This window comes from Pempheris klunzingeri, chromosome 4, assembly GCF_042242105.1.
Source record: "Pempheris klunzingeri isolate RE-2024b chromosome 4, fPemKlu1.hap1, whole genome shotgun sequence".
Taxonomy (NCBI): Eukaryota; Metazoa; Chordata; class Actinopteri; order Acropomatiformes; family Pempheridae; genus Pempheris; species Pempheris klunzingeri.
The window spans coordinates 16,344,980-16,417,068 of record NC_092015.1 but is presented as its reverse complement, the minus strand read 5'-3'; the positions used below and the strand labels follow the sequence as shown (position 1 = coordinate 16,417,068).

Here is a 72,089-nt window from a genome sequence, read left to right as displayed (position 1 = left end):
TCTGGCTAGCAAAATAGAAGCATGATTTATTTCCAGAAAAAAGTTCTGACCTTTGGTTTACTTGTAAGATGTTCCACTTGGATCTCAGGAGTCAGTCTAGTGTCCAGCCAGATTCCCAAACATCTATAACACTCAACAACTTCAATTTGAGCGCCCTGAAGAATATGGTTTGGAGCTGCAGTCTCGATTCTTCCGAGCTCTTGTTTGATATGCATTTTTTATTTCTCCTTGCTATTTGGGCTTATTGGACCCTGATAAGTATAAAACCTAAGCATCATCTTTTTACATGGTGTAGTTTTAGAGAAAAATTATGTCCACATATGTGGACAATCGGTCTTAATTTCCAGAAAACACAATAAAGTCACCTTTGTGCAAAACTCTTTATTTCCACCCTGAACATAGCAGTTTTTTTTTCCTGACTGCTTTTGCATGTATTTATAACACATACAAAACATATTTTGAACATGTTTTGAAAATCACAGTGCAAAAAACAATATGAAATATCAACAATTTTGCCCACATACATGTCCATACGGCCCCAGCTAAGCAGAATTAACTACTATGGTAATATAACCCAAAATGCATGTGTATGCCAGGTCTTTAGAGGTTAAGTGACCTTGAGAATAGCACAAATTTTGCATTGCCAAAATTTAAAACAGGCAGTTTGATAAAAGCGTGTGATATGTAAAATAGTATCAGCATAAAAACATGTATTGAAATTTGGAACGGCGGAGATAATATTGTTTATGTACATTGTGTATTAGAGAGGTTAAACGCGGGCAGTGCTGCGGCGAGGAAGATAGTATTTTTTTTTTCAGCATTTCACAATAAAAGTTAAAAGGCATCAGAGCTGTCTGTAGATAACAAAGCTCCAAAAACATCTGCAAGGAGGAAATATCAGTCTAAGCAGAACCACTAGATAAATAAAATGGACAACACAAGGAACACTAGATAGAATTTAATATTCATCCCTTCAGTAAAGCCTGATTATAGCTATATGGTGATATATCTTACATTCAAAGAATTGAGACTTTATGTAGAGGACTGGAGCTGTGAGGAAGTACACGTTGCAAGCAGCATTAAGAGTTTGCTTTGAATTGCTTTTCATCTTTTCCTTCCCTCAGACCAGGTCACTGTTAAGAGCCACATTACAGACCTGATTCATGACCTTACACGAAGTGCATGCTGATTTGATGCCACATAATTATAGACAGATTCAGTTTCCGCTTATTCTGCTACTGAAAGATGGGCATATATCACTGAGAGTAAAAACAGAGAGGCATGCAGATGGCTCCATCAAGCAAACATTTAATGTCACCGGTGTTTCACGGTGCTGAGGATAAAATCATAACCCTTTCACAGCTGACTGCTATTTTGGTGGATACATTCTCTTGCTGAAGTGTTTTTACCTCCGTGTTGCTGCACTTTTGACTTTCCAGTAATGTGCGCAAGTGGGAAAAGATCTCCCAAATGGAAATTACAACTGTTGTTCAGCTTCCTGGTGTGCTGCTGCCTTTATGCTCAGGCCGTTATTCCCTCTGTGCATCTGCACCTGTAAGCACACACAAAGACAAAGACACAGACGGTCATATATTTAATATTTTATATTTAAGCTTGAAAAGGTCTTATGCAAAGAGAACTACTGGTGTGTCACTATTATTACTAGTCAGTTTAATGCTTTATTGTGGTAATTATCTGTGGTTGACAAATCATGATGTAACTGGTGGCAGTGAAGCTACTAATAACTATTTTATAAACCATAGTTAAAGAATGCAGCATATCTTAGAAACTTGATCACGTGTTTTATATGTAAACTCTGAATCTGCAAAGTAAATCATAACTACAGCTTTCAAATAAAAGTAGTGGAGTAAAAAGTACAATAAATCTCTAGTGAAGTAGAAAGCAGAAAGCACAAGTGCCCTAAAATTGTACTTAAGTGTTTGAGTAATTTCACTTAGTTACAGTACAACGCTGGTGATCATGAATGTGTTTAGTGAACAGTAAGAGGCCACTGTTGGAACAGCAAACGCTCATATGTAACTTACAACTGAACTAACAGACTACTGAAGGTCTTTGACAGCATCTTCCTCATCTGCACCACATGGCACAGCGTGACGGTCATCCCCGCAATACAAGAATGTACAATATGTGCAAACTACGAGGCAGAGAGGGAGCGAGGGAGGGTTTTCTTCTTTGAGCCGGGTTCTGCAGACTAGTACAGTCGGGCTCAGGGCAGTCAGTCATCTGCGCAAACCTCGGGATCACAAGCCGGTCACATGCTGCCGGAGCCAGGCACGGGGTGCAGCTTATCCCGCTGCAGGAACGCAGTGGAGCGCACAGGAATGACCATCACAGGATAAACCAGTCCGCAGGGCTCCTCCGAGATAAAAAAAAAAAAGAAAGAAAAAGAGAGAGAGAGTAAAAAAAGAGTGTTTCTTTGAACTTACTGGGAATTTCACCTTGTGTGAAGCTCTGAACTTACAGCATATCACCCAAGGAGATGTTGAATATTTCAACAACTGCGTGGCATCGACTACTTTCTAATAAGCCTTTTCTTGTTTAGTCCCAACTAGACACAAGAGGGCAGCATGACCCGGCTATTGCCTGAGACAGAGGCACACCACGGGGCGACTGCCTATCACAGCATCATTACCGCATGCACTTACAGTTTCCTCCTCCTCAGCTGTAATGAGACTGGAGATGAGGAAGAACACTGACCAGCTGGAGGTGTTCCTCATGGTTATTTGACTTTCTTTCTTTCATTTCAGAAAGCTTATTCATATTAAAATCCACCCCGCTGCCCTGCACAGATGAAAGATAAACTACTATAATCTGCACCTTGCTGCTGAAGGAGATAATTAGTCTCTTAGCTTGGAAAAGTTGAAAATGTGCTCAAAAATCAGAACATTGCTCGGCGGTTCAATCTTGGAAACGGGTGGAGCCGCACCTTTCTGACTTTGTACTCCATGAAAAATGTTGTAGCAGGTGAACAGCTGGCTCACATGAGTGATGGAGGGAGAAATTGTCTGTATAAGTCTTTGTAACTGTTCACCATGACTGTGTTGAATTAACTTTTAAGCAAAAATGGTTACATTTCACTGGTTCCACCTTCTCACATGTGAATATTTTCTGCTCTCTTTAGTCTTCTCTGGCAGTAAACTGAATATCTTTGGGTTTCCAGCCTCTGATCAGAAATAAGACAGTTTCAGACAGCAACATGGGCTCTGGAAATATTCTAACACGCATTTTTGCTGATAGGCCAAATGATTCACTGAAAAAATTAATTAATCAATAATAAAATAATTAGCGATTGCAGCCCCGAGATAAATTGATATCTTCAGAGCGGCTCCATTTTCACTGAGACGTTGCAAATTTTGCTATTTCATCTCCTCTGGGTAAAATTCCCATCCTGCTGCAGCATCCCTAGTTTGTGTGCTGTCCCTGTTATCAGGGCGTCCTGGTAGTCAGAGACACTACGACAGCTTGTCAGCCTGTGCTGACAGTTAACATCGATACTGAGGCTGCTTTTAGTCTGTATGCACCCAGACTCTGGAGCAGCCTGCTGGAGGATCTGAGTACATGCTCTCTTTTTAAAGTGCACTGAGTTTGCATTTCTCTGTTTCAAACGTGAAAAATAAACACAGTCTTATGTTACATTATATACTAAACCCACATCTGTTTCAGGAGGCTTCTCCTCTAGGAAGACACCCTTCCTTTTTTTTCCTTAATTTCATAATCAGGTATAAATCTACCTTTGAGGTAAGACTTTTTTTTTGCATAATTACAGTGCATTTTAACTAGTTTTAACAGAGCCGAGTCAAGTTGTATAATGTTGAAGTAGGTGGACAGATCTGCCTTTTGTGTCAAAGTTTCACACGAAAAATCTTGATTTTAATGGCAGGTAATGGTATTATTCCAGCCAAGTCATGGACTCATGCTTTGTGAGATTTGCATACTGTACAGTACTTGTGGCCTCAATGTAAATCATCAAACCATGTAGTGCTGTGTGTCCTATGTGTCCTTATCTGATGATGGGATCGAGATGGAGATGATTGGGCTTATTAGGAACTAAATATCACAGGATGAATGTTTGTGTTGCTTAGTTCACGTAAAACAAATATGTGACATTCAAACTCCCCTCTTCACTTGTTCACTGAGGCAGCAATGACATGTGAGTGAAGGTTTCATAACTGACGCTCTCGTTTCTCTGTTGGCATTATGCAGTTGTAGTTTTTTTTTCTCTATTTGTCCTACTTAGAGTAGGAATATCACAGTCAAGTGACAACCCTGTAAATCAGCTATGTGTCTATGGCAACCATGGGTATCCACTGTTATTTTGAAATGTCCTTGAATAATTGATTTGCCGACTGTGACACTGACTCTGTTGTGCTTGTGATTTGCGGAGGAGTGTGATAAAAAAAAATAAAAAAAGTACCCTATAGATGTTTATATGCATGTGCACACTAGTTATACACACACACACACACACAGACAGATTGCTGGTATGTTTCATATGTGTCCTCTTGTAGCGGCTCTTGTGTCACTGTAATCTTATTTTCTTCTAACTGGGGGACCTGTCGCTACGTGATGCACTCCACTGTGGCCCACGCGTGCTGCTTAACAGTGTCAGATTATGCACATACAGTGCGGTAACTGGATGATTCTCATCCATCATATCTTTCAATCTAATTCCCTGTGATGTGACACACATCTACCACATTTATCAATATTAATTCAACTATTGATCCAAATGTGGATCAATCAAGCTTCAAATGTCCTTCTCAGCGATTAATGAGCTGAATGTGTGTGTGTGTGTGTGAGAGAGAGGGAGTTTCATTGGCACCAAATGAGAGAATTTGGTCTCACTGGCTGCTTGTTGATTTTCTGTTTTACTACAGCAGTGAATTGTTGCCATGGAAATGTGACCCCAGATCCTAAACAGCTCTGTTTAGAAAACCAAAGACACAATGTGATGTGACAACAGACAGAAACGTCCGTGTATTTGAGTCTGTATGCCTTGCTGATGTTGACTGATCAAGGAAATTCTTGAAAATGTGTGTGCAAGGATCCGTTTATACGTTGAGGGAGACACTCCGATAGACAGTTTACCAGTAACATCTATTGTCAGATAAAGATCTGCAAAGTCTGATCCATCCTCTAATATTATAACCAGTGTTAATTTAGGCTTCAAACTGGGCCAAACGAGCAGATGAAGGATTATGCTCCATCTGAATTCAGAGGCTGTATCCCCCAAAGTCTTCATTTTAACACCAAACGTGTCACAAAGCATCAACAAAACTGTCCCATCTAAGGAACAACAAATTCTTTTTCCTGAGTGTGCAGCACATGTCCAGCCAATCATCAGTACCCCATAATCCACTGCAGGCCAATCAGTTGTTTAATGGTGCATTCAAGTGATTATCGACCATGTTGTATGTACCATATTTGTGTTCATGTGGTGATCAGTCAATAGGAAATACATGGCATAATCTGGATAAATGACGGCAAGATGTTAACAGTGGAACATTTTATAAGGATGTCCAATCATTATTGTTGGTAAATGTGATGGTCACTGGTGACCAGGAAGAACTGCAATCTTTGTCAGCTCGGCCAATCAGATTGTTCCGCTGCAACGAATTTCGGTGTTTGCAGTAGTTGTTGAGTGGCCGACACTAACCTCAAGAGAGGAGAGGCTTTTAGGGTTGGGAGTGCACAGTGCATTATGGTAAATGTAGGCACTGCTGGCACTGTTCTGCATGCACCATAACTCAACTTCCTCCATAAATTCAGCACGCACTGAGGTATTTACTGCCTCAGTGTCCTGTATTTACCATCAACAGTGATTGGACATCCACATAAAAAGTGACAAAGTTTCCCTTTGATGAAATATCCTTAAATACAAGTGGAAGTTATCTGGATATGAATATATTGATATTGATACATTCAGCTTTTGGGATTTCTACTCTATTAGTCATGCTATGACTCTTGGTAACTTGAAAAGTGGGATCTATCTGTTCTATCTAAACACATTAGGTCTCCTGGCAGAGATACATTTGTGAAATTGTGTGTGTGTTTTCTGGTTTGTTTGTGTCAAAACGAGCTCAAAAAGGGGAGAGAGAGAGAGTGAGAGAGATAGAGGTCAGGGTTAGTAAGGCTATCACTACAGCTGCTAAAGCCGCCTGTGTGTATGCGTGAGTTTGTGTGTGTGATAAGGACAGTGTGCGAATGTGTGTGTGTGTGTGTGTGTGTGTGTGTGTGTGTGTGTGTGTGTGTGTGTGTGTGTGTGTGTGTGTCTGTGTGCGCGCGTGTCTATGCTCTTTTAATGGTCGACTAATCCCAAATGCATTTGGCTGGCAAATTAATCCAAGCCTTGTCATAGCCAAGCTTTAAACCCACTTCCATCCCATACCCCCCCCACCCCCCCACCACCTCCGTCTCACTCCTCATTTTTCCTCCCGGGCTACTCTCTATCAGTAGCCTATCTATCTCCAGATGGTATCTTGGAGGTAGGTGTGATAGCGAGAGAGAGAGAGAGAGAGGGAGGGAGGGAGAGAGAGAGAGAGAGAGAGAGAGAGGGAGGGAGGGAGGGAGGATGACCTGTGATGCAAACGGAGCCTCCTCATTGGAGCGCGTGGCGCGGCAGAGAGAGAGAGGACAGGGGGGTTTATTTGTTGCCATAGTGAAAAGTAGATTACCCACCGCCAGCATGATGCCCTGATGGACGCGTGAGGGATGCTGCGTTTCTCCAGGAGCATTCACCTGTCCCCCAAGCTAAGGTATGTGACATGACCGCTCTCGTTTTTCCATTCGTGGAGGGTAGATGATGGAGTGGCATGGCCATCTCTCGTGCATTGATTTTTTTTTCCTAAAGCAGCCAAGTTCATGTATGGGAATGCACTTCAAAGTGACAACAAGGGGACGCTTCCGCAGAAATCCTCCTTTACGTATAATAGGCCCGTGGAGGAGAAAACCCCATCACTAACAATCACTTCTATATTCCCGTGAGGAACTGTGTCTTCGGTGGAGCTGATGGCGATGGTACTTCTCATGTCCTATAATTCCTCCTACTGCAAGATTTATGTATAGTGATATGGTGCTGTCACTGAAATGAAATATTGGAGGGAAAGGAAATATTGTTTAGCCCGTTTTCTGCAATAAACTAAGTCACATCTGCAAAAAAAAAAATCCCCAGGGTCGAGGAAAGCGCAAGAAAAGGAAAAGAGAGGTTCCCATGATATAATAACATCTAATTGCTGCATTGTATGGTATAGCTCATCTATACTGATGCAATAATATCATAAAATAAAACAAAAATATTAAAAAATATATATATATACATTTTTTTTTTATTGAAGTCAAATAGGAATTCTAATTGAATTAAAAGTTGTCATGCCATTAAAAGTACATAAAGAAGTTTTGGTGCCAAACCTAAAGCAGCCCCTCGTAGCTGTCAGTTGTCAGTGTTATGCATGGAGACATTTGCAGGGGGAAGCAGGATGTTTCCATTACATTTGTATTGATTTTTTATCTGTAATGATTTGATCTCCGTGGGTCTTTAGGTTGGACGCCAAGCGAAGCTGTATAGGTTAATGGCTCTTTACTCCTGTGACCGCTATGAAACTTCAAATGTTATCGATCTCCTCCACTGCATCGTTATCCCAGCCCACAGTATCACCTCTGATGTCTATTTGATCAGAGAGGGGACAGAGAGACGCACAGTCCACCCTCATGTCACACGCCAAGCTATAACTCATGGGGAATAACTACTCCTGCAGTGGGCTATTTGCAATTTATAGGCTTTGGGTCCATTTTTCTAATCTATCAGTGTTTAAATTAAACATTAAAGGTGTTAGTGGGTGCAGGATTTTATGTAGAAGTGGGAAGGCAGGGACTAACAGAGAGATAGCCAGAGAGGGGTGGACACAAGGGACATGTGTAAGAGAGACAGAGAGAGGAAGACATTTGTCACACAAGTCAGTGAGCTCAATTTGACCATTACAAGGCACAGTTTTCACTGCGTTTCTTTACATGTCTCTATCCACCTCTGCCACCATGACTTAACACTGCCTTCTTAAATTAGATTATGAGCCATATCTGACACGCTTTGGCCACGCTTTACCTAATTATGGCCACGCCACTAAATCACATTTGAATGTAAAAATTTAAATCAGAGAGCAAATAAAGAGAAAGTGACGAAAAACTAGTCCTCAGCTCTGATTGGCTGAATCTCGTTCGAACCTGCTCTGATTGGCTGAACCACGTTTGAGCCCCGCACAGGTGTTATGTAGAAGTTAGTCCCCCCCATTCAAATAGTGTCTCCTTTACCTGCCGTAGTGGCGGCGCTGCCCACTCTGGTGTAGGGTTGGCGACCTTGGTGTGAAAGGTAAACTTGAGGTTAAGTGTCGCATAAAAGAGGACTTTTTGTGGTGTATGGCAGAGAAACATCGGGTTCCAGCAGCGAAACAGCTCCTGTTCCGCACTTTAGCGCAGTTTGTCGCTTAGCAACAGAGTCGAGCTAGCCTAGGCTAACCGGAAGATTTTTAGCCTAAATGAACTAGCTTAAGATAAAAAACAGGTAACATTAGTAACGTTAATAACATTTAGCTGTTGTTGGACTCAGCAACAGCTCCTAAAGACTGCTCTCTTTTAATTAGTACTCTACGGACCAGGTGTTTGCTTGTCAAACCATTTCTTTCTAGCAGGGGTTTTATACTGTGTCGTCACTTCTCACCGCATCAGGCAGGAGGACATGAGAGGAAGGACGGACAGCAGGACGAGGCCACACACATGAAGTAAAACATGTTTAAAAAAACCAAACAAAAAAACAACCAACGCCAAACAGAGTCACCCATGGGCACAACCTAATCAACCGAATTAAAATCGGGGAGGGGGGCATAGTACCGGGGGACACGCTTACTAAGATGGAGATTTTAAGAAGAGGAGGGTGAGGGTAGCAGAGAGGGGCTGTGGGGTGGGATGGGGGTGGGGGGGTGTGTGCGGAGGGAGAGGAGGAGCAGAGGAGAGGAGAGGAGAGGAGAAGGGGTGGGATGAAGGAGAGAGGTGTTTGGAGAGAGGCTCAGGTGTGCGTGACGGGAAAACGGAGGAAGCTCGGACGCTGCTCAGCAATCAGAGGCAGCTCCGGTGTGTTTGACATTGGACTACACATGATCGACAGCACCTCTTCCCCCTGTCACAGTAACTTGCAACCAAATTATCAAGCGGGACTGATCCGGCGACGTCAGATCAGAGAGGCGCACATGTCCCTATAAGGTAAGATTTGAAGAAATATACCCTTGATGACTTAATGATTCATTCAGTATCTGAACAGAGACTTATCCCGGCTCCCCCACTCTGTATTGTGCACAGATCTATGGTTTTATCGCTCGTTATTCTAACCAACCGCTCCTGCTCTCCCCAAATCACTTGCAGCTGCACCAGGACTAGTTACCCTTGAATATTATTGTAAGGTTATATCCCGTAACCTAGTTAAAGACAGCAGCCACTTGCACTCATGTGCAGCCATGCCAATAAGACAGAGGGGGATCAGAAACCCGGCTCTCACCGGTGCATGCTGTACCCATGTTAATTTCAGACGGTGTCTCTGTCATGCTTTGCACCATTCACCCGTAATAAAATCGTCCGTGTGTGTGTTTGATTCGTCGCAAATGATGGACTCTGATGTGCCATTGCATTGCGGTTGACGGATGCAGCGCTGCGCCAGTCATTGTTGTTGTCTCTGGGTTTCAGCTCTCCTTGGAGAGAGGCAGTTAGAGCAGACGCTGTGCGCGGATGTCAGTGATTAAGTATACAAAACACCGCATCAGTCAATGAATTCATAATAGATAAAAATGTACAATGAGGTCTGAGGTTGAGTATGCTGCCAGTATGGGCTGCAGGTCCCTGTTGAAACATAGCAGGATGAAGTGATTTAAGGTCAGAGCTTGTTTGGGTGAGTTATGCAGGCGCTGCTCTGTCACACCTTATCTGTTGTGCTGCTGCAGCAGGTGAAGTCCCCTCTGTGTTGGCACTCCTTGACGATAATGACTATATGTCCATTATTCAGACTGTATAAAATTCCCATAGGGAGGTAGCCTATTGTCAACAGTAGTCAGCGGCATCTTGTTGGCTCTCTGATGTAGGTACTGGCTTTCTCGTTATAGTGATATGGGTTCAGAGAGATACTCATTGTGTTTGACATCTTCATGCCTTTTACTGTCTGACAAGGTCAGTCAGTGTCACACATTTTTTATTTATTTGGACATGTTTAACTAGACACACTGACTGCCAACATCTAATTGACTGTGACAGTCAGGGGGGAGATTTAACACAAGGGGTGCCATTTACTATGGAAAGGCACGGAAGTACAAATATGAATGCTGGGAGTATCTGTGCCTCCTAGTTTTAGTGATGTCCTTCGTCTGAGTGCCAGGAACAGCTCCTGGTGGCACTTTAGATCATTCTAGAAACGAGGCAGCAGTTGCTGATTGTCAATGTAAACCTTTAAACTTTTTGAAAACATGCTGAAACACGTTGTTTCCTGGGGCTCAGGTGCAAAACAGAGCAGGCTACCTCTGTCCACTCGGGAACAAGCGGCACATGGAGACACACTGTCACATGCCCACTCAGCAAAAGCCTTCCCCGAATAACTGAAACCTCCCAAAATATTGCTGCTTCTTTAAATTGTGCACACAACAGAAGAAGCAGTCTGACCCATTTTGGTTGCCAGCAAATAATTTGAGGAGCCCTATGATATAGTATTGGTTGATGGTGCCACGTTTGCTCTGTCTCTGCTGCACATTCACCCGTATTAGCTTTCTACCATGACTGCAAGCTGGTATGTGTTACAGAAAGGCACAAATATACAATATATATATCAGGTACAGGTGCTTATAGTCTATTAAACATGTCATAGCAGAAAGATCCTCTTCTCTTTCAAAAGGATGTGGCCAAATGCACATCTTTTAGCGTAGGACGTACAAGATGGCTGCATTTCCCATTAGCATGTTTATATCTCTCTGTGTGAATATACGGGTGGTGAATAATTGTGGTCAGTGTGTGTCCTGATGTATATTTGTCTTTGCATACTTTCTCCTCCTCATGTAACCAATCTGAGTACTCACTCATTGCTCAGTTGATTAAAACAAAGAAAGCAACTACGTTCTATTTTGAAAAAGTCCAGAAGCTGCCCCCTGCACCTCCATTAATTGCAAACACTGTCTGTGCAGCGCAAGATATACAAAAATAAATGTGTTTGCATGCCAGGGATTCTTTTAAACAAATTGTAATTGTTATTGTCCCTTTTTAATGCACTGTAAATCAAACGCTTTCTCAACACATTAAGCAGTGTGTCAGCACTAATGAAACTCATTAAATTAAAGCAAGACGGAGAGGGAGGTAGAGTGTTTGTTTGTCTCTGCATGTTGCGTGTTTATGTCTGTGTAAAAGTTGATTTGGAAGGGTTCATAATGCCCCTGTGCGTAGTTTGGATAGAAGTAGAGATAGAATCGCCTAATGACATGTGCGAGATGTTTGTTTAGGGAATGAGGATTTGATTTTCTTTTCCTTTCAGCTACAGTTAGGCCTACGCAACAAGAGACACACACAGGGAGAGGGGGAGCGTGACAGAGATACACAGCATGTGTGTGTGACTGAGTGTGTGAGGGAGAGAGCCTGCAAATGAAACAGTGGCTTATTTCAGGGAGATAAAAATGTGTGGTGAAATGATTTTTGGTGAGTAAGAGTGTTTCAAAACTATACTTGCACCTTTACATTATTGTGTATAGAGAGAGAGAGAGAGAGATGAGTTTTGTTTGATTTGTTCATTATTAGAGCAGCAGTTAGCCCTGTTGCCATCCTGACACTGTCATGTTAATTATGTTCAGTGAGACTCTCTGTCCCTTGATGCCTCTTTTCATCACTCCTTCTTCTGTTTCTGTTTGTTTCTCCGTCTCTTCTCCATACACTCCCCTTTTTCTTCCCCCACCTCATCCCCCCTTTCCTCTTCTCCTCTCTCCATCTTCCCTCTTTCTGTCTTCTGTCTGTTTCCTTCCCTTCCTCCGTGTCCCTCTCTTCCCCTATTTCTCAATTTCACTACACTCCACCTTCATTTTTCTCCCCCCCCCATCTCTCTCTCTCTCTCTCCCCCTTCCCCCCACTAAGCTAACCACCAACATCCCTGTCACGACCTTGATCCTGTTTTGCATAAGCAGTGGATGCCATATTCTGCTGTCTAAACTGTCCCGGCTCCCCTGCTGTTTACGGTCAATTAAATTGCTCCATTTCAGCGAAGTTAAGTATTTGTGTAGCTTTTAAGTTAAGCAAATTATAAGTGTTTCCCATTAATGTAGAGGGATGACCACTTGAAAGTTTACTGGGGGTGAGGAAACTGATGTCCCCCATTTGGCTGACTGTTAAACACTATATGCTTGGTGTATTTCTTGTAGCTAGATGTGTCCTGTTTGTCTGTTTGACTCATCCACTTAGTGGTTGACTTGCCCACATTTTGCAATGGGGAATCTTCACTGTTATCTAACCTCTGTTTTTGCCTCAATGAAGGGATGCATTCTATAATTTATAATAACAAGGCACATGCTACCTATACTACCTTCTTTCCTAGAACAAAAGGAATACAAAATTTCCCCAAATGCGCAGTTTTGCCAAACAATTTAAACTGCAACTATAACAATGCAAGGGAGCCCAATTTGGTGAGAACACCCAAAAGCCAGTATTGGTGCAATACCATTAAAGAAGTGGGAGACACTTTAGGACTGCCATATGGCGGTGTCTTCTAATCCTGGTCCTGGGGGCCCACTACCCTGCATGTTTTAGGTGTTTCCCTGCTCCAATACACCTGATTGAGATGAATGGGTCGTTATCAGGCCTCTGCTGAGCTGGATGATGAGCTGATCATTTGAATCGTGTGTGTTTCTGGTAAAAGTGGAGTTAATCTTCAAGAACCAACACGAAAAGAAATTAAAGAGAAAAATGGGACTGCCAGTGGTTTTATGTGACCTTGTTGGTGTCACAGCTTTACAAGTGAAGCTTGTCTCACAGCATCTGTGAGGTGTAATATGATGTTGCAGTTGTGTTACTGATATTATGTTGACACAGAGGTAACTATGGCGACTCTGCTCAGTCTCCGTTATTCAAACTTGTCTAGAGCCAGTACGACAGTCATCACATTGAGCTCCATTAAGAACAAACGGCAACTGCTCATTATGTCAGTCACTGTAATGGCTGATGCAATGGTCATTATGTTGATTTCATTGGCGCATTTCAATTAAACATCAAGTATGCTGAGATTGACTTTTGCTATGAAATGGGTGCACACAAACACGGAACCAAGTGAGAATGAAAGATTTGAGCACAGGCTTTAATTTACGTAGTTTCTATTCATACCAGTAGTAACTGAAAAGACAAGGTGAAAATTTGTGTTGGAGAAAATTAAGCCTTTGGACGTTGTGTATATATACATGTGTTTGGGTAAAACTTAACTGAGGGTCTGATTCATCTAAACTACTTGTGTTACTGGTGTACTTAAGTGACTATAGGATTTTGTGTTTACAGACATGATTATATAAAAGTATATCAGACTATGAAACTACATGCCTTTTAAATCCAGTACTAACCAAGTCTTTCCTGCTAACATGTCTGTCTGTCTGTCACCTGTTACTGTGGATACCAGCTCTATACCTTATAATTGAGGGAGCCTTAAGTTATTTCAGCCAATGACACTTAGCCCAGATTTTCTTTTGAATTCCCCAGGTTGCACTGCTGCACCTGTCTCAGCTGTTGAAGTGATGGTCTCACCTTGAAATCCGGAGGAAAGAAAGACAGAAGAAAGGAATATACTGAAATCATCCGTTTTCGAAAACTGCTCTGTGCCATAAGCTTTCGCCATGGCCAGGAAAAGTGTTTCTCGGACGAGTAGTTTTCTTTGACGGCTCTACACAACGCAATTTTTAAGATCTGCTTCTTCCTTGTAACCTCAACGGACCAAGATGATGCTTTTCATGCTGCTAGTTCTGTCCATTTGGGTGGGGCCTGATCAAGCTGAGTCTGCCCAGTCCAATGAACGGCGGGTGGTAGCACACATACCAGGTGACATCATCATTGGAGCACTGTTCTCCGTCCATCATCAGCCTCCTGCTGACAAGGTAACATTGTGTTTTTGTGTGTGTCTCTAGGGTGGTTTATATGTCACAGTTAACGGAATACAGTTTTTCTGGCTGTAAATATTCCCTGACCTCGACTTTCATGTATAATCCTGTCTGGATTTGAAAGACGCACTTGTTTTTGGAAAGTTTATATATGTATAACAATGCAAAATGTACAAAAACGTTATATATGTACAAAGTGTGCAAAATGATGGTCAGAAAAATTTCAACTTCCATTAGCTGCCCCATGCACCTCACCCACTGACATTTAAGCTTCATTATGGATCCATCTTATTATGGATAATTGGAAACAGGAAAATATGAGTCTTTGAACATGGCAGCCATGTGAATATCAAACCAATATTAGTCTGAAGCAAAATTTAGACAACATTGTTATCTAAGTATCAGATCAATTCGACTGGATTCAATGTCGTCTTCTGTGCAGGTACATGAGCGCAAGTGTGGCGCGGTGCGAGAGCAGTATGGCATCCAGAGGGTGGAGGCCATGATGCACACGCTGGACCGCATCAACATTGACCAGCACATCCTTCCCAACATCACCCTGGGCTGTGAGATCCGGGACTCCTGTTGGCACTCAGCCGTGGCTCTGGAGCAGAGCATTGAGTTCATACGGGATTCGCTGGTCTCCTCTGATGAGGCCGAGGAGTGGGGTGGAGGAGGTTCCTGGGGTGGAGGAGGAGGAGGAGGAGGAGGTGCAGGTGCAACGATGAAATGCGCAGACCCCTCTGCCACTCCAATGCGGGGGAAGAAACCCATCGTGGGTTTAATTGGACCGGGGTCAAGTTCAGTGGCCATTCAGGTCCAGAACCTACTACAGCTGTTCAACATACCACAGATTGCCTACTCTGCCACCAGTATGGACCTCAGTGATAAGGTGAGACCATGTACCTGGAGATAAATGTCTATTTTATGGAAATTGTACAAAGTTGGGCCAATCAATATTTGAGAGAATCAATGAGAGAGAGAATGTATTACTTTATTGTAGCTTGATAATGTAATTATGTGGAATTACCCATTGCATTTTCTAGATGCTCCTTGTCATTGATTTTATCTCCATTGTTTCAGAGCCTTTATAAGTACTTTATGCGGGTGGTTCCATCAGATGCCCAGCAGGCAAGAGCTATGGTGGACATAGTCAAGAGATACAACTGGAGCTACGTGTCTGCTATCCACACTGAAGGTACAACCACCCACACACTCTGTGTCTGACTTTTAAACTCCTCTTCCAAGCTCAGACATGCACACAAAGACATGGCTTTTTCTTTTTCATGTTCTCGTTTCGCCTCTCTGTCTCTGTCTCATTATACTGCGTTCTTGGCTCCTCATTACATTTATTTACCTGAATCTGGAACAGTAGTCCGAGTGGAAAGTCCCTGATTGCTCTCAAATGTCTAATTGTGAAGGAATGTGTGATGTTTCACAAGAAGGAACTCTTTTAAGAAATAAGAGCTGAGGAGAAAAAGCAGAGAAAACGTCTTTCAAACAAGACAGGAGTATTTTCAGTGCAAGGACAAGTAGAAAGAGGAAGACAAGGGAGAGAAGAATATAACTGACAAGATCGGCCACATCAACAGTGCAGTAGAGTTTTTTTTTTTTAAATGAATTTTCAGCTTACTAAGGTAAATGTGATAAAAATTGAATTATTGTAGGTAATTGCTAAAGGATAGAGGAACAAATGGGGTCAGAGGAACAGGTAGTTGGTAGAGTAAAGGCTGGTATGGACTGTCCTGTTAAAATCTCAGAAATCCTCAAGGGAGAAACACATGAAGATCCAAAGTAGGGTTGTGTACTATAAGCTAAATAATTTCTGCAGTAAAGGAAAAATGGTTGAATTTTCCAATGTACTTGATATATGTATTGAGATTTACTTGACAAACTCACCTGATCACTCATTCACTCAGTCACTCTGTAGCTGGTAGTGATTTGATTCAGTTGGTTTACTGGTGGGAGGTGGAGTGACAGCTAGACACTGGAGGACAGTGCAGTAAATGCGTATGTGTGTGTGTGCCTGTGTCCACCGAGAAAAGGCTTGTTGAACCTGAAAATGTGTGATCAAGAGATCTGACACACACACACACACACACACACACACACACACACACACACACACACACACACACACACACACACACACACACACACACACACACACACACACACACACACACACGTACCCTTCATACCACAATTCAAATGCTGTTGTAATGGCCTCAGGCAATGCCAGAGGCCAGGATCCTCTGTGTGTGTGTGTGTCTGTGTGTGTGTGAGGGTGTGTGTATTAGTGGTGTACATGTATGTAAGGTTATACTACTTGCATACAGCATATGAATACATACATGCATGTTTGTGTGTGTGTGTGTGTGTGTGTGTGTGTGTGAGATGTTTGCCTGCTGTGTTGGAAATGCATTGGAGGAAGAGGAGCAGTGTATAGAGTTTATAAAGGGGCAAAAAATGAACAGTGATCAATTGTGAATAGTAAACTAACTTGTAAAAACTGCCACTTATATTATAATTAATATGATTAATTAATCAGAGTTTTGTAATTTATAAATTTTTCTGTTTTCATGCAAATGTAGAATATTTACATCCGTGTTATAAGGGGTGTAAGTTGTTCTTGCCAAAAATGATTGTTTATGGTACGTCTTTATTTAAAAAATCATTGGAAAAAAATGGGAATACTAAACCCTGGTAACAGCACTGATTGATGTTATCACTCACTTTAATTCTCCCAAGGGATCATTTTTCACTTTGCAGATGTTTTGACATATTTTCAAATCTGTCAACATTTATTTATGTAAAGACATATCATCCTGCAAATTCGTACCAATATGGTGTCAGAAATAACATTTGACGAGTGTGACATTTATTTTCACCTGCTCATGAAACCGGTGTCCACACCGAGTGTGTGTGTGTGAGCTTGCTGGTGTGCTGCTACTAATCTTAGCAGCAATACAGGTAGCGTGTATGTTTATAGGCATTTGTGTTTGAGGGAGCGCTTGTGGTTGTGTATGCAAATGTGTATGTTTGTCAGGAAATCACTGGTCTTTGCATCTCCTTTAGACGTGTGGGGTTTGACCTTGGTGCTGCTTTTCAAGGTCGATTGCTGCCTTCTCAAATACAATCACAGAGATCCAGAGAGGGTGGGCGGCAGAGAGAAGATGGAAAGAATGAGAGAGGGAGAGAGAGATAAGGAAGCGAGTCAAAAGATAGGGAATGAAGGGAGCGGAGAAGGAGAAGAGGTTGTAGAGAGGGGGAACAGCAGAGAGGAAAATGAAGGAGTAAGGGAGGAAATAAAGGGTTTATTGAGGGAAAAAAGGTATAAGAAAAATGGGGGATGATGGAAAAGGGAAGAAGAGAGAATGGGGAAAGCAATAATAAAAGTGCCAGAAAACCATAGAAGACAGAGTACAAGGTGTGTGTGTGTGTGTGTGTGTGTCAGATAAGAGAGCGCACAGGAGCTGCAGATTCAAAGAAAGATAGGGTGGGGGTGAAGTTTATAGAGACTCATTAATTCCCTACATTAACATTTTGCATCTGGAGGCAAGAGACGATAGAAACCGATACGCAAGAAACTGAATAATACATGTATTATCAGCATAAGAATTACAGACATATGAAGTATTGGAGTAATATTATTGGACGGGTGGAACACTGTGAGTAATACCTCCTCATTGGGAGATAGTATACATCATACACGCCCAAAAAAAAGCGTGTAATATGTGGATTTTACAACTATATTTTTTCCATTGGGTGTGGAATAGAAAGAAATCTCTCTGGGCTGAATAGCATTTCTTTCACATTGTGGCCGTAATGTTAAAACTGATGCATGGCCCAATGCTTTTTCTAGGGATGGACATGTCAAGCAATTTCCTACAACCCATAGTATAAAGCAACAGCGTCACTCTGTTACAAAGATGTAAAAAGTGCATCTCAATGTATAGTCCTTTTTCAAACCTAACTTCCAGAGAGAAACATTGGACACAGTTGTATACATACTGTGTCAGCCTCATAGACTGTATCCTCTCTAGTGCTTCTACAATGTAATCCAAAGCTAGAATGATAGAATAAACCACACAAGGAGAAGCACTGAAGTAGTATAAGATTAACTGCAGCACACCAAAAGTAGGATAATTGTATAATCATCAGTTCTTCTTGTCATCGTAGCATCATTATTTTGTTCACCACAGAAATTAGAGGCGAGACAGAAAGAAATCAGACAAAGAAAACGCAAAAGATAGTCATTATGCAGTGCAACACTGCATAACACCCAGATGAACTGTTTCTCATAAAATGTGACTGAATAGTTAAAACAGTATTTAAAACCATGTCAAGGAAATTGAAAGACCAAGCACATAGAAAATATATGTGCAGGCATACAACAAAATACTACATAAATGAGCTGAGGTCTGTGGGTCATCACTCAGGAGCAGAAACACTGTCATTCCACACATTGGCGTCTCTGCTTTAACAGAAAGAGGAGGCATTGTAACAGTTCCTGGAATGAAGCCTTTAGAGCACCTCAGGGAGACCAGCCTGTGGCTTAAGGTGCTCATCTGCTTCACGAGTTGCGGTGAAGAACAAGGGAGGCGTTATCCACAGTCCCTTGTCAGCATTCTTCTTTAATCCGCCATCATCCACTTTCATTATTGCTCATCGAGAGAATCAACGTTCACTACACTGAGTTTAGTATTCCTTTGTTTCTGTCTCTGGCTCCCTCTCTTACAGCTCTCTGTATCTCTGTTCAGCTCAATTCAATTCAGCTCAATGGGTTTTATTGACATGAAATTTGACATGTGTCACCCAAGGACGCTCCGACAGAAATTGATCAATCTCAATAAATCAAGATGTCAGCCTTCTCTCCACCTCTTCCTCTTCCCGCTCAGTCCCTTTTTGCCTTTCTCACTTTCTCTCATTTCTTTCTCCTATTTGTCTTTTATTGGCTGTTTTGATCCTGACACCACTGATTCCCTCTCCCCCCTCCCTTTCTTTTTCCATCCCCTCTCCCTCTCTCTGCCCCTGAAACATGACATGTGCCTTGCCTATTTAACTGGCACGGCCTTTGCGGGATTGAGGAGGACAACAGTCGGGGTGGGGTGGATAGTGTAGAGAAAGGTGTAATGAATGGGGAAGAGGAGAATGACAGAATCTGCTCGCATTTTTACCGTTGTCTATGGCATTGTTGCCTAAGGGTGAAGCTTCAAAGTGGGTCATGGGCCAGTTTCTCGTGGGTGCCCATATAACAAGAGCTCTTCTGTGTTTTAATGAGCCTAGGACACAGGGCGACATATACTCAAATTTGCTCAGGCTCAGATTTCAGAACTCATGTTCTGGGAATCCATGGCGTCTGTTAAGATGGATGGATTGATTGTCAGCTGCCCAGGCTCTGCCCATGATATCTACAGTACTGAGGGAGTAATTGAGATTTGGCACAGATGTTAGTAAGGCCATTAAGGGGGAGAAATGTCTGTTGCCATGGTAAAATGGGTAAAAAACATGTACTGGAGGATAAACGGGGAGGTCAGTTATTTAAGGTTATGTGATTTATGTAACAGGTATGTAATTACCTGTACAGGTATATGATCACATGCTTGCATCAGTGCAAGTAGCATGCACTGGTGCAAGTGCACATGGTTGTGTGTTTTTCCCTGTATGTTCCTGTATTTTCAAGACTGGTTGAACTTAAAGGTGCATACTCTTATTTTGTTATAGTATTGATGCTTTAAAACTCAACACAATATGTAGTGGAGTTTCAAACCAGCCTATTAGGGGGACATTTGCAGTCCTTTGCTAACTTGGATTGATAGACATAATTGTTGATGCTGTATTTGTCTGTATGAAGCCCAGAGAGTGAGATTTCTGGCTATGGTCATGGTATATTGGTATATTGATCCTTCCGAGTTTGCTTGGCAATATAAAAGCACAATGCAAGTGAAGCTCAAGAGAAAACAACACCTGTGCAAAAAACCATGGTTGTGTTTCTAAAACTGTCCCGTCTGTAGCCCTGGAGCTATTTCCATTGCCAAAAATTGCATAACAGACGTGCATATATCATCTGACATTCATCAATTTGATGATTTTTGATAATAAACTAGAGTCTACTAGTCTTAAAGTTGTAATGGCTAGTGACCCCCTCAGGTCTTTCAGGTTTTTGTTCTCCTAATAAGACTTCATCAGTGGTTTGAACTGAGCTACAAACTGAGCCCTGCGGTACGACAGGGCTAGCAATTAAGAAAAAAAAAGGATCATACAGGGATACATATGTTGGAGTAAATGAAATTCAATTAGTGATTGTGACTCCAAGCTCCAGTGAGCTCCAGCAGGCTAAATGTTTGCTGTCCAATATGTCAGCTACAGACTAGATCACTCACTCGATGAGCGATGCAAATCACAGTAAGTGATTATATTGAACAAAACATTTAGCTATTTTGTCCAGAGCAGGTCGATGTTTCTTTCTACATGTAGCTGCAAGGTACAGTTTATATTTACGTTCAGTTTTAAGTAGAGCTGAAACAACTGATCAATGAGTCGATTAACAGAAAATGAAGCTGTAACTATTCTGATAATCAAGTGCTACTTCTAGCAAAAAGGTGAAGCATTCATTGGTTCCAGCTTGTCAGTCACGAGGATTTTCAGTTTTATTTGTTTCATTATCATTGTGAACTGATTATCTTGGAGTTATAAACTGTTGGTTGGGCATTTTTTACTATTAACAGACATTTTTTTACACCAAACGATCAACTGATTAATCAATGAAATAATTGCCAGATTAACCAATAGTGAAAATGACTGTTGATTGCTTTCCACATTGAAAGTAAAAAGAATAACATATCTGCCACTAACTTTACTGTTTAATAATTCCTCAATAGTGTAGACTGATACTTCATGGAGACACAAATCTATACAGACTGCTAATGCATGCTGGTACGTATTTGTGTTTATGTGCGTGTTCTTCAGCCATGTAATTCTTTAATCTTGTTAAACTCTGTGTATGACACAGTGTGAGTGTCAGTGAGCGTCTGCCCCAGGGTATTACAGTGTTTGACATTTAGCTGCACATTGTTCTAGCACCCCAGATGTGGTGAGGTTGGTGAGGATCGAAGAAAACTGGGAGAGAACAGGAAAAAGAGAGAGAGAATTGGAGGAGAGGGCAGGAGGACTCCCTTTACTTAATATTGTTTACATTTTTACTGCTGCTCTTCTGTGGGAGAAGCTGCGGCTGGAGGCAATAAGGGTTGACAAGAGGAAACAGACAAGGAAGGGAGAGAGGGGAAAGGGAGGGAACATGTAATTGCATGTAATAGACCCGATAAGAGTGACAAGACGATGGGGATGGTAATTGAGAAGGATGGAGGAAGGATGAGAGGGAAAGGAGAGGAATGTAGACAAGGGGAGAAGAGACACAAAACCACGTCCCTGTATCTTAAAATGTCCTGCCTTATTTGCTGCTATTAGAAATGTGGGGGTAGAAGAAGCAAGTAGCTAGAGGGGGATGAGAGGCATCTACACAGAGGGCAAGCAGAAGACCCTCCAGCTTTGCATTTGACTGCATGTTGTAAAGTATTTCTGTATATCAGATGAAATAAGAAGAGGAGGAGGGATCAAAGGAGAAGAGGTTAGAGGAACATGCATGTGGGGAGGACACAGTGAGATGGGATAATTATTCCTTTATTATCTTCTTTTATCCATCTTTTTTTGGAAACATTTACTTTAAGCTGTGTTCTTGTTGTTGTTTATTATTAAAATGATAGATTTGAAAATATAGATTAAAGGGAGACACTGCTTCGCAAATGAGACCAGGAGGAGGTAAAAGGGACAAAAGCACAGGCGGGTAAAAAAAGTAGAAAACAGAAGCTGGGAATGTGTGATCTCTGTGCTGGAGGTTCCAGTTGTGTTTTCAGTGGTAGGTGATGAAACAAAGGTAATTACCAAGTGGGAGAAGGAAGTTCAGTGTAAATTTACTGTATATTAAGTGTTTTGCTCCAAAATATGATGGTCACCATGGGGCCACACAGGAGATAAAAGCGACAAGCTGTGCGTAGAAGAACTTATTTGGAGTCTAGCCTGTGTGTGTGTGTGTGTGTGTGTATTGAGGAGAATAAAAGACAAAGTGTGAGAGAGGTGGCACATGACTGAGGTAATAAAGAGTAGGTGGGCAAGGTGATTTGCAGGAAGCAGGGGGTGCGAGTATGAAGTGCAGAACTGATCTCGGAGAACTGAAATTGAAGGGGAATTTGTTTGGCTTAGCTTTGAATGCAGTAATAACTAGCTATTAAGGGAGAGACAAGTGTAAGAATTCATTCTCACTCAGCATGAATTTATATTCATGCACACTGTATTTGATCACAGCCTTTGTCAAATTTGATGAAACTATTAGATTTTTTAATGATTTCCCTTACACAGTATTGATTACATGTTTGAGATATGAGGTCAGAATTCTTCAAGTGACAAGTGACATCAAGTGACAAATACGTCTGTGCGCATGCTGGAAGGTAGTGTTTAAAATCAATTTAATTTGGCATGCAGTTGTGAGAAATATAGGACAGACTGACTCCTATTTTGGTTGGTTGTAGCCTACAGTGTATCTAAAACTGTGTGTGTAGTGGTGGGTGGGTGTTTGTTTGGTAGGGATGGGAGTATAAATGTGTTTGTGTGAGAGTGTGCTAGTAATGTAAAGTAGCATGGAGACTGTGCATGTGCGTTGGAAACAGAGTGATGAAGAGACACATGAGAGAGAGAGGGAGAGGGAGAGGGAGAGAGAGAGAGAGTTGTCTCACACATAAATCCCTGTTGAGACCAGAGTGAAGTAGGTTACAAGCTTTATCGATTTTGATGATGGTAACAGTATAAATGTGTATGCGCGTGCACAAGTGTGTGCTTGTGTGTGTGTGCAGGGGAAGGACTGTCCGTACCATCTGTCTCCCACTCCTCTCACTGAGACACTAATTACAGGACTTTACACTTCGCTCCACCACACTCATCATTGGCCCGACTACACACACTCTTGCACGCACGCACACACACACACACACACACACACACAAACACACACACACACACACACACACACACACACACTGAGATACAGCAGTGGTCAGGGATTTTGGGACCTCTTCTTCTTTCAGTGTACATTTCCTCTCCCCTCTATCCCCTTTTCTCTCTGTGTGCTTCCTATCGCGCCATAATTTGCCATCTCTCTTCTCTCTTCCCTTATTCCTATCCTTTTCTCCCTCTATTTCTATCACTATTTCTCCTTTGACCTCTTCTCTTTCCTCTTCAGTTTAAGTAGAGCACAGGTCAATGATATATAATTAGACTACACTCTACTGTTGATAACATACTTTATGAAAAGGAGGAAGCTTGAAGATTCAACAACACTGAGTGAGAAAAGAGAAACACTGATTAAAAGGGTTAGAAAGAGAGATTTTTTATCTTTTCTTCAATCAAAACAGAAAAAGGAAAGAGATAAAAGGGAGAGAAATTAAAGAGGGGAATCCTATCATATTCTTTGCCAGTGTGTACAACCCTTCATTAGCATAAATTCCAGGTCACCCACTTTCTCTGGCAAAGAAACTGGTGCCACAGTGGGGAGACGCTTTCTCTGACATAAATTTTAGCTTTTATGAGTAGTGCAGTAGCAGGCGAGTTACTGCAGTGGGCATGTTTTTGAAAATCCGAAGGGATCCGGTCAGTTGTGACTGGAATTGCATCGATAATGCTCATTATCATTATGCACATCTTCCTATATATATATATATATATATATATATATATATATATATATATATATATATATATATATATATATATATATATATATATATATATATATATATATATATACTGTATATGTTTCTCTTTATGTTTACACTCATTACATTCATGTTCATCTGCTTTTCAACATTGTTTTGAGAAATTAGTTAAATACCTCTCCCCCTTACCCTTTCTGTGGTTTTTCAGGCAACTATGGTGAAAGTGGGATGGAGGCGTTCAAGGACATGGCAGCCAAGGAGGGCATCTGTATCGCCCACTCTGGTAAGATATTAAATATTATATTATACCATTAAATATTAAACCTCACACATTACAGAAATTTGTAGTCAAAGAAGAAAGTACACTGAATTTTAGTGGGTGTGCAGTTTTTGTAAGGGACCATTAGCATTTTCACACAAACAGCATTAAGCAACACTCTTATGACTGCTTACATTTTGCCAAACAAAGACACCATGGTATCTACAGTTAAAATGAATTTAACTGCCGTCTCATCTTACTGACATCCACTTAACATGAAGACATATATTTCACCATAAAGGTCAGCCTGTTGTTTTATTGCCATGACTTTCACACTGTGGTTGTCAGGTGGCTGACACCTGAGCACAGTTAAATAATGAAATGGATAAACTGTGACACACACAGACTCAACAAGACTCTTTGTAACACATGAAGCAACACAGATCCAAACTTATCACAACTGTCACAGACCATGTTCGCATTTGTCTGACATGTTTTCCCCAGGCAAAATCTGGAGCAACGCTGGAGAGCAGAGCTTTGACAGACTGCTGGAGAGACTGAGGGCCCACCTGCCCAAGGCCAGAGTGGTTGCATGTTTCTGTGAAGGCATGACTGTCCGCAATATCCTCATGGCCATGAGACGCCAGGGACTGGTAGGAGAATTCCTCCTCATCGGCAGGTCAGTGGAGCTCACTTCTGCTGTATTATGTTGAGTAGTGGTATGTTGCCATGCATGAGAGATTACCAGAAACCTGGTCCCTCTGTCTGCGAGTCCATTTCAGTTCATAGAATTTAAATATGATTGAATGAGTAAAAACAGTAAAAATCAGACGGGAAACATCTCTTATGTAACTATTGTGTTTCACATTATATAGCCAGGACACTATATTCAAACTCCGTGATCCATTGGGGATTTCAGCCACTGGATGTTTTTAGAGGGCAGATGGAGAGGCAAAGCTGTGGCTCTGCGCTCCTCTCTAAAATAACCCTCTTACGAGAGCCATTGATGATTACAAAAACAGAGCTATTAATGTTAAAATAAGAGCTCAGCTGGTAAATGTCTACTTTAAACTAATTTCAGCTAAGTTCTTTGCATAAAATGTGCATCCAGCTGGTTATCAACTTCAAAGTTACTTCAACCTGGTCCTTGGCCTTCCCCAGATCATGGTGACTTATTAAACCATTTGCCTCAAACATTTGATTTTATGGCATATTGTCTTTTATAAGTTATCATTAAGTAAATGAATGACCAGTTTAATAGACAAATCACTGTAATTACCTAATAATTTCTTCTGAAATAAAGTGATTTATTCATTTATACACCTCACTTGTGACTTGTCAGTGGAAAAGCTGTAGATTTTTGCCATGTGTCTGCAATAGGGTGGAGCAGTAGTCTTCGCATCATAAACACAGAGAAGAATGATGTTATTCATAAACCATAAATCCAAACTGTACAGCAAGAGACATGGTTTAGCCCTTCTTGCATTCACAAAAACACAGACAGGCCCACGTGCTGTCTTGAATTTTGGAGGTGGATTTCACATTAAGCTCTCTTCTCACTGATGAATTCCTCCTACAATTCACTTGCAAAAATAACCTTCCAAATGGACTGTTTAATCTACATCTGTGCATGTGTATAGGCCTGTGTGTGTGTGTGTGTGTGTGTGTGTGTGTGTGTGTGTGTGTGTGTGTGTGTGTGTGTGTGTGTGTGTGTGTGTGTGTGTGTGTGTGTGTGTGTGTGTGTGCGTGCGTGTGTGCGTATTAGAAAGTTGCTTCTAACCCTTTTGAGTTTTGGTTGCCATGCCAACACTGTAATAAACATGAGATGAATAATGATTTTAGCACCTATGCCAGCTCAATATGCAGAGAACAAAATAGACTTTGAATGGATTTGAAACATTATCATGTGATTACCATGAAAATGCCACAAAAATAATTCTATTCAATTCTATTCCACTCTTCCCCCCCAGTGATCTACGCTGTGTAACTAAAACGTAGCCAGCATCATTTTTGTTGTCATCGCCACCATGATGCTCATTATCATCATGCTCATCTCGCTCATCACTCATCGCCATCATCACCATCATCCTGCTGAGAGTGAGGTAAAGTCTTAAACCATACTAAATATCCCGTACATCTTGTCACTTGGGTTTGCTTTGCCATTAGAGATGAGAGAGGAAGGAGAGAGGGAAAGATCATAGAACAGAGAAAAAGATCCTGTCCTCACAGAATTAAAGGGATGGATCAGCTAAAAGTCATAACTTTGATATCCTGTCATGGCTTAAGTTGTTTTTAAGTTGTGACTATTTATAATACAGAGGGTTTGGGGGATAGTGTCAGTTCAAATAATATTACACAGCAACCCATCTATTTTGAGTGCAGGCCCGAAGCTACAAAACCGAGGAAAATCCCACAACAGTGCTCCTCGTTCCTCTAACAATTACTGTGAATGTGCCTCTTAGCAAAACACTTAACCTCCAACTGGTCCAGTGGAGCTGCTCGATGGTTAGCAGAATATGTTGAAGTTGATAAAAGTCAAGCTGGAAAAGAAAAAAAATGTCATTCTCAGTCAGAGTTAGGGGGGGTACACAATTCTCATTCACAGCTGCAGGGGCTTGTTTATTAGCAAAGGTAGCTGCAACTCTTAGAGAGATTCCAGTAAACCCAATGTGTGGTTTTGGTGTCGTTGTCGCTGGTTTTGTCATGTTGCTTTTAATGTTTGAAGTGCCTTTATGGAGGAGAGTGGGATCAGGTGTATAGCGGGGCCATTTGAAGCTCATTGCTGTCAGGTAAAAAAAGAGCAGCCAGTTTAGTACATGGCAATCTTAATCCTTCCCAAAACAACAATGAAACTGGCAGTGACACAACTCCAGGTCAATTAGGAAGAAAAAAGGGAGGATGTTCTTGGATTAGTACATGCGAATAAGAAAAAAGAGGTGAGAAAGATGAAAAGATGTCTTGTGGTACACCACACTGGCTCTGAAATTCAGCACAGTAATTTGCAATTTGTTCCATTTGAGCAACAACAACAAAGTGTTATTTGATAATACATCAGAGAATATCTCCTGAAATTTTAACTGACATGACGTGATACTGAATCAAATCAGCTCATTCCAATAGTTTCCTTAAGTTAGGCAGCAACTTTGTACCAGTAGAACAGACTCCAGCATTTCATACTGTATGTTTAGTTGTCACATTACAGTTTCTGGAACTCAGTGAAAAAATAATTAACATCCGCTAAAGCTCTCACAACATTTGGCTGTCCACTTACGTGAAATAAATAGTTTTCTAAGGCAGAATATAGAACTTAATGGCTTGTTAAAATTGATATTTTTTGCAGAACACCTTGCAGTCCTCTGACTCAGGCCAGTCTGTCTTGATTAGGTCAGTTAATTGAATATCAGCCTTCGTTAGCCTCAATATCACGAACGGACTGTAGCTGTAAATTGGAGATGGTCACGGGTGGGTGTTTCCTCACTGGAGGTCTGTGGAAGGAACTCCTGATTAGCTCAGTTGGGCAGACACTTGTTTAACACCAGGATAATTACATTACCACAAGAGCACACAGAAAATTATTCAGTTACCCAGGGCAGATAACTAAGGTCATTCATAAAGTGGAATACCACAGGATCTTCAGATTGCATTTTTACTGTTGACTGTGTGATGGATGCTGTACAGTGATTTAATGTTTTATCCTTCCTTTTTGTGTTATTGCCTCTAACATTGTCTGTTCTCGTTTTTTTTTAATTGGATACGTCCGTGCCTGATGAATCCTTAGTTTGTTGGTAAATTTATTTGAGCTTGATTCATCCTACAACCTCTCATGGTGAGCTCATTTTGGAAAAACACCTACCTACGTACCCCTTTTTAAAAGAAACACTCACAGAACATTCGCCACCTCTGCTCTCAGTCTGAGTCTGTCCTCTCTCTGTTACCCTGCTCCTGATACGTTTAAAGATAAGTAGCATCCTTGTTGACAGTGATATTAACGTAATGCTGCACTAATATCACAATATATAAACTTAAAATTATTTAATGAAGAATTTAGTGCAGGTTATTTACATGAAATTTCCTTCTTCATTTTGCCTCAGCAGGCACTCAGTTTCATTGAGTTTCTTGGTTTATTGGTTTATTTTTTTTTCATGTTCATCTTCTAGAAATAATCCTAAAAACCCCCATCAGGTCCTGGGGCTAACTACCACATCACAAGAAAACTATGTCACTCTCTCTCTCTCTCTCATACACACACACACACACACACACACACACACACACACACACACACAGTCTGGATCTGGAGCCTGAATGTATTGATTGCTTCTGTCCTATAATTCCTCATGGTGCCAGCCGTCTACAGACCCATTAATGAATAGTTGGGCTGAGATAAATATCTTGAACCACATGGGACATACAAACACCCCCCCACACTTACACATCCACACAAACACTTACCAACAGAAATTCACATGCTCTCATGGCATTAGCCTTTTCCCTAAAACAACCTTTTTTTTATCAGTCTTAAAATGAAACATCCTCCCCTCTCTCATATTCAGATGAGCTCCTGTCAGTGACAGACTAAATCAAGTAAATCCACTAGATGTTTGCAGCCGTACTGAAGAACCACCCCTCTAAATACATAGTGCATTTGTCCAAGCAGAGTTTATGGATGATGCCTCTTTGGTATGGCACTGTAGCAAATATAGACAAATGCTGCCTGACTCTTTAGTCTAAAAAAGCTTCACAAATGCTAAAGCGTCTAAATGACGTATTACAGAAAGACCACAGATTTTGCATGTATATCTGTGCCCATGTGTGTTTATACACTGATAGGCTGATATACAGTCGAGATTATGGGTGTTTGTGGTGCAAACGTGTAGATATATGGCTCAGTGGATCAGGCATTAGGTGCTTAAGATGGTATTTGCCTTCACCTAAACCTACACACTCACACAATTGCTCACACTAAATGTCCTGATGCACTGGCCGTCCTTGCAAATAAATTTCCATCCCCACCATGCAGGGCAGCCAGCGATAATAGCTGTGACTTATCACATGGCTGACTTCACAGCAACAACATCTCTGTATTTTATGATCCGTCATTACAGTTTGAAATATGTTTCCCCTCATAAGCACTGTCTGCCTGCCTACTTGTTACTGTATGTCCACTCCATCAGTGCTATTTATAAATGGCTCTATTTTCTCATTTGCAGCTGTTTTGCAACACATAGAAATTCCTCTCTACTATGCATATCCTTGATGAGGAGACCTAAGTTGTTAGAAAAGCAACTTAAGTACTTGTTAGAAAGTACAAATACAAATTCTACAATTACATAGTAAGTTGAAACCAGTGTAAGGACATTTTTCAACTTTCCAGTCTCAGCAGTGGAGCTACATTCCCATGGCAGCCAGTGTGTGACCAAAGAGAGGCAGATAATTCTAACTGTGCTGAAGACACAACTATACTGTTGAATGAACTGAAAGAGAATAGTTTGAATCAAAAGTCAAAAAGCAGACTCTCTCTGGAGATCATCCAGCACAAGTCTGCACCCCTTCTGCCTGCTGTTGCCATGGAAATATCCCCTACCATATTTGGATGAATCCAGCATAGCAGCTGGGGTGATATGTGGCGCATGCGCATGTGTTTATGTGAATGGCTATGTGCATGCGTGGGTGCATCTATATATGTGTGTGTGACAGTCAGGGTATTTGTACTGTTTGTCAGGGTTTTTTGTCATAATAAGAGTATCATTAACCAGCTTCAGCACAGTTGAAAGACGGGTTTATTGATAATGCTACTGGCCATTCCAGATCAGCCTGAACAGCCATACATTTGCGACTCCACTGCCCATATGTGCCCTTATGTCCCATAGCTATCCTTTTTACTTCCTTATCAGTCAGTTTTCCTTTACCCTTTTGTACCCCCTCATCTGTGGCTTTATCTCATTGTCTCACACTCTCTGTCACTGTGTCCCTCTCTCAATCCAGCTGCTTGCGTTTTGTCAGCGTGTAAGAGTGTGATGTATGAGATCAGAGACCCTGAACAGAGGCCAGACCCCCACAGCGTCCCACTTCACACCACAGCTGTCTGTTAAGGCAGCACTTCCTTGTGGTTTTAAATTGAGAGAAATTCAAAAGTGGGAGGTTAAACGGCATCTTGTGGCAAAACATCTGAGCTCATGTCTTAAAGCTGCATGTCTTTTAAATTGATTGTTAGTGGATTGTACACCGGCATGGTAGTTTGAGGAGATCAAAGACATGGTGAGGGCAGAGCAGGGAAGGAAAGTGAGGCGGGGGAAGGAAAAATGCAGAAAGGAGGTGGAATGGTGGAAAAAAAGGAAGAAGATGATTGAAGAGAGGGGAGATTAGCAGTTGAGGGCAGAGCAGAGAGCAGAGAAGACAGGTATACTGTGTGTGTGTGTGTGTGTGGCATTCAGATACCATGGTAATAAAAGATTTCTTGTCAGACATGAAAAGCAAGTCCCATGCAGTAGGAGCGCAATTTTTGCGTCACCGCTGGGTTTAGGTTTTGCATCTGCACTTGCAAAAGCACAAATCTACATGGGCGCACATTAACACACAAACAGAGCCTATTCCAGTCCATCAGTTAACGAGGAGCTCTGTAATGTTTGTTAGTAACATGTTCATTTGCCGTTGATTAAAACAAGAGCTGCTTTGTGTCATTTAATTGGTGAAATGATGGAAATTAATTCTTTCTTTTCATGGCTTTGCAATAAAAGACTGCTGGTAATTAAACACAGGGGAATATTTAGGAAAGAATGATGGATGGATAAAAAGGGAGGGGGATGGAGGGGATTAAAATAAATTAGTTTTTCATCTGTATTAGTACAGGTGTGAATGTGCGTGGTTATTCATCGGCAGTGTTTATTTGCCTAGTCTGTACATCTTAATTTAAATAAACGTGTGGCACCGCATGAATGCAGGTGTGTGCGTCTGTGTGTGTGTGTGTGTCTATGATCTCCCTGTGATGTGGTCTCATGTAAAGGTTATGAAATCAATAGATGTGTGGCTCTGTGGCTTCTGTCTGGTGGCCCAACTGAACACATTCATGAATGTGCACACACACACACACACACACACACACACACACACACACACACACACTGTATATTCTTGACACTGTTGCTAAAATGTTTAAATTGGGTTTAAGAATGTAATATTGGAAATATGTGCTAATAACTCAGATCTTGGTCTGAGATCACAGTAGTTTGAACAGGAGCATCTAGCTTTGGGACTGAATTAATCTCTGGCCTTTCAGTGAATGTTTGGATTTTTTCACGCCTAATCACTAATCTACCTCACTCTCTGCATTCCTCAGGGCTGAATTAATCTGTCCATCTGTCTTTCAAATGTGGTATCTTATTTCTTGATGTCACATCTCTATTTCACTAGCTTCTCTTGTCTCAGCATACAAAAAAACTACAGCTCCAATAAAAATTTGCAGTGCAGCATGGCAGTGCACATACTTACGTCATTGTAACATTTTCTTGTGAAGTTATTTCTAAGCTTGGTATCTCTGCTGTCCAAAGTCATCCACACTGTTTGGTCCTGTCTGTCCTGCAGTTATTACAGACACGTCTCAACTAGCCATGAGCCCTTGACTCACACGTGGATTAACCTCTTCTGTTGAACTGCGATGTTTAACAAACAATGGTTTTGGGCTTATGGGAAATTATTTTTGAGGAAATATAAACTTGAAGAAAGAAACGGTGATATCAGATGGTTTGTTTTTTAAATGCCATAATCATTTAGACATATGAAGAAGAACTACACTGTTAAGATCAGAAGCAGAGCCAAGAAGACAGACTCAAATGCTCAACGAGAGGCAAACAGATATTGTACAAGAACAACAAAGACAAGAAACCAAAAAGCAGACACAATCAAAATACTTCCACCAAATACTACTTGACAAGACCCCAAAACTCTCAACAAGATACTAACACTGACACTAGATTGCTAAAACGCTCGACATAAGGCACAAGGCGATCTGGCACAGGATAGGGGAAAACGCAGACAATATATACACCAAGAAAGGGAGAACAGGTGGAGACATTGTGGAAACAGTCACAGGAGCGGGAAACAGTCGAGAGAAATACATAAAACACATTAACTAACTTTAACAAACTAGACGAGACATAACACATGGACATATTGTTGAGTGTAGCTCTTTTTGAAGGCTAGGTTTTTGGGTATTTGTGTCATGACATTTTGAATAATGTTTTCTTTCTTCTGTCACAAAATCCATAAGCTTTGGTTTCACATTGCATCTCTATATTTGGCACTATATTTTCCACTGGCTGTCCTGTTGAGGGTGTTTAAAGGTAAAACATTTTTTGACCTTATACAGGCCATTCAAGTTGGAGAGATGATTTAGCTCTTTGTTGGGACTTTAAAGGTCAATTTATGTCCATTTGAAGCTTTGATTGCTTTGTCCAAAGCATTCTCCATGGCCCAGTTTTTGTTGAATCTCTAACTCTAGCAGAAACTAACACTTGTACAAAATGGAGCGTCTATTATTTCCAAGTGAATTCAACCAAGAAAGATTTGAACATTAAGTTAATGCCAGCCATGACCAAGACCATATTCTGACTGTAACAAAAAGCATCTTACTTAGTATTAAACAAACCACCCCAAACTGTACATGTTTGACAAATATACATATGTTTAATAGACCTAATAAGTCAGAAAAGGGGCCATCATCCCACCCACCATAATGTTTTAGAAAATTCTATTTTCTGTCATTGTTATTGACATTGTTGTACTGTCTGGCACCAAGTCTTTTTCTGTGAATTTGACAAGGGAAGGAATTCATGAAGCTAAGTGCCTTAGATCACTTTTTCCTTGGTGTCACAGATGTCAACCACATATCAAAGAACTCTGTCAGCAGGTTTATGTCTTCACATTTTAAACCCCAATGATGCTCTACCTTGACTTTCATTTTCCGTTGTCAGTTTGGGTGAAGTCCTCCAAGACAGCCAGTCAAATGGCTGCTGAACTGAAACTACCCAATATCAAAGAATTCTTTATTCAACTCACAGGTCTTTCCCTTTCTTTCTCTGTCTCTCTGTCAGTGTTTCGTCTCTGTTGCTCCTTTCTCTCTCTCTGTCTTTACTTTTCATTTTCCTTTCTGATCTCTATGTTTAACTTGAGATAAAAGTCTGCTCATGAATGTTGGTTTGTTGAATGGACAGACCTAAAGTGATATCCAGGATAACAGCTTTCCTATGGCTCCTCAACAATTTTGGAATAAGACTATCATTGAGTTCAGGCATCTCTACATCAGACAGCTATATTTTATTTATATATATATATACAGTATATATGTATAATTTCATCTTTAGAACAGCAGGGTGATGAGAGCCCGCAGAGCTGCACAAATACTCGGGTGTAAATAACTCTTTCATTCGAGTTGTAAATAACCGTATGCTGTTCTTATGTATTCATTAAATACATGAATAGAATAAAAATGAGAATGACACTGAAACAACAAATCCTTGAATAAGGGCTGTTTCTCGTCCATTCATCATTTTATCTTTTTGGAACTGCAGCCTTATTTTCTTGTCAGTTAAGAGAAACTGACTTGATAATGGATGATCTTAACCGGTGGAAATATTCCAAAAACGGAAACAAACACGCAAGAGAGAATGTGTGATCTCCTCATTATCCTAAAATCTCCGGCTCTCAAGTCTTAACTACTTTAAAAGATGCATAAGAGGAGGCCATCATGAGCTTTTTGACAGCAGTGCCTCATGACAGTGTGCATCATTTTCTCTGTTTGCGTCTCATTGTGTAGCATCATTGTAGTAAGTTATACTAAATTCAGTGCGTCTTTATGTTTGTACAATGGATTAGCACTAGGCTATTTTCCAAAGTTATACAATAGTGATGAATTCTGTTTGAAAGTTATGATATTTATCTTTAATGACATTCCTAGAAAGGTATCGGGGCTGTTGTGTAAGGCTTTGCTGTTCTGTTCCCTCTAGGCCAGTGCCTGCAGGATTTTAGCTGTGAATTGTTTTTAATGGGATGTTTAGGCCACTGAAATAGCATTACCTCGTACAGCACCAAAGACTTGTGGTACATCTAATGCTGTATTGACCTTGTACAACTGGCACATGGTAAATTGGGTGTAGGTTATTTTTAGCAACAGAATATGTGGTGTGGTGGTTTGCAGTATCGCCTCATGGCAAGAAGGTTTGAGAGGTTGGAAGAGTTTGCATGCTCTCTCTCCAGGTACTCACAGTCTAAACACATGCAGGTTAGGCCAATTGGTGACTCTAAATTGCCCCCAGATGTGAGTGTGATGTGGTTGTCTGTCTTTATGTGTCAGTCCTTTGATTGACTGATGACAATCTCTTGCCCAGTGTCAGGTGGGATTGGCTCCAGCTCAAGTTTTCCTTCTGGTTTGGAAGATTCAATAAAGCCACAGCTAAAGATCTTTATAGTTACCCAGGAGTAACATTTCAAAGGTATTGCTTACATGGCTCAGTGTACAGTATTTCTGGTTGAAACACCATGTTTAATACGTGGATAAAGACTCTGAATGGCTGCTTTAAAAAAAAAATAAATAAAAAATTCAAAAAATCTAATCATTAGGCAGTTCTGCTGCTGCCTATCCCCTTCATCTATTTCTCTGTGTTCTGACTGTAAGAGACAGCCTGATTTCTCACTGTGATCACTCTGCAGTTAGAGAGGAGAAAAACACTGAGAGATTCAAGAACAAAAGAAGAACACATAGGAATTTCTAATGGTTTTCCAACTCTCAGAGTCTCTTGACAGGGAATTAAGAGGTTTTCCATATGTAGGGCAGACCTTTGGGCACAAAGATGCATACACACACACACACACACACACACACACATGTATGCGCTCAGCTCCACCAAAATATAATACATTGGAAAAAATGCATGTGTATGCATATACACACACATCTGGGCATTGGCTGACACACAAACACACCTACAAACACATTCATCCTCTTATTGCTCTCCCAGGGAATGGCCTTATCCTCTTACAGCACTCCGATGGGAAAACTGCTGGAAATTAGAGAGGATAGGAGGGGGGAGACATGCTAACCGACAGACAAGCAGATAGGCATACAGCGACAGTAGGAAAGAGGGGTAGGGAGAAGGTTAATCGGAGTAAATATACATCTGCCCTTGTGTGAATTTGTGTGTTTATGAATTTGTATGTTGGTACAACAAACTGTGTTGTTTGCAGTGTTAGTCTGTTGTGAGTTTTCAGTTCAGCATTTTGCTGCTCATTTTCTGAGATTTACACTGTGGGATTAAACTGACTGTTACGTCAGACCAGTGGCTCAGCACACTCAAATACACACTCACATGTACACATGCATACACACACTGATGCACACAAAAATAATCCATTTTATAGTCGTTATAGATTATCCACACAGGAATCTAAAGGGTTTCCCCTTTGTCTTTCTGTTTCATCGTTGATCTATGCTAATGTTCTGAATATGCATTTAACTGTATTTTTTCTTAAGCTGGTATTGAGTTGACATGAATTAATGACAGCAAAGGTCTCATGAGGACACAAGTATCCTCTGATGTTTGCTTTTAGTACTCTTCAGTCCCTCCGACTGTTTCCATGTCTACATTTGACTTTCTGTATCTCTCTACTCTAATCAGCAGACCCCCTTTCAGTTTTTTGTTTTTTTTTTCCGTAATAATACACTTGCTTTTCATCCATCACACATTTGAAAGGCTATCTGTAAAGAATTGCCCTACTATCTCATGAGCTGCCTGGACAGGAAATGAATTGGCCCTTAATTTAGCTCCGACTCTGAACCACGCAAAGGTAATTAAGAGAAATTTGAACTGTGATGCCTCTGAGAATTGGTGGACCCCTAGTGAAACAAAAGATGTGAGTACAGAAAAACTGAAGCTCCCTAGTGTTCTGTCAGATATCATACTTTGAAACTGTTTTCCTGCTTCCTGCACAGAAAAATTGGTGCAAGTGAGGAAATGGGATTACATGACACCGGCTGAGAGAAAGAATGCAACTAATCCTGAGTATTTCATTACTGTTATCCTTTGTCTTGTTATTGGGTTTTAGGAAGTCAGCTTTTCCTGACATGTTGAGTAAAACAGACCCTTATATCAGTTCACCACATCAGGCAATTTGTTCAGTGGCCTAATGTGTTAATGGGTTACAGCAAGAAATGGGTCATCAAAGTAAATGAATTTTTTTGAAAGTGGGCTGCTTTGGCTGATTCTCACAATTGTATTGAGGAAATGGGCTGATTTACACTGGCTTCTCACATTAGGTCGTTCAGTTCAAAATGAACATGGCTCTTGTCGCGAACCACAAGTCATTCATGCAGAGGAAAGCGTTTAAAGGCGTTTTTGGCAGAACAATGTGCATGTAGGTATTCAGGAAGCTCAGTCATCATAATCTCTGTCCATTCAAACACATGTACAAAACATACAGGATTATGCTGTACTAAAGTAGCTTGTACCAATAGCGTGATGGTGCATGAAATCTGTGAAAGTTGTGTGAAGCTGTGCCATAATCATGTAACCAAAACGCACACTATATTCTTTATATATAATCGTACAATTGTACCATTTGCAGATATGAATCAAAACTTTTTTATTTGGATTAAGAGCATCATCAGGCTCTTTGTACTTCGAGCCTGATGATGGGCTTTAAAGCCAGAAGCTTCTTGGCCTTATGGGTCTCATTCCTTTTAAGAAATAAGCAAGCAAGCAAACATGCAATTTTTCTCATTATGGCTTTGACTCTGCCGTTGTAGAGTGGCTTAACCTTGATTATGCCTCTGGGTTGTCCCGTTGTCTGTTCCATTTTTGTGAACGCAATCTCTCAGGAATGACTCCTCTCCGACTTCAGGATGAGCTGATTAGATTTTGGTGGGCAAAGGCCAAAGTCACTGTGACTTCACAGAATATGTTTTTGGCCATAACTCAAGAACTCATATGCTGATTATGACAAATGTTTACACAAAATGTCTAATATGATGAAGTGATGACATTCTATATCAATAAGGTCAAAGGTAAACTTCACATTGACATCATAATGTTCTGCAAAAGCACTTTTCTGGCAACGTCATAACTCAGGAACAGAGGGGGAGATTGTGACCATATTTCTTATTTGCCTGGATACTGAATTAGTGACGCTAATCTTGGTTACCCACCTTGAAACTGTGGGTCGTCTGTGTTGTCAAATTAAATATGTGTGTGAAGCATCCATGTTTTAGAATTTATAGCATTTCTGCAGCGATTTCCATATTTGAGGCATTGTCTACTGTCATGGCTACAACTTTGTGTTTTACCAGAGTCAACTTTATTGGCCAAGCATGTGAACACATACAAGAAATTTCAGTTTTCAGGTGGCTGTCGTCATTACACCATATGACAAAGCATTCCTCTGTACTCTTCTGTAAAAATAGTCTCTACATGAAGTCGACATGTTCCTCACCGGAATCGTACATGTCAGTCGTACTTGTCAGTATAGTGATGACTTCCATTTTGCCAAAAATACACTTAATACCTTTTTTATCAAATTAAAACTTTTCACTTCATACACTACTCACAAAAAGTTAGGGATATTCGGCTTTCAGGTGAAATTTCAGGATGAACCTAAAATACATTCTAACCTTTCCAGGTGAACTTAATGTGACCTTCTCTAAACTTTTGAATGCACATGTCCAACTGTTCAGTGTTTCAGTACTTTTTGCACAAGTTGCTGTTCTCTAACAAGAAGCTTAACAGCAAAATTCACAACAGGTTTGATCCATGAATCGACCAATACATTTCCTGCTTCAGTTAGAATTGGTATTTAAACAGTCCTCCTCATCATGCTGTTCACATTCTGACATCATGAGACCAAGACGACACCTAACAATTGATCAACAGCACCTCGCCATTGCGAGGCTTCAAACAGGAAGTCCTCAGACGGAGGTGTTCACTGAGCTTAGAGGGTCACAGAGTGTCATCAGGAGGTTGTAACAGTGATACAGAGTGACTGGAAGAGTCACAGAAAGGAGAGGAGTGGACGTCCTTTGGCCACATCCCAATTTATTGAGACACTGAACATTTTTTGTTGTGGTATACCTACCTCTGTTGTTAGATTTTCTTTCAAGAAATTGTTTAAGATGAATAAAATTACCATTGCATGCTTCTACTTAAATGCCCTACTTTCATGATATAATATCACTGTAGCATTCACTTTTCACATTTTCCATATATTTCACCTGAAAGTCGAATATCCCTAACTTTTTGTGAGTAGTGTATATAATATGAGTTTGGACAAACAGATGTAAATTGCAACTTGACTGTTTAGCGGAGGCATAAAACTGCAAGGTAGTTTAACAGTGAGATCAATCCTTACAAACAGAGGTTCATAACCTGGCAGTTCAAATCCTCATGGGAAAGTGGTTGGTCAATTAAATGGATGAGTTGTCAGTGATTGTATCTGAATGTAGATTGGGAGTTTGATTTTCCTATCAGAAACTTGGCTGACTGATGGTATTACTGCTGCATATGTTTAATTGATCTCCACTGTACTTTAGAAGTGTCTCTGAACTGAGCAGTTTATTTCATATGAGGTGCTATTGGTGCTATACTTTAACATGGTGGTTGATTTGTTCATCACCAAGTACTGACAGCTTCTGGTCTTTGGAAAAGTCAGTGAAAGGTTAATAAGGGTTAACTACCATAATCAGACAGCGTTTAACATGTAGAACTCTGACTGATGAGCTAGTACTTGGAGCTAGTGTTGGATGACTGTATGAGGACTGTCAGACAATGAGATTGGCTTTAATATGTAAGTATTTGTAACACCAGCAAGCTTTTATCAGACAGTGATCTGCAGGTGGTGGCCAGTTTTAGCATCAACCCAACCAAGTACAAGATTACTACATAATGAAAAGTACCTAGTATTTACCTTTGCAACCATTTCAAACAGACAATAGATACATAGGTTATAACTTACATAACAACTGTCACACTTCTGTACAGGCCATGTAATTCCTATTCATCATCAAAATGTTTGCTTGAGCTGCATTTCAAATGACGCCTAAAGTTAGCAGTTAAGGATATCCTCCCCCCACTTCATCCAGCACATACACCAAACCCTTTCACCCATTTGTCTCTGTCTCCCTCACTTTCTCTCTCTCTCTCTCTCTTCCGGTGAGCTCAGCGAGACGGGTGTGATATGTGCCGCATCACAGCCCCCGCACAGCTTGTTACCACGGCAACACAGGAGACAGAGAGCAAGAAAATTATAGACGGACAGAGATGGAGTGAGAGAGAAAGTTTGAAAGAGATAGCTCAGGATGTTTACTTGTGTACTATGTACATGCCTGCATCTGCGTATCCTTACTATGAGGGCAGTTTCCAGATTCACTCAGATGCTTTACTTAGGTCGTCAGGGTCAGTTTTACCAGTAGTGGGCTGGATCAGATTAGTTTGATTAGTATACAGACATTCACATACATGGCAGGTACCCATGTTATGTGCCATCAAAGGGAAAAAATACCAAGGAATCCAGAACCACTGATTAAAAAAACATTGCTCTTAAAATTAAATAACACCTCTACTGATTAGCCAATCCTGGCAGACTGGTAGACACTAAATTCATGGTGGTGCTGTGCAACAAGGAAACAGTGAGTCATTCTGATCGGAGTGAAAAATTGGCACGTTTCAAGTTCATGTTTCACACAGTGATGATATCGGGCAGCTCTTCTGCTGTAAAAGCCAGGCAGATTATCCATAGCAAGTTTTCAGACCGTGGAGTTCCCTGCCTCAGCACTGTGTCATGACCCAGCCCGTAGGCCATGACAAACACAGCAAAAGACACAAAATTCAATTAAATGCAAAGTATTTATTGTAACAAAAGCAACTAAACTGAGAGATAACAGCAGGAGTGGGGTATGTTTGTCAGTATCAGTGGTGGTCATGCAAATGTGTGTAAGTAGTGGTGGAAAAGTGAAAAAAGAACCAAAACAAAACAAACAAAACGTGTCTTGCTTGCCTTAATGTCCTCTTTCCTCACATGTAGTCAGTGTCCTCTGCTTTGAGTGTACATCCACATGTAGTCATGAAGCTGGACTGCAGTTGGTTGTTAATGAATCCAATCAGGACCATCAGGTCAGAGTTCTCTTCCGTATTCAGTATTCTGACTTGTGTGAAAACGGTGTCCACTGCCTAGAATTAATGAATGTCTTTATATTTACGGCTGGGCAGCATGGTGGTGCGGTGATTAGCACTGTTGCGTCACAGCAAGAAGTTTCCAGGTTTGAATCCAGGTTTGAACCTGGGGTCTTTCTGTATGGAGTTTGCATGTTCTCCCCGTGCTTGTGTGGGCTTTCTCTGGATACTCCGGCTTCCTCCCACAGTCCAAAGACATGCAGGTTAGGTTAACTGTTGACTCTAAATTGCCCGTAGGTGTGAGTGTGAATGGTTGTCTGTCTCTGTGTGCTGGCCCTGTGGTTGGCTGGCAACCAGTCCAGGGTGTACCCTGCCTCTCGCCAGCTGGGATTGGCTCCAACTCCCCCACGACCAGTACAGGTAATGGATAGATGGATATTTAAGGCCACATTGAACTAAAGGAAAAAGTTTTGCAAGCTCTTGCAAAAGTTTCTCAGGAGAGCCTAACATATATTTATCTTTTGTTTCACCCATGGCCCCATAGGGGTTCCATATCTTACTGACATTGAGAAGTTTAAGCAAACGAAGTTCTTAAGCACAAAGTCCAGGGACACCGTCCAGCAATAGAGATTGGCTGCCACAGCAAAAACATTGCTACCTAGAGACCTGAGTATGCTAACTTTTTTAATTAGGATACACAGAGGGCAAACAGCATTTTTTTACTCTATAGTATACCAAAATTATATCAGTTAAGCTGGGAGTAGCAGATCAGTGAAGTGCAGACAAACCAGAAACATCTGCAGATTACGTCATCATCTGCCATGAGTGAAAACATCTGTGCAGTGAAACCTTTGTAAATCCATGTGTATATATACATACTCTGTGTACATAGATGTATACATAATATTCATTATTGATTGTAAGGTTAATCAGTTGTCATCATAATGTTGTTTTATGTGTCAGCTACAGTGGCTAAAACCCATTCATGCAAAAGCACGTTTAAATCTGAATTTGAGAGACAGAGATAAAGAATGAGCAAGAGGGAGAAGAGGAGAGCACTGGTTGAGACACGTGGTAGCAATGAGATGTGGGAAAGTCATTAAAGTCCAAAATAACATGCGGCTAATTTACTGTAGATCCATCTAGTACTCTGACACACACACACACACACACACATACACACAGACACACACGATTCTGTGGGCGATAAGCTGGATGTCTCGTTACTGGGCATTAGCTGCACCTCTCCCTGCTAATCCCTGCTGTCAAACAGACAGGCTGGTGGTGTGTGTGTGCGTGTGTGCGCGCAGCCCAACCAGTATAATTATTGCCATCATGTAAAGCAGGGAACAGCTCTGACTGCTGCTTCTAAGCCAGTGGCCCATCATTATGTTACACAAGATTGTCCATTAATGGATGTGTGTTTGCATGTGTGTAGTGTTTGTGGGTGTGTGTGCATTTGTACAAACTGGTGACTTGGTGTTAGAGATTATGTTGTCTCCAATGTTGATGGCTTGTGAATCAATTTATAATATTTCTACTATCGTCTACTATAGAAAAAGTATTTATGGTTATGATTATTATATGATTTTCACTTGCATGTGTTGATAAGTTTGGATTTTCTCAAGTCTTTTTTTGCGACAGGTACATTGAAGGAGTCGTGAATCACTGTAATCATGACAGTCATGACCTCTTTAATGATCAATAACTCTGTCAATGTACATATGACATGTGAGGTATTGTATTCAGATAGGCTTGAAAAAAAATCCTGCTCTTGAACTTTGCAATGGGTTTGCAATGGAAATGTCTTTGCCAAGTAATGACATTATGTAATTTCAAAGTCCCCTTACGGTCTGATCCCAAACTCGGACAGTTTCAGTTAAACGACTTGGCTTTGGCACGGTGGTCTTTCAATGCAGTGAGGATGTAGTGGGAGAAAAGGTACTGATAGAGAGGTGGCTGGAAAAGCGGAGAGAGTCGGGGACAGGGAGACCAAAAGGCCACCACGGTGATAAAGATGAAGCAGAAATAAGAGAGGCAGGGGGAGAGAGAATAATGTACAATCGGTGGTGTATTACCTCAGCAGGTGACATTACAATGTCCGCTGTGCTGAATATGAGAGATGACACTTTCATGTGTGAGGCAATAAAAAGTGATGAAGCCAGACCAGGAGGAATAGGTAGAATATACAACCTCTGTCTGTCTCTAACTCTCCTCCCCCTCGACATCATTCCTCCATCCTCTCACTCCTTCGCCTTTATAACATTATTGCTGTTCATCTTTCTCGGCCTCACCATGAAACACAGTTTCCTAACCTTACAAAACACTGCCGTCTCCTTTTTGATCCTCCTCTATCTCCGTCTGTTCTCTTCCTCCCCCAGAGATCATATCTGTCACGTTATCTTCTCTCTCTCCCTCTCTCTCTCTCTCTCTCTCTCTCTCTCTCTCTCTCTCTCTCTCTCTCTCTCTCTCTCTCTCTCTCTCTCTCTGTCTTTCTCAATCCTGCCTTATCTCTGTGGATTTAGTTGTCTTTAACCTCTCCACTCCTTCTGGTGTTTCTCACATGAGTTTCAATATATGTTTATGTTTTGTTCCTTTTTTTTTAATCACCCTCACAGGCGACCTATAATTGTTGCTACACTGCAGTTTTATTTTAATTCTTCTTCCCTCTCTCTAGCCATTGAAGGTTTGCATAATAAAGGTGCTCCTCGCTGCATGTGGCCGATCACAGATAGCTTGAAGTGGTATCAGTAGATGCAGATCACTGATCACAGGGTCCAGTTGAAGGCCTCCATTTATTTTTTATAAATTTTCATTTATTCATTTAACTATTTTCCACAACATTGTATATTCAGTATTAAAATCAAGAGCTGAGAAAGTACCATGAATTGACGTGTATTTTTCATTTATTGGCAGGCTCCATGTGCACAAGGTCTCTATCAATTTACTCCAACGTTAGAGACTGCAACACATTGTCACACATTGAGTTTTTAATTCTTTTATTGGCCGATAATGATCGATAGCTGATGGACCAGAGGATTTTTAGCAACAAGTGTCAATTTGTTTTAGCACGTAAAGGAATATGTAGCAGACTATTTCAAATAAATAGGGCAATGCATGCAAAGCACTGGTAGGTTGGGCCTCTTGTTAATCCTATGCAATTCATCAGAGAGAAAGCACGAAGATGTGTGGTAGGAAGTGATTCACCAGTGAGCATAAAGCATCGTGTAAAGCATATAAATGATTGTATGAGTGCAGCTGATACTGTGTGTTAGTGAACATAACATCTTAATCAGCTGCACGAAACAGATTTTCAGTTAAGGTTTCCGTGTACAAAATCAGTTGCACAAAACACTTAGCAGGGCCTTAGCAAGGAGGACCTTAGCAACCAAAAATAAGAAAAAAAAAACTAGAGATACCTCTGACTCATATCTTAACAACAACATAGCTGAGTTTATGGTTATTATTGAAGAAAATGAATGCATCCTGAGAGGAGGATCGATGAACAGGAGAACCCAATAAGTATGATTAATGGCGAGCAGTTGATTTTACACTATAGATTTGACTGGCAATCACTTAATTTCTTGTCTTTTTGTGCAGGTAGTGTGATTTTCTAATTACTTGGCAAACCCCTCGTTTAAAGTCATGCTTTACATTTTTCATCGTCTGTTTAGTGTGTAGACAAGTTATATTAGTGACACAGAGAAGTGTAAAAAAATGCAATTATCTAAAACATCAAATCACAGAAAGTTTTAGATTGAGGCCTTAGTAAAAATGTGAACTGTAACTTTTTGTTTTTTGCAAATTGTAATTTAAACAGAAAGTATCAACCAGTCTGAACCACGGCACCTCATCATCTATCAACAGCCTCCGCCAAATGGAGGTCAAAGTTCAACATGACAACAGCAAAACTCATTAAGCCAAATGCCAGAACTGTCTCACACACAGACACAGTGATGCTAAACTCTGGGTGTGTGTGTGTGTAACAGAGAGAGAGAGATGGATGCAATCCTGTGTCCATGTGTGTACCCAACTGTGTAATTATGTGAGTGATCAGACCACTTTACACGCCAGTCATTCAATAACACGCACACACAAGCAGCAGAACAGCCCACGCCTGCTTACCTTGACAACAGGTTCGCTTTTACTCATGCCACACTTCATTACTCTCTGCCTCAATTTTTTTCTGACACTCACCCCTCATCTTCCTGTTTCTCTTTTCTCTCCACATCTGGATCCTCTTTTTTCTCTCCCCGCTTCTTTCACTTCGTACCTCTCGCTTTATCTGTTTCTGTCATGCTGATTTCCCCCTTTTCTCCACCTTTTCTCACCATTGTATTGCTGTCCTTATTGTCTTGTGCTGTCTCTCTATTTTTGATTTTATTTCAGTATGATTTATTGACATAAATGTCTGGTGAACAATATCGCCAAAGCATCTAGGATTGTAGCATTCAATAATGTGATGTGGAAGAAATATACAGTTCATTAAATCAAATCAAATCAAAAGACAACAATAAAATGGCAGAAAACAGTAAACAGTGTGTATGGGCATTATAGGGAGCAAAAAGTGTCACGGACGACAAGGTACACGTGCATTCGCTCGTGTGATCATTTACTATACTCACACTTGCTGCAGATGCTACAAACCCATGTGTGGAAATTGCGTGAGGAGAGCAGGCAAAGTGTTAAACATGTTAGAATACAATGATTTTTTATCTGATCTAAACTTGCATTTAATAGTCATGTTCTCGTTCTGACTGTAGGTCGTTCTGGGCCCATCCAATTTTGGAGAGGTGTGTTTTGCTATTAAGAACACTAAGGAACGGAAGGCCTTTTTTCAAGTTGTAGCCCACAGAACAATACAAAGTACATTTTCAGAGTCTTGGGGATCTGTAAGAGTTATTTTAATGAGGTATTGATTAAGAATTGTGAAATGATCAAGATTCATTAGAAATGATCAATGATTTTAAGGCCTATGTACAATAATTTTGTCGAATTAAGAAAATCAATGAAAATATGGACTATCTGTCAAAGAAACTTTGACCGGACTGCAAGCGGTTTCCAGATTTATTTGCATATGCCAGTACGAAACGGATCAGAGACGTATCATCCAGATATTCTAGTGTTGTCTGATGCAGATGTGCTGTCCTGTCCTGCACTGTGCTGTGCTCTGCTGTCCCACGGTCAAAATGACAGCTTATGACACATCCAGAGTCAAGAGTCACATGAGCGCACACACAGGGAATATTACTGTGTCTCCACATCGCTCACCGGCTGTCTGCTCTCGGCAGCCAGGTCTGCTGTGTCGGTCAGTCTCTCTGGTCGGGCTGTGGTCACTGAGACTGTACATAGTTAAGTTTCTGATCAGTCAGGGTGGTTTCACTGTCTGTCACGATGTACTGTATGAATTTTTGTGGTAGACGTCTAATAGTTAATGTGATTTGCTTTTTTAATTCTTTGTGTTTTATTCTTGCTGTCCGTTGTTCACACTTCCTATCTATTTGCTGTACTATTACTCAGTCTTTCCATAGAACCACTATTACATTGGCAGATCATCACTGAAATTCAGTTAGCTAACTGCCTGTAAGCTAAATCATGAACTGTCTGACACAGAAAAAAACAAACAGAATATAAGGCATGTGGAATGTTTTCAACAATACGAGAATCCTTCATTTTCATAATTTTCTTCCAGTAATTAAGTATCTTGACCCCATTTCTAACTCTTTCCATACCTCAAAACCTAAAGCGACCTGTTTTCAAATTGAAGCTCAACAACATGCACTAACCTTAGAAATGCCCTCACTTCCTCAACTGTCTGGAAAGATAAGTCACACAGACAGAAATATACACTCCCCCTCTTTCTCACACTCACCCACACACGCTTTGTTCAGGCTGGTTGAGGCATACAGTGTATTTCAGATTTTGGCAACTTTGCTGATTTCCTCTGGGCTTCAGACAGCAGACACTGATTTGATATGTGACAAGGGGACAGAAACAAAACTGTCAAGGCAGAAGAGTGAGAGACACATAAATGCAAAAAAGTTAGATACTAAGACAAAAATATTCAAGAGAGATGGGTGGAGAGAAGATAAGAGAAACAAAGTAGGGAGAACTGAATCATTCACCAAGCCTAACTAGTAAAACATTTGCTCCTGGATAACATTTTGTTATACCATGGTCTGGGTGAATACTTGATTCTTATTGGGTGCTGGTTGTCTATTGTTATGTAATAATAATTGACATATAGTACACATGGCATTTATTCTTAAAAATCTCTGTTGATTTGTGGACAGTGACATGGCTGGATAGCTAGCTAGTCTTATCATTTAGCATACTGTCAAATTATATTTAATATTTGCCAACCGTATGCATTTTTATTTATTTTGAATCTCGCTAGCATAACTGAGCTGACTGGACTAGAAAAATCTCCTATTCGTATCAAGTCGTACCAAGTCGTATCGAAGGGTTGTCCTTAGATATGTCCTTGTCCTTCATTGGAGCAGTGAACATTTCCATTGCTTAAGAACACAATAGGATGGTAATGACCGTACCGCATATTTGTCAGACCCTGTTACTTGTGTGTCCGTGCGTCTTACCACAGAAACTGAGTAAGTGAAAAGCTTAAAATTTTCATTGCAAGATGCGTAAAAATATAGATTAATGGTCTTAATTTTTGTCTATGGCAATTCTGTCTCTATGGTATAAGTAGTATAATCCCCTTCAACGTGTCCATAATCATGAATTAATGGACGATGGAGAGGCCAAGAACCATCCAACACACAGCAGAGGGATAATGACCGATGGCCACCTTGTCGGGCATAATCCCTAACTACTCATTGTAGAAGGTGATGTTCACACAACCCATTCATTCCAGACTGACTCATTGAAGCAAACTGTAGCTTAGAGGCCACTCTGCAGAGCGAGGGGAAGGAGAGAGAAGAAGTGGTGATGGAAACTAATAAAAAGTTCTCTCCTAATGGAGAAAAATGACAGATTCAAATCCGTTACAGCAATATTTCTTTTTCATATGACAGTTTCATTTTTTAGCATGCTAACTTCAGCAATGTGTATTGACCTTCAGGGACTGTTCAAACTCACTCCATCACTGTTTGTCATCAAGAAAATGTCCTTTTTGGAAAATAAGCCAGAAGCAAAGAGATTTGTTTTAGAGAAGAATTGTTTTACAGCAGAAGTTTCTGCAGAAACATCACGAGGAGACGCCACTGTGGTTTCAGGCTGTCATTGTCCACAAGTCCACAAGGACATATATGATCAAATGCAGCTGTGGAGGCAACACTTATACAAATATTCAATTCAATTTGTTTTCATTACTGAACAAATTCACTTTCAAACAGTGGACGTGTGTTAGATAGATGGATGTGGAGATAAAGATAGAGGGAAGGAGGTTAGGAGGCCAGAAAAAAGTAGTAATTAGTCATGTCTTAGAAAAAGGCAAAGTAGAAAGAGGAAATAGAGAGATTATAATAAACAGTCAATGATTTCACCAAGACTGTATTCCAGTAACTGGAGAGGCACATCACAACGTCTAGTACTATGAGTGAATATACTGTATTTTGATCAGCGTGTCACCAGTGGAAACTGAGGCACAGACCTCTTATGTACTAGCCTTTGACTTTGTTAATGAGTGACTTTGTTCTCTGAAAACAGAAATTCCAAAGAATGCTCACATTTGCATATATATTTTGGCAACATAGCTGAATGATCACACAAAAATGCCACTGTTAACACTCCTCTGCCAACAGGAGATGAATATATAATGTTCAAAGCAACTGAATAGTCCAGTTTGGAATATATTATGTAATCCTGTAATTTAAATAAATGGTATTTCAAATTTGTTTTGCATTTTCATTTCACTGAAAGTTGAACAGGATTGTGTTTTAGAGGGCATTAACACTTACTGTGAAGTGGACCTTTCATTTCCATTTTACTATTGGCAGTCTTCATGCCTACTGTGAACTTCAAAGTGCAGCTTGAATTGAGGTTTAAATTGTTATGATCTTTTTACACGTTGAATGAGAAAAAGACCGATTTGTGTTTTCATTTGAATTACAGCAGAATCACCCCTCTTCACTCTACCAACAGAGGTACTGAAGGAATGGAAAAACAATGGAGAAAGCATGAGATTTGGAAAAATTAGGAGGAATGAAGATGAAGAGTGAAAATAACTTGACATAGAAGGATGGTATGGGTGGAGAATGAAATAGAAAGTGGGTACAAGGGAAGAAAGATGGAAGAGGATGAGTGTGGATAACAGACATTATTCTCCTCCAGCTGGGGTCTTTGTCTGGATGCAGTCAGGTGTGAGAGTAAACACACACGCACGCACACACACGCACACACACACACACACATATATATATATATATATATATATATATATATATATATATATACACACATTGGTTCGCCAAAGAACTCATCTTCTACTGAATGGTGTGTATGTGTGTGAAAAAACTGTTTAGCAATCTTCATAATGTCTACTGTGACTTTTGATTGTTTTCTATCTGAATACTTTGGATCATCAAATGGACTTTCTGCTTATTCACTGATTTTAAGCAGGGCATTGCCACTGTTGCTGTGCCTGGGGAGCTTTCAGCTACCGCGACTTAAATGAGGGCTTATGCAGCATTTTAAGCAAATTAAATAACAAAACTCACACCATCTTCTCGTTTTTGAATTTTGACAGCAAAGCTTGTGCATGGACAGCTGTTGGGCTGATGGCACTCAAGCTCTTGATGTTCACAGGCATGCAGAGCAGCTCACATTATTTTTTCCCCTCAATTTTCCATTTTTTCTGCTCTGTCAGATTGTAACCGTCTGTTTGTATATGCCCTGTGTTCAGTTTCCCCACTTGTGTTGTCTGTCCAGCTAATTAATGCTGTCAGGTTTGGTTGGTGGACTGCTGGTGTGTGTGTGTGTGTGTGTGTGTGTGCAGTATGGTTATAAGCAGCAGATGCTCATCTACAGTCTCTGCCAGGTTGCCATGGCAGCTACAGAGTGGGTGGGTTGGGGTCGGGTTGCATGTTATTATTGAACCCAGACATTAATTTCTAAAGTGACCTATTGGCAGGGCAGCTTGAGATCAGCTTCAAATATTTTGCCAATACAATACAATACAATCTTTGACCTCATTTTGCAGAGCTAAACTAATCTACGATAATTACAAAACAATCCAAATTTCAGAATCAGAATCAGAGTTCCTTTAATAATCCCCAGGGGGAAATTGCTTTTTGTTAAATTTGTACCCTAACATAACAACTCTGAAATTGAAATGCATGCCTCCGCTCTCCACTCTCTCATCAAACACTGGCAAGTTTTCATTTGCCAAAGGATCTACAACTGTATCGTGACCAAGCACAGCATGTGTGACAGAGAAATGATCATTTAAATGAACGTTTACTTTAATCTGTGCTTCCCTAAACACTGCAGTTCATTCACTGATCAAATATTATCAACTCACTTTAATTCAGATGAAATGGTCAGTAATGGCGGCCTGGTTCAGCACTTGATTTGGTTTGATTTAAAACTGAAAGCACACAGTGTGATACAGACGCAATACTTTCATAAATTGTGGAACTGGAAAATGTATTATTCGTAGTTCAGCTTAAAAGACTGTTTTCAGTTTCCATTCTCAGTTTTATACAACAAATCACCTTGTTTTCCAGATCCTTATCTCCATAAAACTAAACTGAATAAGGAAAGATAAGAATGGCCAAATGGAGATAAAGAAGAGATGTATGAATCTGGCTGCAACAACCAATTTTCAAAGCAAATATACATAAGGTCAAGTTTTGTAGTCCACTCAATTTTACAATGCACAGCAATGCTTTGGTGCTGCACAAATGCAAGCAAAGTCAATGGAACGATGAGGCAAACAGAGGAGGATTCACTCTAAATGCAAATAAGTGCAGGCATAAATGCTTAAGTTAAAAATGTTACCAACTTGAATGAAAATTTGTAGTTCACCCAACTTGTATGGTTCCAAAAATGTATAGAGACATGGAAAGGAGTCTGGAAGATAATCAGATGTGATAACATTTTGAATCTTAAATACATCTGAAAATGTTGCATCAAGTATACATTTTTTTTTAGTGTATTTAATTTTCCTTTAACCAAATCCATAAGGCAGACCTATGCTGGAATTCAAAGAGTCAAAACTTCCTGCTTGAGATGGATTCATAACCAAGAAAGAAACATTAATAATCACTTGCAAATGAGTTCCAGTTTCTATTTATACTTTGAATGAACAGAATGGAAAGGCAATTGCCCCAGGCCCCAGTATGTAGAATAGGTTTGTAAAAGTTCTGCTTAAGGTAGTGCACTGGCCTACAACACTGACATACTGTACTATTATGCAAATAGAATTTCCAATATTGGTCAGTCTGTCTAATGTGAAAGACCCCACATTATGCAAAATGCTCTTTTAAAGTATTTTCAACATAAAAGTCTCTCCGTGGTGTGCCAAGCGACCCTCAGACCTGAAGAAAACACCCTCCTCTCTCTTTTTCTCCTGCTCCATCGCTCAGTAAATGTATGTGAAAGCATGCTGTTTAGGCTTCCTTTATCTGTGACCTCCTCCAGCAAGAGAGACCGAAAGAAAGTAAAGTCCCACGTGTGTGTATGTAATATGAGTGTAATGATCCACTGATCTGGACTGATGTATCTATTCAATGATCCAACAGCATTGATGCAAAGTGAACACATCGATCAATATTTTCATCTTTAAAATAAGCCTTTGTTTTGCAACATGACATTACAGTGTTAACACCTGGCAGTTAATGGCAAGCAGTCAAGAAAGGATGGCAGGGATATTTAAATCAGCAGTGTTGAAATATTCTGGAGTTCAGAGAAATCTGAAACTTTACAGACTGTTTGACTGTTTCATGTGTTGCTGCTAGCTTGATGGACGCTCTGTCTGAGCTAAAACCAGCACATAGATGCACCAAACATTAAGGCGAAGAGAGTTCACAAATGGTGAGTGTAAATGTTGATTCATAACCAACTTGCATGTATCACATGGGATTTGTGAGGCGAGTGAGATTCTGCTATTCAGGTACGCTGGTTCCCCCGGCTCACTTTGTGGGTTTTTTTTTTTCTTTACACTAGGTAGTAACATCACACCATTCACAAATGCTTCAGAAATTATTTTAGGATGAAGGAACGTCATCATGGTGAAACTTGTGATTTACACTCCTAGTATGTATGTGCGTTTGTGTGTCACTCACACAACTGCATGTGCACAACTCTTAACGGGCTTAAGCTGCTAAAAACAAGCAACCACGGTTATCACGGAGGCAGGAAAAAACTAGCTGTTTGTCTAAATATGGATCACATTAATAGCCTAGTATGATTCATTATTGATTTTTATATGTTATTGTCAGTTATGTAGCTTTATTATAATTTCAACATCTTTTACTTCACATCAAAACAGTTAAAAACAAAAATGTAGTGAAGTTGAAGGAGCTACCAGCTGCTGATCTATCGTGCTCCACCGTAGCCATGGCAATGAAACAGAGAACTTCACTAAAGTAAAAAAAAAAAAAACGTAGCTGACTTCGACAGAATCATGTCCTTATGCAGCATGATGGAAAAATGCAATAACAGTGATTCTGAAGCTCAAGAAAATATGCTTGAGGTGGGATTTGAATTGCAGATGTTGGGTTCTGTAGACCTGCGCAGCAGCTGAAACCTGACTGCTAACAGTCACATGTGCACATGCATGTATGTGTGCATGTGCAGTCACAGGATGTCACAGGACACAGCTGTACGTACACATGCACGCCTGTGTGTTCGGAGTCAAACGTGCACATGCGTGTCTACATGGCCAAGTTGTGCTAATGACACACATGCGCACGAACATATACACGTGTGACTTTTGGCAAATAATCACACGAGCGTATGTGCGTGTGTCTGTCGTCCTCCGTGACCCTTTTCACCCCCCTTAGTGAGAGAGGGTGTGTGTGGGTGTGTGTGTGTGCATACACTTAAAATCCAGTGTGCTCTAATGAGACACAAAGTACAGACAGCAGGTTGAGCGTGGGCTGGAAACCATGGCAACGGCCTTGGGCTCCTAGACATGTGGAGAGAGGCAGAAAGAGAGCGAGAACCAGGATGTCATTAAGAACAGTTATTTGATCAAGAATAAAGTGAGTAATTGATCAGCCTGATTTTTGACACACACACCAAGACGAGCATTTCCCCCCTCCTATACATATACATGTGCACACACACATTCTTTTTGCTGTCTCATGATCTATACATTTACCCTAAAGACTTCTTCTAAAGCCTTCTTCTTGTGGCAACATCACCCACACAGTTACATCCTATAAATTTTGATCAGTAAACATCTCGGTCTATTTTTGTGTGTATATGTTGTATGGTTCAAACAACACCATACAGCACTCGAGATCCTATAGACTGTAGTCTTTTGAATTGCAAAGAGTGCAAAGCTCCCTCATATGTACTGCATGCAGAGGGCTCACAAGTGCACCTTTGCTATTTTTGCAGTTGGAGCCATGTAGTGCACCTGCACTGTGTTTGAAAATGGGGCGGGACTGGAAGGAATCAATTATCATGCATTATCAGTGGGTGTAATAGGGGCTACATTCAGTCATCGGCAATCACATAAGCTCCTCTCATCCCTTTTAAAACATTGTACTCCCCACCATGATGTATTGACACTTTGTAATTGAACGGGGTCAGTCTACTAAGAGGTTACTAATGTTCTTGTTCAAGAGGTGCAGTGTTGTAGCTGAATATGCTACTGCTCATTAGGAAACCATGGCACACTCTGGCAAGAGCAGGTAATATTCCTAAGTTAAATTAACGTTGTAAGTCACACTGAAAGACTGCTCAGCATGTTTTCCAGCCTTGATAAATGGTTTGAGTTTGAAGCGCTTATTACCAACTGCACATTTGCAGATACATTTTATTTTTTTTCTTGTGGTACAGTTATTTAAAAAGGCCTATTTTTAGCACTGTGTTCAGTCGTGACGCCAAAATTGCAGTTTGATGCAGTAACATTCAACCCCTGTAGTGCCTTACAGGCCACTTTGATGCCAGGCGAGTCCCCAAGAAACAGGTGCAGATAAAGACTGTAGTGAGTACTGTCATGCCTTACATGTAAGATATTATTGATGTATATTTTGCAGGCATCATGATATAATATATAGTTTAAATATGGAACTTTATGATACATTGTCTAATTAAGCACAGCAGTGCTTAGAAACAAACCATGAGACCGGTCACTGATTTTCATGTATGGGATTCAGAAGGAAAAGTATTTTTGTTTGTTGTTCCAGCATGTAGAAGTTATTGTGCTAACTGGGAAATTATTAAAATCACATTCCCTTTGGTGTTTGTGCAAGATGGTGAACAGAGCAAATAAGATTTTCTGTGATTGAACTGGAGCGCTAAATAAACAAATTAGTACCTGAAAGGGCAATTACAGAATTGTTGATTTAAGACTGCATATTTTTTCATCAAGGCAAAGCGTCTTTTTTTTTTTTTTTTAAAGTTCTGATATTTGATCACAGACACTATAATAAACAAACAAACCGATATGGACAGAGGGAGAAGTAGCATACTGGGCATGTGTATGACTGTGATATTGTAGTTAGTTTGTGTTGTGTGCATGAAAAGAAAATGGGGGGAAAATGGACGTATTGATGGATGCAGTGGAATGTGACAGAGTTGGAGGAAGGAAATCAGAACGAAGGGGCTCAAGGGAAAGCTGAAGGTGTTAATGAGAGAGGATGAAAGAGACGGATAGAGAGAGAAAACAGGAAAAAAAGAAATCTATTGACAGGCAACACTGATTAATGATCATTGATTGTTTACTTCTGAATCTGTTTTCACTGCCTCTGCCTGTCAATCTCTTTGATTTTGTCTTTATTTTTTTCTTTGCTGATTTTCTTACTTTATTTACATGTCACCTGAGACAAAAGCAATCAATGGCTTGTGCAGCATCTCTGTGGATCTCTAAAAGTTAAAGCAGTCAGTGTTCAAAAACTATTTCAAGCTCAACTGGTTCATTTTTTATCTACAAGACTCGTTTTACAGATAGATGGCTTCAAGTCGATGCAAAATATAATGTAGAGCAATATGTGATAAGAATCATCCAGTCAGGTCAATGAAAGGTAACGTACCAAATTCAGTGTTGTTGTTGAAATAGTCATCAAGGCATTTACTTTTATCTTGATAGTGCATAAGATAACATAAGTAACTCAGTGTTACCACATATAATGTTGTGATGCGTTCAAGTTGTTCACTTGAAATTACGAAATAATGTCCATGGATATAAACTCAGGTGTCAGATAAACCAGTGGTTCCCAACCTGCCTGACTTGTGACCCATTAAGTGGTAGATCTATGGGTCAAATTTCTGAAGGCCCAAAGAAGTAAACTTAGCCAGTAATTCATAATAAAAAAAGACAAGATAATTTTGTTTAGCAATTGTGTTCTGTCCAGTTAATTATCCCACTTAGGTTTATTTTCTATGCAACACCTAGATTTTCTGAAACATATCTCATGTCCTCTATAACCGAAAGAAGTCAGTGCATGCTTATTAATGCTATTAGTGCTTATTAGTCAGTCTCTGTCCACTAGTAATGTTTCTCGTCTATGACAACAAGCCAAACACACGCTGGTGACAGATCCCACCATGCAAGTGTGTCACTGTACATTCACACACATCACATATTTCCACATATTTATGTGGATAGTTACAGGCACAGTCTGTCATGTAATGAATGGATAGCCATCTAGAAATGCCTCCACCATGATTTATGACCACAGCTCAGAGGCAGCGGGTGACAAGAAGTACGGCAAAAAGAAAGACAAAGAGGGGCAGTTAGAGAGGCACAAATGGTGGCAGAGAGGAGACAGTTTACACACACACACACACACACACAAACACTTTGAGTCTCCAATCAGTTTGAGGCTGGAAGGACTGCTGTAGGAGAAAATGAGTTTTGTTCTCTGGAGGCTCAGAGAGAGAAAGAGAAGAAGAGAGAGCGAAAAGAAAGAAACCAGAATTTCCACTGGAAGAGCTGAGGACCATTGTCTTGCTTGAGGCCACGTTGGCAGTACTTTTGAAAGGAGGAGAGAAGATTTGTCATTCATATCCACAGTCTCTCTTTCTCTTCTCTTCCTCTCTTTATCTCTCCCTCACACACGCGAACACATTCGCTGTGCCATCTGTGCTTCCTTGAGGAGCAGTAAACCTAAAATGTCCCCCCAAAAGCAAAGCACGGTGATATGTCTCCACAGTTTACCGTGTGTGTTGTGAGGTAGTTCTATTCGTCTTGCTGGTGTCTGACGGGGCATGACTGCTGAGCTGCAGCCAAAATACTCCATTTGACCTAGATCATCTCAGCACCCGGCTGGTGTGTGTGTGTGTGTGTGTGTGTGTGTGTGTGTGTGTGTGTGTGTGTGTGTGTGTGTGTGTGTGTGTGTGTGTGTGTGTGTGTGTGTGTGTGTGTGTGTGTGTGTGTGTGTGTGTGTGTGTGTGTGCGTGCGCGCGCGCATAGTGTTTATGCCTATTTGTCAGCGATATGATGAATTTTGGACATTGCCCACAATGATCTAAGAGTTCCCTCCCACATGTCCTCTGACTCTCTGCTAATCATCGTTTGTGCCTCATTTCACTGTTTCTCCCTGATTTGCTATTTCTGCTTCTCCGTCGCTCACTCTTCTTCCCTCTCTGTTTCTCATTCTCTTTATTCTCTTTATTTGTGCCTTCAACTGAAGAAACTGGAGCACTCGCCAATTAAATGTCTTGTGTTTTGTGCGTTTGCCTGTGTGTGTGTGTGTGTGTGTGTGTGTGTGTGTGTGTGTGTGTGTGTGTGTGTGTGTGTGTGTGTGTGTGTGTGTGTGTGCGCGTGCGTGCGTGCGTGCGTGCGTGCGTGCGTGCGTGCGTGCGTGCGTGCGCGTGTGTGTGTGCGCGCGCGCCTGCCTGCGCCTGCCTGTGCCCATGTGATACAGGTATATCAATTGATGCCCCCGCACTTCAACTTTCATCCCAAACATTAAACTTCATCCAATAACAGGCATGTCAGCTGGTCACTGCACACACACCACAGCTGTGTGTTGTAATTACAGCTCTGTGAACAAAGCTCAGCACTCTAATGGGCTCTAAAGGCTGACCCAATCAACTTTGCATCTCAGCAAATTATAATTTGCATGTGCTGTACATGCTCAGCTAATCAGATTGATTATACCAACCACCAGTTTTAAATCCTATAGGGGCTGGCTCTATAAAGCATTGCTGATTAAATAATGCCATAACCAGACAGCACACCTGCGAGAGGGCTCCTTTTAGATATTACATTAGACTGTGAGGCTTATTCGAGCAGTCCAAATTGTCATTGAGTCAGCTCCATTATTTCAGCCATAAATTATGATAGCAGCACTCAAAAATCAATATGTCACCATAGTTCCACCCCAGTGTTGTCCCAAAATATTGATGTTTGAAAGGTATAAAATATCCAACTAAGTTATCCTGAAAGTTAGCCCGAAACAATGCAACTTTTGTTTTGATTTTGAGGTAGTAGACCAGGTATTTTCATTCTCACAGATAAAGTGATGGGGCCTGCTAAGCTTTTCTACTTGCCTTCCATGTTTTTCTTTGCAGTGATGGATGGGCGGACCGCTATGATGTAACAGATGGCTATGTTAAGGAAGCGGCAGGTGGTATAACCATCAAGCTCCAGTCGGCCGATGTCAAGTGGTTTGATGATTACTACCTTAAACTTCGTCCTGAAAACAACCTCAGGAACCCCTGGTTTCCAGAGTTCTGGCAGCATCGTTTCCACTGTCGCCTGAAAGGCCACCCACAGGAGAGCAGCAAATACAACCGCACCTGTAGCAGTGAGTATAAACACAAATAAACAGAGAGAGAGAGAGAGAGAGACAACTAAAATAGAACATTCAGCAGTAATTTTGCACAATTTTCTCTCATGAGTTATTATTAGCTACATGTTTCAGTTGTTGATTGTGAAGTCCTTTGAGACAAATAGGGATAAAACCTGAAATGTATTAGCAATGAGTGTGGACATAGTACGGAGAGGGTCTTTGAGTTACAGCTGTACTGTACTTCTGACAACAACTGTCTGGTGTTCAGAGAAAGACAGAGAGGCTGCATTGTTTGGGTCAATATAACAGACTATACCAATCTGCATTTTTATTGATAGACTTTCATAATGGCCACTATCAATGCAAATAACATACACACAAAAAACATACAAACAGACAGCTGAACACACACCAACACACCTACACACATATCATATGGATACACACAGCTTTCTGGTTCATCTGCAGATACCCCTTGTGGCTGTGAGTGCTCCCTCCCTTTATTTCTTTGTATTCGTCTCCCGCCGTCTTTCTCTCTCTGTTTCATTCTCTCCATTCATACGCAAAACCGTGTGTGAGAGCTGCATCAAAGAGAGTCATGTCTCATGTATTCTAATGAAATGAGACATGAAATACAAGCGAACAGGACCCAGAAAGGAATGAGATGTGGAGGTGGAAAGTGGCCGATGAGAAGAAATGAGAGGGAAGAGAGTAGCCTTTGATGTTGGGGGAAAAAACACACTGTGTTTCATAAACCTAAGAAGGGAAATTAAGAGTTTCTCAGATATACCTGCCGTTGTTTTTTCATCCTTCCTCACCAACCCAATTCTCCCTCCACCCCAACTCTTCCCATCCACCTCTGCAGAGCGAGAGTCGCTTCGGCAGCAGTACGCACAGGACACTAAGATGGGGTTTGTCATCAATGCCATCTACTCGATGGCATATGGCCTGCATAACATGCAACGGGCACTCTGCCCAGGCTATCAGGTAGGAACTGCTCTGATGGATGAATATAGAAACATACTAGGACAAACCAAGGAGGTGAAGGAAAGGGATGAAGGGGAGGAGAGTAGGAATGGTGGGGCAAAAAGAAGGTACCAGCTGGGTATTGCTGCCATATTATACTTGATCTTGTTTTCATGGTGACCATTTTATGTGGGAAAGTGACAGATGGGAAATTGGATGACTTCATATACTTTATAAATGTTACTTATGACACATGTGCCAATTGAGGAATTCAGATTGAGTACAAAGTACAAAACAATTTAAGACAGAATCTTAGACAGAAGATATGTTAGTCCATGTTTGTCCCATATTACAGTATTCATGTTTGAGTAGCATATATGAAGATATATATTTTATGTACTTACTATACAATTTCCAAAGTGGCTTGTACACACAAAAATACTTACAGGTATCAATGTTTCTAAAGCCGTGCGTTGGGACATTTTTGGTTAATATGACATTACTGTTCATGTATTTTAAGGGCCTATGTGATGCCATGCGACCTATAGATGGTGCTACACTGCTGGACTTCTTGATGAAAACCAATTTCACAGGCGTGTCAGGGGAGGGAATCTTATTCGATGAGAATGGAGATTCACCTGGCAGGTACACACTGTAACTGAACAAAGCTGTCATGAGTTTCTTTTTTGTGTGGTCTTTTGGGCCAATATGACACGACTACCTGCTCACTAATACCTTATATCCACAGGTATGAAATAATGAATTTTAAAAAGATGGGGAAGGACTACTATGACTACATTAATGTTGGCAGTTGGGACAACAGAGGTTTGAAGATAGATGATGATGAAATCTGGCCCAACAAAGACACCATGATCAAGTCAGTCTGCAGTGAACCGTGCGACAAAGGACAGATTAAGGTAAAATTATATTTTTACATTGACATTTACATGCTACATTATGTACGTAAAGTTCACATAGTTCTCATACTTTGCAGTAAGTGATGGTTAAAAAGATAATTACTTGCAAAATTGTGACTCCAACATCTACCATACTACCATACATTTACTGTACGTGTACGTTTTATGCTGAGCTGATTATATGTCATTTTTGCTACCTATTTTAAATGAGCAAGATTGGTTTGTGAGGCATTATCATTCTGAGTATTAGTGGAAAGAAAGGTTCCAGGTAAGATAGTGGCCTGTGCACATGAGTTGGCACGGACAGTATGTCACTGGAGGCATGCAGTACACAAAGGAACAGGTAGACACACACATTGTGCTTTCTGTCCCTCCCAGGTGATTCGTAAAGGTGAGGTGAGCTGCTGCTGGACTTGCACTCCCTGTAAAGAAAATGAGTTTGTGTTCGACGAGTACACCTGCCGAGCCTGTGAACTGGGCTCCTGGCCTACTGATGACCTCACAGGTCAGTCACTGTGTGTTTATTTATAACATTTGAATGCGATCTCAGAGACCTTTCTACTTTGCCAGGGAAATACTTAAGGAGAAACTCTACAAGTTCACATGTAAGAGCAGTATTTGACCATGCTCATGCATAAAAAGTCTGTAATATCAGTGCAGTAATAGTGATGCTACTTGAAGGAAGGATAATGCTTAGTAGAATGGGATAGATGTGTTTCGTGGATACAGTGTGCCATTGCAGCGTATTATTATACAGTAAATCCTGCACCAGATACATTAGAGAGAAACTGAGGGATGATCCTCCGTCTTCCCTTCCCTTCCTTTCCTTTCCTTTCCCTTCCCTCTCTCCCCCTCATCCCTTTAATTTGTTACCAACATAGTCACCAGTGTTTTAATTATTCTGCATCAAGAGCAGCTTTCAATGCAAACACATTTCAGTTGCAATGAAAATGTATTTCCCCTCCATTGCTTTCGAAGCGGTTGGATATTGCCTTGTTATGCTTTCAGCTGCTCATTATACTGCTTGCTAGCTCCTCACCAAGCTCAATGATTAAAACATGAATCGAGCTGAAAATTCAGAGAATCATCCTTAAACTAAAAGAGGAAGCGAAGAGTGAGAAAATGACAAAGAGAAAGTTGACAGTGGAAAAAAGAGGGAGATAAGGAATTGAAAGTGTGATTGGGGTTACCCATGTATTAGTTTGTGTGTATTCATGTGTGTGAGTATGTGTATATGACTTGTTTCATCAACAATAAGTGCTGTGTGTCCCCCAGCGGGGCAATATGGAACAGTTATAATGAGGTGTAAACAAACTGCTTGCCCTGTTCTTCCAGCAGACATTTTGATCTCCCTCCCTGAGGCTGCAAAAAAAGAGAGAAAAAATGTGAAAGATGAAGAAAGGCAGAGATAAAGAGGCAGAGGGAATAGAGGAGATAGAGCAAGGTCTCTGCTGGCAGGGACAGAGGTACAGTGGGTGTGAAAACCATAGAAAGCAATAGGAGAGACGGCAATAGAGCAAAAACAAGAAAAAGAGAGCGAGAGCAAAGTGACTTACAAAAAGAAAGAGAGGAAAAGTGGTTCTGAAAGAGAGAGAGAGAGAGAAAGAGAGAGAGATGAATAGAGGCTCTGGCAGAAGCAACAGCCAGAGAGAGTGAAAGGCGCAGAAAAAAGGAGGATTAGCTTTGGGATTTGAGCCTCTCCAGTGATCGGTAAAGTTCCACAGTCTGAGTCTGAGGATGTTTGAAGGAGTTTGCCTCAAAACTTTATATTGACTGAACCCCCAAAACAGCCCCCCTCGACTTAATGCACCAGGTTGACATAGGGTCAGACCACGACACCATTTCCTGCAGATTCCGTGAACTCGTTTAGTATTAAAATGGTCACGTAGCCAACGCTTTTCGACTGTTCTGAGAAAACCACGGGAAATATACTGGGATTTATTGTCCCCAACATCTAGATATATGATAGCAGGATTAATTGGTGCTAAATTCTCAGCAAGTTCTTCAGTTTCCTCCCGCACTGAATTTTTACAGGTGGGTGGTCCTCACCCCTCATGACTAGGCAGGACAGTTACTGTAGCTCTTGTCTCTCAAAATTCTGCTATGTCGTGAAAACGCACTACCTCCATGATGCTGAACAGTTGCATTTCTTGTGAAACTGCTCCATTTTTATGTCTTCTTTTATCTCTTATTTATGTACTGTTTATTTTCTGACTTGCAATAAGATTATTGGACTAATTATTCTGTTTCATACACACTCCAGTTCAATACTTTACACTGTTTCAGATTATGACTTTTTTTTTTTTATCCAATTATAACTAAAATGACACTTCAAGGTTTTCAGTGATGTAAGCGCATCCACTGCAGAATGCTTATTTTCTGTGTGTTTGCTATCGTCCCTCGGCTCCCATTCAGCAATTAGGCTGCAGTTTTTGCCTCTAGACCTAGCCACATCCCTGATTTGATAACCATTATTGACTATGTTAAAAATAAAGTCATTAAGTTATTTAGGTCTGTTTTAATGAGCGTTCTGTCTCTTCCTCCCTGTATGATTTGTAGGACTGTACGGACAGGTATGTTTGTTTGTGAGAGAGAGACACTAAGAGCAACTGAGAAGAGCAACAGAAAATGAAAGAAAGAGAGAGAAAGGAAGACAAAAAGCAAGATAGAGAGATTTTTAAGGACATAAAGTTTTAGAAAGAGTCTACGTGCATCTGCGCTGCTATGGTATGTCTAGACCAACCAGACTGATAATTTCAGCAAGCGTTAAGATGGATCGTAATTAGAACTGTCCCTTTAATTAATGACACTTTATCTCTGTGCCCAGGAGGAAGACAGAGATGGAGGGAGGGAGAGAATTAAGGAGAAAGGTGGGAGGGATAAGGATGAAGAGAGACAGGGGAAATATTAGGGGGGAAAGAGAGCGACAGAGTGATGGATAGGGCATTACAAGGAAAAAGAGAGTGACAGAAACCATATAAAGATTGTATGACAGGGAACAAGAAGAAAGAAAGGAAGGAATACAGGTGAATGATGAAAGAGACATGCTGAGTACTGGGTACAACATTCATGTTTTGAGAGTGGATTGATCACAGATTGATGATAACTAGATAATCATTCAGTCATAACATTTATAACAGTCCCATGTGGGCCAAAGCTTGATTTAAAAGGGAAACAAAAGAGAAGTGAGAGAGAATGTTTGGCAAATGTATGGTAGTCTTACCTTAATCTCATTATCCAGTGACTGTGCTTCACACACATTCAAATGAAAGTCATTTATTATGTTTCAAGAAGTGCATCTCCACATACTTGTATCCCCAGGCTGTGACCCAATCCCAGTGGAGTACCTGCGGTGGGGAGACCCTGAACCCATTGCTGCTGTCGTCTTCGCTTGCCTCGGCCTAATGGCCACATTCTTTGTCACCGCAGTCTTCATCAGGTAACAGTTCTTTCATCTGTCTCCGAAAATTTATGAACTGAGGAGAACAAAGCAAGCAGTGTTGGACTAGATGCTATATAAACTCACTTAGGAAAAAGTGATCAAGAAAAGATGAGAAAGTGTGTGTTGAAATTCTTACTGCATGTCTGAATGTGTGTATGTTTTCACATTCGTGTTCATATGTCCTCAGGTTCCGGGACACCCCAGTGGTGAAATCTTCCAGCAGAGAGCTGTGCTACATAATACTGGCAGGGATCTGCCTGGGGTACCTGTGTACCTTCAGCCTCATAGCCAAACCCCACATCATCCACTGCTACCTCCAGCGACTGGGAATAGGCCTGTCACCTGCCATGAGCTACTCTGCGCTCGTCACCAAGGTAAGGAGTGACATCAGGATTTGTGAAATATGTATGAGATGTAGGTTGCAGCAGCTTTAAGGGGTGTAGACCTAAAGGAGCTACCTCCAAGGTCTTTGAATACCTCTGTCATTAGATCTATGCTTACCTGCCTTTCCTCTGCGGGTAATAGCCACAGAACAGCTTCAGATGCTGGGGAGTCAGCAGCAGGGATACATCTGTGGGTGAAGGCAGAACTGTGGACCTAATCAGAAAGAAAAAGGGGCAACTAACAAAGCCATATTCCTCTGATACTGCAGACTGTAATCCCTACCATTCCTTAATGGTGAGCGAGGGTGTATTGGTACCATCACAGCAGAAGCAGAGCATAGGTCTATCCTACCCCTGTCATGTGAGGTTTTAGGTGTGCGGGTTAAGGGAACTGGGAGGTAGGATTACATGATGGCAGGGAACTGTAATAGCCTTCCCATAAGAAACGACCTTGGACTCATAACACTTGATTTTGACTCCTATTTGCAGTGTCTGCATTAGGACAGTGGCAGCAGTGTAGAAATACAGCTGGCCAGAATATAGATGAAGTACGACCAGTATATAGTTCATTAAAATGATGTTGGCAATGGTGTTTGCAATCTGACCCCAGACAAACCGCATCGCCCGGATCCTGGCAGGCAGCAAGAAGAAGATCTGCACAAAGAAACCTCGCTTCATGTCTGCCTGTGCTCAGCTCATCATTGCCTTCCTCCTCATACTGCTGCAGCTGGGCATCATCGTGGCTCTCTTCCTCATGGAGCCACCTGCGGTAAGCTGTGTGTGTAGGTGTGCGTCTACGTGTCGCTATTACATTATGAGTGGGAGAGTGGCTCATTGAAAGATACACTTAAGAGCAGATTGAAAGACACAAATTAACGATGAATTAACGAATGAAGTTACAGTATAATGAGGCCTTTTATCTCCAAGAGTCTGTTTCTTTTACATTAGACTTAGACTTTCTTTATTGATCCCCCATAGGGGGAAATTCACATGTTACAGCAGCAGATGTTTTTAAGACCATTTGGCACACATAGTAATAGGTGTATTACTAGATCAACACACAGTGGTGGGCCATCAAGGCCAGCAAGGCCTTCTCTGCTGGCCTAAACTCAGAATCACTGATTTACGTTTTAATATTTTCCCATTAATCATTTTAGATTATTCCTAATAGTCTATGCTCTTCATTTCATAGCGCGTCTCTGGGCTGGGGTGCTTCCAGCCTTCCTGTATGTCTATATTAGAGCTTTTATCCAATCATATTTCAGCCACCATGTGTTGCCAAGGTCAAACAAATCTGCCCTGAGGCCTTCAGAATCAAAAGTGCAGGCGCCCGTAGCTTAAAATACATCGCAATGAAACTGTTGCTTTAACCAATCAGATTTCGAGTTGGTGACCCCAGGGCCTTCTAGCAGGCGTACGATGACGTTAGTATTTTCACGTCCTCTGATTGGATGGTCAGAGAGCTTAGCCAAAGCTAGCGATTCTTACCTGTAGCGACCTGGTAAAGCTAAAACTTTATCATAATCGTAAGTATTAATAGCAGTTTTTTTAACCCACAATGGTTGACGGAGGAGAAGATGTTAATTTGGTCGTAGATCTACTTAGAAATCCATTTTCAAGGCGGACTTTCCAAGAAAAGCTGGACATTTTGAGGAAATGCTGGCCCACCCCGAAGCTAGCAAGCCTGTCCCAGCCGGGAAAAGGGTTCGTCCGCCACTTTCAGGTCAGCAACTACGAGCGGTACCCTCGGCTTACAGGCTCCGAGGAACAAATTGTATTGCTGGGAATGCCTGGTATTGGCAACTGAACGACTGTGTTTGGAGCCGAGTCGGTGGTTAGAGTGTTTGGTGACTTGTTGAATTCTTTTAATTGGGTTTCTTGCTTTAGTGATGTTATTCATTCTCCAGCATGAGATACCTGTCTGCGATGCAACGTCCTGTTATACTGCCTTTCTGTATAATGTTGATGGTTTCTATAGCCGTGACGTCATAATGATGGTATTAAGAGTTAGTTTGATTCAGGTAGGACGCCACTGAAGGCCCAGGTGTAAAATGAACGGCCTACCACTGTCAACACATACTGTTAGAACTACTAACACCTTTATCCAATGAAGTTAAACAATCCTGCTCTATGGCTGTGCTCGCGTTTTCGTAATTATTTGCCAAAGAATGGGGCATCTCAAGTTAGCATTGAAATTTAACTGCTCCCCTTCATCCGTTTTAATGCCACTCTTTTATATTTACAAGAAAGAAAAAAAGGTGCTTGTTGCAAAAGCGTTCATTATTGGCACGCCCTGTTTCGACATCTGTCTCTACAGGTGATCCATGACTACCCCAGCATCCGCCAGGTCAACCTCATCTGCTACACCACTAACCTGGGCGTGGTTGCCCCGCTAGGATACAATGGTCTGCTCATCCTCAGCTGCACCTTCTATGCCTTCAAGGTACTTGCTCAAGATTTGTAACTACTTTAAAAATGCAAAGGTTTGTGATGACTCGCCTTTTCTGTGACACAGTATTGAAAGTGATTTAAATGACAATATCAAAATATAAGTGACATAATGATCAATTAGTGGTTGCTTGAAATCCAAGGCTCTAAGGACACATGTTGTTGGAACTAAAGGTTTTCATGAGTAGGAACACTACAAATGTTCAATTTGTAGTATGTACAGCACATGTCTTCCTTCAATCTGTTTTGCACAGACATAAAAAGCACAACATGAAAAGCAATGATTGAACCACTGTTTGTGTTGGGTGCTCTACAACCTTTCCTCAGCAGTAAAGCCGCCTATTTTCTGTAGAGTGGGAGAGGAAAAATGAGCAAGAGGAGACAAAGCTGAAATATATTGCACAAATGAAGCAGAGCAATAGAGAAAACCAATACCGCTGTGGTAGTGTGAGGCTATGACCCCATGTTTCACCTAATTCACTTGCACATAGTGGTGAGGTCAGCACCAGATCTTTAACGGTAATGCAAAGGTAGTGTGGCAGTGTCTGTTCTGGTTGTGTAAAGGTCTATTATCAAAAGCTAAGAGTGTCTTGTTTTGTCTTCCAAATTTAAGGCAGAATACACAAAGCAATTTAACAGCAATAACATAAACGGGATGAATATTTGTTTACACTTTCTCTCTCTTCTAGACCCGCAACGTCCCAGCTAATTTCAACGAGGCTAAGTACATTGCCTTCACCATGTACACTACCTGTATTATCTGGCTGGCCTTTGTACCCATCTACTTTGGCTCCAACTACAAAATTATCACCATGTGCTTCAGTGTCAGCCTGAGTGCCACTGTGGCTCTGTGCTGCATGTTCGCACCCAAGGTAAGGCTGAATGCTTCTACTTCTTACCCATTCACCACTCTGCTTTATATATCTCTTCACATTTTTCAATCCCCTTAAACATTTAGTTACTGCTTTAAACCTCAGATACATTTTTATTTTTAACCTGACTGCTTCTCCAGTTGTCTATTAATGCTGAACATTAGGAAACTTCAAACATACTGCCATTGTAATCATTCTAAATCAGTGCACTAGGTATATTAAACTGCAGGTAACCGTAGCAGCAGCACTAATACTTATGAACTCAGTAATAGAGGATTCAGGATGTTTCCTCTTTATTTTCATACATCAGGACACCTCGTTGAGTATTTAAGGCAATCTGTGTTATTTGTACAAGAGCAGTTCAGTCCCCATACGATATATTTACATCCTCCTCCCACAACCAAGAAAGTTTGATTTACTTTTTCATGCTCCACCTGCCACATCCACAAGCTGTCAGTGCAATACGCCACAACTTGGTTTGTTATGTGAGTACTTAAATGTGATGATAAAGTACCCCAAAATATGTTGCTTGGCACCATATCGGCAGTCTGACAGTAACCCTGTTATTAGAGTTTTAATGCTCAGGCAGCACTCCAGTAAACACCATGTAACTGAAAGTGAGTGTTCGAGTTTCGTTTTTGAATAAATAATTAGAAACCTGAAATGACATTTCTGCAAAATGCCCGCATTGAATTGAAAAATCTAATGTAAAATATTATCGCATATCATGTTTCTCCCACTAACAATAGATAGATATGCCTGTGGGGCTTCAAGGAGAAAGTTTGTGCTCAGAGCAGAAATGCAGTCAATAAAAACAAATAGCTGCTGCTTCTTTCCAGAAATGTATTTTCATTAGTTTTACATTAAAAAGATGAGTAATGACAGCCTTCAACACTCCTCTGAAAACAGCATTTATTAAAAGACAGTTTTGTGTAGACAGACATAATGTGGTTTGAGTGGATTTCTGTTTTAGAACTGCTCCATTTAAATAATATATATCTTCTTTTATTCATATTAGGTGTACATCATTTTAGCCAAGCCGGAGCGTAACGTGCGCAGTGCCTTTACCACAAGCACAGTGGTGCGCATGCACGTGGGAGACGGCAAATCTTCCTCAGCCGCCAGCCGTTCCTCTAGTCTGATTAACCTGTGGAAGCGCAGAGGCTCTACTGGAGAGACACTCAGGTAAAGCTGTGTGTGTGTGTGTGTGTGTGTGTGTGTGTGTGTGTGTGTGTTAGTGTACACTAGAGGCTTGTTGGCCAGGTTAATGCCAGGTTACTCCTCAGTTACAGTCCAAAGCACCATTTCTGTAATGGCCCCACTCTGAGACTATTTATGGTGTGTGTGTGTTTGTGTGTGTGTGTGTGTGTGTTCGTGTGTGTGTTCGAGCTCTCTGAGAGATTGATTCTCTGAACTCCCTTGAGTCTGCTTGACTGTTCTTCTGACCCTAACATGAACTGCAGACAATTGCCTAATGGAGACATGGCAAAGAAGGAGAAAGAGAGGAGTGAACTGAGAAGGGGAGAGTAAGGAGGAAATTGGAAAGAGAGATCCAAATACAGAGAAAGGAAAGGATGGAGGGAATGAACAGAGAAATGAAAAGCAGAGGTGGTGGTAAAGAAAGAGGAGAAAAGGCTGATGGAATAGTGTGAAAGGAAAGACATAATAACTTTCACACCCAGCTTAAGGCCATCCACAAGTCATCTACAGTGACAAGAAACCGATCAAACGACACAAAGAGAGTGACGCACAGCCACTTGTCTGGAATGAAAAGGGAGAAAAAAAGACAAGAACACATTTTCGTTTGTCAGCAGGTTACTCCAGCTGACCCCGCTTGGCAAGCAAGATTTCAATCATGTTCTTATGAGAAATGTCAGGAGTGTTTCCATCTTCGTTCCTTATTATTCCTCTTCCCTTCACCCTCTCTTTTGGTCCCATCTTCCTCTGTGGGTGGTGGTAATTGGCAGCCCTGTCTATCTCTTCAGTGCAGGGCTGGAAGCCGTTGCCTTTGAGATGCTGTCATTGTGTAGTCTGAGCAGATGCAGACAGACATGAAACCTACAGACCAGGGCGGGAAGAAGAAATACTTAAAAGAAAGAAATATTTGATGTGTGAATCAAATGTTTGCACTGCCAAAAAGTGCATGGTTTACTTTCACCAGACATTAAAATCAGTCTTATAGCTGGATACGATATATGTAAGATAAGCACTACTTTAGCGTGCTAGCAGGTCTGGTCTGGGCCTACCTTCCTCTGAAGCCACGGTGAGAAACTCCTCGTATGGGATCAAATGGATCGATCACAGCTCGGCTTATGTCTAGGTGCTGGTCGAGATGTGCAGCATTTGTTCGTGAGCGTATGGACATGCAGTGTGTGTGTGTGTGTGTGTGTATATGTGTGGGTGTGTAGTATCAGAGAGTCTATGCATGTATGGGTGTGCATGTCTTCAGGGTGATTTCAGTTCCTTTCACCCACAGACACGGTGGTGTGAGGTTTAATCAGAAGTTCCACTATAGATTAATCACACTAATTAACCTGACAAAAGGATGAGCAAATGGGAGAGGGGGGGGGGCAGAGCGCTGTGACTGATGTGAAGCAGAGAAAAGTGTATGAGAGGGAAAAATAGAGAACCTGACAAAGAAAAATGAAGAATGTACCATTTGGAAAAAAATAGAACAGAAAATTAATTGTAATGAAATTACTCCACATATGAAGTCAAACTGATTATCTGTGGTTGAGTCGAGGCTCCATTTGAATGTATTTGTATCTATTAAATGACATTACTCATCAAGGGTAACAAATTGGAACTAATATACAGCAGGCACCGTTTATGTAATGTCTTCTCAGTGTTTGAATCATAATGCTAATTGACTACTAACGGCTGCTTTTAGATTTGCTCCACAAAATAAGTTTAAGTGTCTTCTTTCCTTTGCAACATTAGAATTTCATTATGTAGACAAATCCTATTTAATGCATACTTAAACAAGGAGATGTTGCCGTCAGGAGAGACTTGATAGGTTAATGAACGGCACAATAAATTAACATTTGTCTGAGAAACAAGTGTGAAAGTATCATTTTAAGCTAAAAAAATCACTTACTGTCACAAAAAATATCACATTTAATTACATTTGGAATGCCTAATAATATTAGATAATTAGGACTGCAAACAAAATCCACTGAATAGAATACTGAACAAAAATTACTTTAATTAATCTTTTATCAGAAAGTGCAAAATAATGTCCAGTATGCTTATGATGCCCTCATTCAGCTGCCAGATAGAAAGTCAGCGCTCCTTTTCTGGACCTAAACACAACACTGAACACAATCAAAAATACTACTTTTTACTTTTGTCTAAACTGAAAATAAATAAGTGACTGTTGTTTCTCATTTATGTAATTAGAAATGTTGTAGACAAAAACAAATTAAATTTGTTTTCTCAGATCAAACAGACAAAAATAATAATAAACTACTAATTAAATGAAAGTGGTAATTCTACCTCCAAGCACTAAAGACAGCCCCCTCTTTCTTTTCTCTCTTTCCTCCTTCCTTCCTTCCTTCCTTCCTTCCTTCCTGCTCTCAGCTCTAACGGTAAATCGGTGTCTTGGGCGCAGACAGAGCGCAGCGGTTCACGTGGCAACCACCTGTGGCAGCGACTGTCCTTCCACATCAAGAAGAAGGAGAACAATCAGACTGCCGTCATCAAGCCCTTCTCCAAAACTTCAGAAGAGCGTTACTGTGGGGGGGGTGACTTGCCCCCACACATCCCTCTTCCCTCCCTCCCCTCCTTGTCGTCCCTGGCCACTCACCCTGACTCTGGCGCAGACAAGACCCTGTATGAGCTCGCTGAGGCGGAGGAGCGCTACTCCATCACATACCGGCCGCAGACGCCTTCACCAATCAGCACGGTCAGCCAGAGGCTAGGGGCGGGCTTAGTTGAGGAACCTCAGATGACTGGTATCCCACAGTACGCAAGCAGTATTTGCAGCGGCGGCAGCGGCAGCAGTTGCGGTCCAACCAGCAGCGCCTCTCTTATGGGCGGGAGTGACGGTCATCTGGTTGTTGTGGACGATCACCCAGGACCACCCCAGAGTTCACTGATGGATCAGATCAGCTGTGTGGTAAACCGCTTCACCGCCAACATCACCGAGCTCAACAGCATGATGCTGTCGTCCTCTCCGACGCACTCACACACGCACAAACACACGCCTCCTTCTCCTCACCCCACTGACCCGTATCTGCTGCCCCGTGAGATCCAGATGCCCCCGACCCTCACCACCTACGCTGACGTCCAGCCCCTTCCACCCGTCGAGTCTAGCATGGGGAGCCGGGGTGGCTGTCTCGTTCACCCTATTCCTCATTCACCTTACCCCCTGCCGCCTCACCCCCAGACCTCCCCCTCTCTCTCCCCCATGCGAGGAGGCCTGATCACCTGCCTCACTGACTCCCCTCTGAGGAGGGCGGAGTTAGAAGAGGAGCTTATTGCTTTGACTCCGCCGTCGCCTTTCCGCGATTCCCTGGCGTCTAGCAGCGGCTCTCCTATCTCAGAGACGGGTCTGTGTCTCCCTCCAGTCCCCTCCCATCCTCCCCCCTCTCCCCCTTCGCCCAGGTACAGCAGACTGACACTCAGAAACTACAGCCAGAGTTCATCCTCACTGTGAAGCAGAGATGACAACTAGCGAAAAAGAATTGAAGAGGAGCACTCAAAACCAACACGGTCAATAGAGACTGAAATCCATTCGTCCCTATGTGGGGTGAAAACCTGAGTTAAGGAGTCGTGGAGGGCTGGTTGGTGAAGACACCCAGCCGCAACAGTCTGCTCTGTTTGTGTTTACATGTTTGCAGTGAGATGCAAGTATAAGACGCTTGCCCACGTTGTATTTTCTTAGTGCTGTTTCTCACAACTGAGGCATGACGAACAGCAGAATTGGCCACTATAACTCTGCAGTGTTTTAGTGTCTGTGAAGCCAGGAATCATTCTCGAAGGTCTAGAGCTACGTATCATTTAGGTGTGAGTAGTGGCCTTAAGGTAACATGGCTATCAACTAATTAGAGATTGTGAATGTGTGTGTGTTGTGTGTGTGTGTGTGTGTGTGTGTGAGTGTGTGTGGATGAGTGTGTTTTTGCTATATCTTAGTTAAAGAGAGGTGATGGCAGCATGACAGTGAAAAATATTGATGAGGTAAGACTCCTAAAGCCTGACGGACTAACAGAGGCTACCAAGGGCACATATGTATTTGCTCATACACAGACACAGTCACACACATAAACACATACAATGTAAGGGAAAAACACTGTAAATATACGAGAGGTTATGGATTTTACTCTGGTGATAAAATCCAACGTGCTTCTGACAAAAGTGCATTGTGTTAACATACCAGGCCGTATGTTACTCTGAAGAACTTTCTCACTAAAGCATCCTTTTATTCATTCATCTCTCTCTAATCGGTTCCTTCTACATTTTCATCTCTTTCCCTCACTCCCTCTTTCTCTCACTGCTTTCTACTCTTCCAGTTCATTTTCTTTCTGGATTTCAGAAGTTTGAATGTATATTTTCTACATGATTCCTGAAGTAGTTGGGACCAAATCTTTTGTACCTCTCTGTCTGTAATTCGAGAAAGAGGGAGGGGAGGGATTGACGAGACCGGGCCTTGTTTTAACAATAACATCTTAGTCATTAAATCTTATTGGATTATTGGCAAAAAAGATCCGACCTCAGTTTTTATCTTTAGTGGGTGACATTTAACAGAGCATTATGTAACATCCCAGTCATGACATTTCCTCTATACAGTGTGTCAGCAGGACAAGTGTCACTCTGTTTCATGAAAAACAGTGCTTTGAATAGGATTAATTGG

The 72,089-nt window shown here is 41.1% G+C and overlaps 1 protein-coding gene across 1 annotated transcript; it reads left to right on the top strand.

Annotated features, from left to right (window-relative positions):
* The first annotated feature begins 14,000 nt into the window (after positions 1 to 14,000).
* grm5b (glutamate receptor, metabotropic 5b) lies at positions 14,001 to 70,895 on the top strand. The gene is made up of 17 exons (XM_070828710.1): positions 14,001 to 14,156; positions 14,602 to 15,051; positions 15,243 to 15,357; positions 24,135 to 24,209; positions 24,690 to 24,864; positions 56,990 to 57,225; positions 58,076 to 58,197; positions 58,697 to 58,821; positions 58,925 to 59,093; positions 59,472 to 59,598; positions 62,415 to 62,532; positions 62,723 to 62,909; positions 63,529 to 63,687; positions 65,236 to 65,361; positions 66,056 to 66,238; positions 67,257 to 67,423; positions 69,818 to 70,895. Exons 1-17 carry the CDS (start codon positions 14,001 to 14,003, stop codon positions 70,893 to 70,895), a joined length of 3,768 nt encoding a protein of 1,255 aa, XP_070684811.1.
* The last annotated feature ends 1,194 nt before the right edge of the window (positions 70,896 to 72,089 follow it).

Bases quoted from the DNA above. Each gene is read 5' to 3' on its own strand.
- grm5b (XM_070828710.1), top strand. From the start codon at position 14,001: ATGATGCTTTTCATGCTGCTAGTTCTGTCCATTTGGGTGGGGCCTGAT. The intron at 24,210-24,689 runs GTAAGATATTAA...TGTTTTCCCCAG, and splicing joins CATCTGTATCGCCCACTCTG to GCAAAATCTGGAGCAACGCT. The intron at 58,822-58,924 runs GTACACACTGTA...TTATATCCACAG, and splicing joins AATGGAGATTCACCTGGCAG to GTATGAAATAATGAATTTTA.